The 72,089-nt window shown below is 36.7% G+C and overlaps 4 protein-coding genes and 1 pseudogene across 5 annotated transcripts; 2 read left to right on the forward strand and 3 right to left on the reverse strand.

The window, feature by feature from the left end:
• Positions 1–7,787: 7,787 nt before the first annotated feature.
• Positions 7,788–12,039, forward strand: LOC143536017 (protein S-acyltransferase 8-like). The gene is made up of 5 exons (XM_077030134.1): positions 7,788–7,829; positions 8,458–8,643; positions 8,727–9,005; positions 10,360–10,593; positions 11,663–12,039. The coding sequence occupies exons 1-5, from the start codon at positions 7,791–7,793 to the stop codon at positions 11,984–11,986; spliced, it is 1,062 nt and encodes a 353-aa protein (XP_076886249.1). The 5' UTR covers positions 7,788–7,790; the 3' UTR covers positions 11,987–12,039.
• A 634-nt stretch (positions 12,040–12,673) lies between these two features.
• On the reverse strand, positions 12,674–14,199 carry LOC143535912 (uncharacterized). The gene is made up of 2 exons (XM_077030054.1): positions 13,622–14,199; positions 12,674–13,201 (listed from the first exon to the last, which is right to left on the reverse strand). Exons 1-2 carry the CDS (start codon positions 14,155–14,157, stop codon positions 13,132–13,134), a joined length of 606 nt encoding a protein of 201 aa, XP_076886169.1. The 5' UTR covers positions 14,158–14,199; the 3' UTR covers positions 12,674–13,131.
• A 9,647-nt stretch (positions 14,200–23,846) lies between these two features.
• LOC143536114 (UDP-rhamnose/UDP-galactose transporter 6-like) lies at positions 23,847–26,837 on the forward strand. Its single transcript, XM_077030205.1, has 5 exons — positions 23,847–23,976; positions 24,517–24,701; positions 24,776–24,976; positions 25,487–25,648; positions 26,282–26,837. Exons 1-5 carry the CDS (start codon positions 23,847–23,849, stop codon positions 26,603–26,605), a joined length of 1,002 nt encoding a protein of 333 aa, XP_076886320.1. The 3' UTR covers positions 26,606–26,837.
• A 643-nt stretch (positions 26,838–27,480) lies between these two features.
• On the reverse strand, positions 27,481–34,981 carry LOC143554951 (protein GIGANTEA-like). The gene is made up of 14 exons (XM_077044629.1): positions 34,848–34,981; positions 34,395–34,466; positions 34,158–34,212; positions 33,932–34,074; positions 33,587–33,843; positions 33,438–33,493; positions 33,098–33,344; positions 32,613–32,763; positions 32,319–32,528; positions 30,492–31,841; positions 30,341–30,409; positions 29,398–29,616; positions 28,700–28,792; positions 27,481–27,940 (listed from the first exon to the last, which is right to left on the reverse strand). Exons 1-14 carry the CDS (start codon positions 34,932–34,934, stop codon positions 27,635–27,637), a joined length of 3,315 nt encoding a protein of 1,104 aa, XP_076900744.1. The 5' UTR covers positions 34,935–34,981; the 3' UTR covers positions 27,481–27,634.
• A 26,481-nt stretch (positions 34,982–61,462) lies between these two features.
• LOC143536215 (S-adenosylmethionine carrier 1, chloroplastic/mitochondrial-like) lies at positions 61,463–65,003 on the reverse strand (annotated as a pseudogene). Its single transcript, XR_013135857.1, has 12 exons — positions 64,970–65,003; positions 64,439–64,525; positions 64,243–64,329; positions 64,085–64,157; positions 63,921–64,011; positions 63,254–63,307; positions 63,060–63,155; positions 62,798–62,886; positions 62,349–62,400; positions 62,128–62,189; positions 61,930–62,010; positions 61,463–61,597 (listed from the first exon to the last, which is right to left on the reverse strand). The product of XR_013135857.1 is annotated as an S-adenosylmethionine carrier 1, chloroplastic/mitochondrial-like (transcript).
• Between the last annotated feature and the right edge of the window lie 7,086 nt (positions 65,004–72,089).

Below are 72,089 nucleotides of genomic sequence, written 5' to 3' on the forward strand. Positions count from 1 at the left end.
AATGTACATACCCAACGCATGACTTAGAGTTAGCAGTTGTAGTACATGTTCTTAAGATATGGAGACATTACTTGTATGGTACTAAGTGTACTATCTATACGGATCACAAAAGTTTGAAATACTTCTTCGAGCAGAAAGAATTGAATATGAGACAGAGAAGGTGGCTAGAGTTGATCAAAGACTATGACTGTGAAATCAAGTATTACTGATGTGGTCTAAAAATATATATAATACTATATAAGTATTCCTATACTTTCAAGTATTTTGAGCCAGGTTTTTATTGTATATACTCCGAATTGGTTCATATGTGGATTTTTAAGTTTTTAAGAGACAATAAGCTAAATTAAAGCATTTTTTACTAAACTTGAAACCGAGTATTTAAATAGTAATTTTAATAATAATAAACCCAATTTTACATAATGCCAATAATTCATGCTTTCAAGTAATTAAAATAAAGTATAGAAAAAAGAAGCTAATAATTGTAAGTACGATGAGAAAAAGAAAGAAAGAAAGGAAAGTAACCTAAACTTAAGTTATTTAAATTAATACGGTTTACTTATTTTTCTTAACTGGTTGGACTTGTAGACGGATGGAGCTGACATGAATTACTCTTGGGCTAGTAACTAGTTCGTGGGTCGTAGGCTTTATTGTGGGCTAGAAGAAAAAAAACCCTACATTTATTATTATATGATAACTTAAAGAAAAAGATAAGAAGATGATACGGGAGCAGGAAGGAGGACACGGAAGAAAGAGGCGCCACAAAAGTGGAAAAGAAAGTCAATATATGTTTCTTGTTATAGCTACTGTAGCAAATCGGAATACGGAGGCAGAAGCAGCTGACCAAAATTATTAGAAAGACCCACATGAGGTGGGATTCCAGAAAAGAGAAAGAATAATAGTTGGTGGTTTTTTTTTACCCTACGTTCGCAAACGAAAGAAAAAAAATAAGGAGGAGGCAGGTAGCTCAATTCAATTTGCTTTCTTTTACGAAGAACTGTGGTTTGTATTTTAATTTTTGTTTCGTATCTTTTTATGAGTAGCTAAATACTTTACACTACCTAGGTTTTGGTTGAGCACTATGTTATATTGATGGTTTGACGAATTTTTATTTGACGTTGGTTAATTTAGTGTTATGGTAAAGTTTTTAATTGGTTTGTTCACGATATATATGCGTAATTGAATCCGATTTTTGCTTTAATAATTATTCCACTTGTGTTTGATAGTCATTGGTGATTGTTAGATGCATGATTAGGTTGTCTACTTTGTGTTTTCAACTTGTTTGCGATTTATGGTCAACAAAATCATAGGAGTATTTATAGAGAGCGGATTAGATTTTATTATTCTATCTCTAGAGAGGCCGGGAGGCAATTTAGTGTTGTGTCATCTTTGTCTTTTGCGGGTTTGGGTACTAATTGCACGGGAGTGAGTTAGCCTAGGTCCCTTTAGATTATTGTTATACAAGTTGTGTTCAAATTAATTAAAAATACCCCCTTTATATTAATATATTGTATTCGAAGAGACCGGGAGGTGATTGGGATTTTGGGGTACCATAGTATTATTAGGTAAGGTGAGACCGGGAGGTGATCCAAACCTTTAACAATTGAGCTTCACATGTCATTAGAGTTCTAGAGTGTCGTTGGTGAGGCCGGGAGGCGATCTAGCATACTTTAGTGGTCTTTAGTGTCATATTTTTTTTAGATATTGTTTTTCAACCAAGTCAAGTTCGTTAGCAATTAATTTAACTAGTAGGATTCCATCACCTAGGTAGTCGTTTCTCGCATTTGGTTAAAACCCAATTTTTATAAAGTTTATTTTTAGTTAATTTTAATTAGTTAAGTAATATTAGTTTAATTAATATTTAAAAAAAATCTAAAAAAATTAAAAGAGAGTCTAGATAAGTAATTAATTAGGTTTAATAATTAGAGTTTACCCATAATGTCCTAGGTTCGATATCCGTTCTTACTTGCTAACAACATAACGACCGGTACACTTGCCGATTGTGTGGTTTTTTTGGTGAATTCGGTAAAACTTGGTTAAAAATATTATACACACTTTTCACACATCAATTACCTGGGAAGGGCTAATGTAGTTGCTGACGCCTTAAGCCGGAAGAATGAGGAAGTGTTAGCTACTGTAAAGTCTTACAAACTGATTGTCAACACAGATCTCTTTACAGAAATCAGCAAGGTTCAGACAGAAGTGCTGGCAGATGAAGGGTTAATGAAGAAAGAGAGGATTTATGGGCAACAGACTAAGCTAATTAATAATAAACAAGGGATAAAGATCAGATTCGATCGAATGTGGATCCCGCGCCATGGGAATCTCATAAATCAAATCCTAGACGAGGCTAATAAATCTCGATATTCGATTCATCCAGGATCTAACAAGATGTATCAAGACTTGAAGAAGGACTATTGGTGGCCTGGTATGAAGAATGAAGTGGTTGATTATATCAGTAAGTGCTTGACTTGCTTACAAGTTAAAGCAGAACATCAGAAACCATGTGGGAAGCTACAGCCTCTAGAGATACCTGAGTGGAAATGGGAACACATCACTATGAATTTCATCACTAAGCTACCGCGTACAGCTAAGAATCATGATACTATCTGGGTGACTGTGGACCGTTTAACTAAGAGCGCTCACTTTCTGTCTATACGAGAGGTCATCTCGTCAGAAACGTTAGTGAACGTGTTCATTAAAGAAGTAGTGATGAAGCGTGGAGTGCCATTGTCGATCGTATCCGACAGAGATACCCGCTTCACTTCCTGATTTTGGAAGAGGTTCCATGAAGCGAGGGGAAAAAGATTGAACATCAGCACAGCGTATCATCCTCAAACAGATGGGCAGTCCGAGCAGACTATCCAAACCCTTGAGGATATGCTACGTGCATGTGTGTTAGACTTTGGAGGGAGTTAGGATGATCATCTTCATTTAGCAGAATTCTCTTACAACAACATCTATCATTCGAGTATTGGTATGCCTCCATTCGAGATGTTATATGGTAGACGTTGTAGAACTCCCGTCTGTTGGGGCGAGATTGGTCAGAAGGAGATTGGTAGTTTGGAAGTCGTGCAAAAAACCTCCTCGAGGTTTGATCTAATCAAGGCAAGGACGAAACCTGCTCAAGATCATCAAAAGTTTTATGCCGATAAACGACGACGACCGATCAAGTTTAACGTTGGTGACAACATGATGCTTAAGGTCTCGCCATGGAAAGGTATCATCCGATTTAGAAAGAGGGGAAAGTTGAGTCCCAGGTACATTGGACCGTTTAAGATCATAGCTCGTGTGGGAGAAGTGGCGTATAAGCTTGATTTGCCTGCAGAACTGGAAGGGATTCACTCTACCTTTCACGTTTCTCACTTGAGGAAATGTCTCGTTGACGACACGTTTCACGCGCTGTTGATGGACATAGAAGTTGATGAGCAACTGAATTATGTCGAGCAGCCAGTTGAGATCGTCGACCGTAAGGACAAACAACTTCGTCAAAAGGTTATCCCGTTAGTTAAGGTGATCTGGAAACATCGCAAGGGATCCGATGCGACGTGGGAACCAGAAGAGGAGATGCGTAAGTTCTACCAGCAGTTGTTTATGTAATAGATAGGTTTCGGGGATGAAACCTCTTTAAGGGGGAGAGACTTGTAATGCCTAGTTCCGATATATGATAAATAAAATGTTACGAGTTATTTTAGTTGACATATCATGAAATGTCGTTAATTAATTAATAAGTAGATAGTGGATAAGGATAATAAGGATTAATGGACTTAAGAAGGATTTGAGCCTAAAAGTCTTTGGGCTTTGCCTATTTAAACCCTAAAACCCTAAATCTCATCCTTATCCTAATCATTTCATCATCATTTCTCCAATCATCCTACACCACACACCCATACACTCACAAAAACCCCTGTGCACCAACATTCAAATCCAACCTCAATCCATTCAAGTTATTCAAGTTTTAAAATATATCATTTTGCTACATTATATTGTTTTGTTCATCATTATTATATTTAACAACATATTGCTTTGTTTTGATATATATATATGTGTGTGTGTGTGTGTGTGTGTGTGTGTGTTAAATTTTTTGGGGACCATTTTCATAATTCGTGCAAGGCCCACGAAAACAATCGAACTCTCGGAAACGGCCCTGTGCGTAACCTAGTCATCGCGTATCGCTATAACTTAATTGATAAGATTGTAGTGTAGCGCAACACCACCCATTTATTGATTTTTGTGAGAATCTGTCGCGTATCGAGACGGGATTATTCTCAGCCCATGGCGCATCACAATGAAATGAAAATTTAGATTTTTCATTTTCATCCTTCAACTTTTCAAAGTTGACAAAGTTGGACCGAAAGTTTCGTGGTGTTATAGATTTGATGCAATGTGATCTACAAAGATTCAGTAGCATAGATGTTGACTTCAAAATGATTAAAAAATTATAACTCGAAATATATATCAAAAACTAAAACAGAAAAAAAAAACTAAATCGTTTTGGCAAATTCTGTCAACCCATTTTTCTCGTTCCATTAAAATAAAACTCAAATAATGTGTAACGCCTAGTTCCGATATATGATAAATAAAATGTTACGAGTTATTTTAGTTTACGTATCATGAAATGTCGTTATTTAATTAATTAAATAATAAGTAGATAGTGGATAAGGATAACAAGGATTAATGGACTTAAGAAGGATTTGGGCCTAAAAGCCTTTGGGCTTTGCCTATTTAAACCCTACATCTCATCCTTATCCTAATAATTTCATCATCATTTCTCATATCATCCTACACACACCCATACACTCACAAAAACCCCTGTGCACCAACATTCAAATCCAACCTCAATCCATTCAAGTTATTCAAGTTTTAAAATATATCATTTTGCTACATTATATTGTTTTGTTCATCATTATTATATTTAACAACATATTGCTTTGTTTTGATATATATATATATATATGTGTGTGTGTGTGTTAAATTTTTTGGGGCCCATTTTCATAATTCGTGCAAGGCCCACGAAAACAATCGAGCTCTCGGAAACGGCCCTGTGCGTAACCTAGTCATCGCGTATCGCTATGACTTAATTGATAAGATTGTAGCGTAGCGCAACACCACCCATTTATTGATTTTTGTGAGAATCTGTCGCGTATCGAGACGGGATTATTCACAGCCCATGGCGCATCACAATGAAATGAAAATTTAGATTTTTCATTTTCATCCTTCAACTTTTCAAAGTTGACAAAGTTGGACCGAAAGTTTCGTGGTGTTATAGATGTGATGCAATGTGATCTACAAATATTCAGTAGCAGAGATGTTGACTTCAAAATGATTAAAAAATTATAACTCGAAATATATATCAAAAACTAAAACAGTAAAAAAAACTAAATCGTTTTGGCAAATTCTGTCAACCCATTTTTCTCGTTCTATTAAAAAAAACTCAAATAATGTGTAACGCCTAGTTCCGATATATGATAAATAAAATGTTACGAGTTATTTTAGTTTACGTATCATGAAATGTCGTTATTTAATTAATTAAATAATAAGTAGATAGTGGATAAGAATAATAAGGATTAATGGACTTAAGAAGGATTTGGGCCTAAAAGCCTTTGGGCTTTGCCTATTTAAACCCTAAAACCCTAAATCTCATCCTTATCCTAATAATTTCATCCAATCATCCTACACACACCCGTACACTCACAAAAACCCCTATGCACCAACATTCAAATCCAACCTCAATCCATTCAAGTTATTCAAGTTTCATCAATCCCAAAAGGTAAAACTTACAATCATTTCATTATAAACCTCGTTAAGGTTATTAACATAAAACGAGCCAAGCAAAATGAGTTTCAAGCAAATATAATATCAATAATAACAATAATATCTTGAGCTTTAAACAAACAATAATAAAAACAGTACTACAGTTTGTGTGAATGACAAAATACGAACAATAAAAACCAGTGTGAACGGGGTTCATTGGAACCCGGAGCCCGTAACCGGAGAACCCATTTCCGATGAGCAGCAAACAAGAACGCGAAACCATAGACACAGCCTCGTGAATCAGATACAAACCCGAAAATGGCACCCAGATCCACACCCGAACCGAGCCTATATGAGAACCGACAAAACCCAATAAGAGCCGGTCTGCGAAACAAAAAAAAAAAGAGAAGAAACAAATCGCGCGAATTAATCCTCACGCGAAATCCGGCATGCGAAAATGTGTGCGAAATCATACGAACTTCGCGCGAAACTCCTCATGTGAAACAACCCAAGCAAAAAAGTATGCGAAACAACCCAAGCGAAAAAGTATGTGAAAATCCTTAAGCGAAATCTTCATGCGAAAAGCCTTGTTGCGCGAAAGGTTTGGGCAGGCGAAGCAAACTCACGCGACTTGGTTGAGAACCTCCAGTCGACTTGAGTGGACTGCCGCTGTAGATTGATGCCCGGCCATGGTGGCCGGAATTTAGAGGCGGCGGCTAGGGTGCTGTGGGAAAGGAGGAGAGGAGTGATGGTGAGGGAGGGTTAGGGGGAATTGGTCACGGGTGGGTTGTAAGGGTAATGGATGGTTAGGAATGCTTATCTATTAATAATAATAATAATAATAATAATAATAATAATAATAATAGTAATAAATAATAATAACAATAGGATGAGAAACCAAATGGGACCCAAACCCAAGATCCGACCGAGTGAGACCCGCGACCCGAACTCGCTTACGGAAACATAAACTTGTAAATGCGTTAGGAATGTGAGTTAATAATAATGAAGTTAATATAATATAAATATATAATAACAATGAATAAGTTAAGGACATTAAATTAATATGAACGAATAAAGAAGGTTACGTGTCGGTTTCGGTTGACTTAAAGGTTAAACCCATTAACTTAAGAAAATAAATAATAAACAAATATAACGGATTAATACATGTATGTTATTAACAGTTAGTCGGGCTCAGTTGAAGAAAGGATTCACTATTAACGGCGAACGTAACAGGATCCAGGTGAGTTCTAGCCCCTTTTATGTGTTATGTTTTCGGGGCTATGCACATACTACGATGTGTTTAGATTTATACACTTAACTTAAATGGTAAGTATATGTTAGATATATGTTTGTGTATGAATGTGAATGGTATGGATTGATTAATTAGTATGCACGTAATTTTATATTAGTTATGATTGAAGGAATTAGACAGGAAATGTAATGAAGTTAGAATGGTATGGTATATTAGAAGGCACCGGGCCTAATAATAACCGAGGTATGTAGTGCACTGGACCCTTATAATTTCCAAGGTATGTAGGGACTAGACTCTGAGGAGATCTAAGGTATGAAGGACACCGGATCCTTATAAATTGCGAGGTATGTAGGACACCGGATCCTATAAATTCCGAGGTATGTAGGGTCTGGACCCTTATAATATCCAAGGTAAGTGAGGACCGGATCTTTATAGTATCCGAGGTATGTTCTCAGTAGGAAGTGTAAAAGTAAGAATGTATGTATGTATTTGGTGAATTTGGTGAATTTGAATCCTGAATAGTGATTGGATGACGAGATTTGATTTATAAAATAAATAAAAAAAGCCGTTTTCCCAAAACATTACATGACATTCATTCCATTAGAACTGCCACCGTATCACCGGCGAAGACCGTGGTTGTCAGATAGATCGTAAAGTGAACCCTAACGCCACTCTAATTCACGCATTACACTCTCTATCTACTACTCTTTTCGGAACAAAAACAAAAGCAAATGATGAGCTGTCACAATCACTTGTTCCAGACATTCAATTAGGGTTTTCAGTTTCCATGGCGAAGAAGGTGTATGAAGTCTGGAAAGGCCGAAATGTAAGATTTTAAACCTTTTCATTTCAACTTCCTTCACTTATTACACTTCTGTTTGTTTTGGGTGTTATTATTATTTGAAATTGAAATGGGGCTTTTTGCTTATTAATATTACCTGTAGATGTAGTTGAATTGAACAGCATTTTGCTCATAAAGTGAACTTTTTATCAATCCATTAGGGTTTCTGATTGATTTGTGTGATGCATACATACATACATACAGTATATTATATACAGGACAATCTATGTATAATGCATAGTTGTCAAAGGGTTAGCCTTGGACCTAGGTGCTTAAACAGAGAGGGCTCGAGATAAGCAAACCATGTAGCATAACTATACCATTATTTCGGGGCTGGTTTTGGCTAGGTCATCTTAGGCTGGTTTTGCCGGGATTTTTAGGATTTGGCCAGAATCTCACCTATATATGGTTGGAATCTTGTTCGAAGGTCGACTCATCGCCTGAATGGCTTTTAACTGCATAGGTAAAAAAAATAAGGGGATTTAAGGTTTAACATGCCCAACAATACGTGATTTTTGATTATTATTAATGCACATACGACTTCATAAATCATTTGTATTCTGTGATTTAGATTGTTACTCTAACATTATGTTTTGTTGGTCTTTGTTTACAGAAATTCTTTCTTGGAGGGAGATTGATATTCGGTCCAGATGCTAAATCTTTACTTGCTACTTTTTCACTGATTGTTATTCCAGTTATTGTTTTCTGTGTATTTGTTGGAAGACATCTTCGCCATGAGTTTCCGTCATATAATGCAGGATATGCCATTATTGTTGCTGCAATCCTCTTCACAGTCTATGTTAGTTTTCTTACTCTTGTGACCTGACTGAATAGAATGTAACTATTTTGACATGACCCATGTTTTGATTTTACTTTTTATAGGTATTGGTGCTGCTTCTTTTAACTTCAGCGCGTGATCCTGGGATTGTACCGCGTAACTCACATCCACCAGAAGAAGAATTTTCACATGATAGACAAACGCCGATGTTACAGTTTCCAAGAACCAAGGAAGTTATGTATCGTGGGATTACGGTTAGAGTCAAGTATTGTGATACATGTATGCTTTACCGGCCTCCGAGGTGCTCTCATTGTTCCATCTGTAACAATTGTGTCGAACGGTTTGATCATCACTGTCCTTGGGTGGGCCAGTGCATCGGGCTGGTACGGTTTCAGTTCTCACAACTTTTTATTAGAGGTGGCAATTTGGGACTACACCAATTAATGTGACAATGTGTTGATTTGGGTTGGGTATGATCTCAAACGGGCCAAAATGTCAAATGTTTATAACAGTTCAAACATGCTTAAAATGGCCTAGTGTTAAGTTTCTTAATGCATACAAACGCCTATATTGTTTTATTAAAAATAAGACTGCTATTGTAATGATTTTGATTTTTTAAGGGTAGGTCTGTAAACGAACCGAATTTTCAATGAACAGTTTGTGAACCGTTTGGCTAGAAGTTTGTTTATGTTCATTTTTTTAATAAACGAACGAACATGAACAAAGATTTTTCATTTACATAAAATAACGAACATGAACATGTCTCTCGTTCGTTCATTTATTTTCACGAACGTTTGTAAATGTTGGTTCATTTAAATCCATTTATGCTTGTTAGTTTACATTTTTTTCATTTACGTTTGTTAACATATTCATTTAAAATTTTTGACCCATTACAACTGAGTCTAGTTAATGAGTTTTAGGCCTGGCACACTGTTCTTCATGTTACTTTTAACTGGTTTTAGCTCAGTTATGTTCGTTTATACTTTATACTGTTAATAAGCAAACATGAACATGCTCATCTTTTAACTAACCGACACAAACATGAAAACCTCAGTTAAATTAAAATGAATGAACATGAACATGCTTCGCCTGGTTTGCTTACAAGCCTATTTAAGGTAAACTGCATGACATAGAAATGAATTTTACACTTTTTAATGATTTTAGCAACCATTATGCATTCTATTACTGATTTTAGCAACCAGTAGAGTGTATTATTAAGTAGTTACAGAATGTTAAAATGAGACTGGTTGCTAACATCAGTAGTAAAATGGACAAAAAGTTATTTTTAGGTCATCACAGTTTGACCTAGTCTGTTTCAACCCTTACTAAAAAAAGCCTGTTTTGAAATGGGCCCACTTTGACATGTCATCAGAGTGAGGTGCAGAAGAATCAAGCTTGGAATCGGAACCTTTTTTAACTCAAGCTGAAACCAATTATGAAACTAGTTTGAGAAAAATAAGTTTGCATCCTAACCAAACCGTAGCCTTGAAAACGGTTCAAGAACTACTCCATTGAAACCGGTTAAACACGAACCGAATCCTATATACCCGGTTTCAAACTCGAACCGATCTTTTTCCTCTTTAAACCTGGCAGCCCGAACCGGTTTGCGCCAAAACTTGACGTTGACCGTGCTTGACCGAACTAGAAACCGATTTGTGCATTATCTTGCCACCTCTCTTTTTTCTCTTTTCACCCTTTTTATTTTTTTAATTAATCATTAGTTATGTTGTGGTTCAGCGGAATTATCGTTTCTTTTTCATGTTCGTTTCTTCCTCAACAATTCTATGCATCTATTTATTTTCGATGTCGGCTTTATACATGAAGATTTTGATGAATGATATTGAGGGTACTGTTTGGAAGGCCATGAAAGAATCACCTGCTTCAGTTGTATTAATGGCTTATTGTTTTATTTCACTTTGGTTCGTTGGTGGACTCACGGGATTTCATCTTTACCTTATCGCGTCAAACCAGGTTAGTTAAATCTACACTATTTGTATTGTGATTTTATTATAGTAACTAAATACTTACTTTAGTAATTAGACCCGACATGCCACTCTACATAGCAATATAGCATGCACAAGTCTAGCATATTATAAACTTATAATATAGGTATTTAAACCTTGATTTGAATGATTTGATTGTTACAGCTTCAAGTAGCCAAAAACACTATTTATAAAATTATGACAAAAACTAGCGTTGTGAACGAGCCGCTCGTGAGCCACTCCAAGACCGGCTCGCTTAAAGCTCAAAACAGGCTTGAACTTTTCAACCGAGCTTGACTAGGCTGCGAGCCTTAATGGGCCTATTATTTATATAAATACAATAGTTTTTATTTTATAATACATATAAGATTACATAACAAAATATTATTATACATATAATTATGATAAGAATGACTAAATAATTATATTATATTTATACAAGGAATTATGCAAATGTATACAAAAGTAAATATTTAATAAATAATAATCAAGCCAAGCCCGAGCTTGAAAAATTATAACGAGCTGAGCTCGAGCTTCACTACCGACCTTGACTAGGCTCATGTGCCTAAGCGAGCCTGTTATTTATATAAATACAATAGTTTTTATTTTATGTAATAAATTTATAATTGGATAACATATTTATTATATATAAAATGTTTTATAAAAGTAACTGAATAAAATACATTTTGTTATATATAAAGAATTATAATTATAAATGTATGCAAAAGGCAAATATATAATAAATAACAATCAAGCCGAGCTCGAGCTTGGAAACTTATTAACGAATATTAGCGAGCCGGGGTCGAGCTTCAAAACCGAGCTTGAGTATATATATATATATATATATATAGTAGTTTTTCTTTTGTGTGATAAATAGAAAATGACATTATAGGTATTATTGTACATAGAATTATGACAAAAATAACTAAGTAAAATATATTTCTTAATAATATTAAGATTTATAACGAGCTCGCCTCGTTTACACCCCTAATTACTGCTACATATTTTATTACAACCCGATTATCCGATTGTGATTATCCAATATTTGTTTGTTTCAGACAACCTATGAGAACTTCCGTTACCGAGCCGACAGCAGATACAACCTTTATAGTCGAGGTTGCATAACCAACTTTTTTGAAGTTTTCTGCACAAAAATCAAGCCATCACAGAACAAATTCCAACACCCATTTCAAGAAACGCAACAACGACCACCTCCGGCCGCCGCTCGAGAATCTGCTGCCAATGATGCAGGCCCAGAGGACCCCCGTGTGAAGGTTGAAGATGACCTGGATATTGGTGGTGATTTATTAAAGATGTCTCAACGTCATAACATTGTAGGGATTGAATCGGATATACGTAGCAGAGGGAATGATGAAGATTAGATTTTCGGTTTTAATTAGTTGGTTGAATTTGATGAGGACGTGTGGATGGTGTAAATTTTCGAGGGGGCGAAATTGTCGTCTTGAGTCTTGGTTAGTTGGTTTTGGTTGAGCGATGCACTTGTGTGTTGTTATGGACTAGTCTTTGGTACTTGGCTTTATTCTGTGTAAATTAACTATTCAATAGTTATGAACATGATGAATTGTGTTGATTATGCTTGTTGGTCAGTGTGTAAACTCGGTTGATAAGCTTGAAACATAAGAACCAGGCCGCCAAGCCGAACCACGACCAGCTATGTGTGACCTGATTCTTGGGTCTGTTTTCTTTTTAGGCTTTGTGCATTTACATTTTTAGGCTTTTAGCATATGTATAAAGTTTTAGTTCATGAAAAACAAGGATACCATTGTCGAGTTCGAAACTCCAGCATTGTCAAATTAAACGTACTTAATACATTTTGTTATATCGTTACCTTTTAACCCCTATTCTGAGTTTAAATTTGTGGTATAGTTTTCGGGTCCAACCTTTTGCATTTAGGATTTTTGGATTTGCAGTTACATGAGCTCCTCTACTGTCTACGCGGGTCTTTTATGACAACATATATTAAATAAAATTCATTTTGAATGAAAGAGATATTTCACATAAAAGTATAATATATAAACGCAGCCCGTTTTGGTTTCTCGCTCCCCCAAACTATAGTTAGCGGTTCGGCCCAAAAGTTTCATAAAAGCCATCCAAACCGAAACGTAAACACCCCTATTTAAATATACAGCAATACTAGCAAATATAAACCTCAACAAATTCAAAACTTGACAAGAAATCACAAAAATTAAATAACTAGAGAAGAATGAAAGCTGTGTTAATTACGACAAAACAAATTAAGAATACCATAATCTGAAGAAAAAAAATAGCTGGAATATGAACAAAAGTTTTAACTGCTGTCGAAGCAAAATGCATAAAACTCACTCGTTAGTATCATATCATTATGCTGACTTAATACAGCAAACCGATTAAACTTGTTGCAATTGACTCTTTGAGATTTGTTGTACGATGTACGATGATGCCATCATAATGACATGATACAAAAATTGTCCTCCAAACACTTCCTCCTTAAAAAGACCGAAACACAACCCAAAGCTACATCCTCAAACTACATTATCCTGCATGAACATGTTTTTCCGGTACTGTTTCCAAATTCATCATCTGATTCACTGTGTTCACTGCAAGAACGCGTGTACAATGTGTTAGCAAACATTACTGTTCAAATAAAACACTGAAGAAAAGAATATATAACATGTAGATATTAGTTAATTAACTGTTTAATCAAAATCATTTGGTATACAGACTTCAGCCATTCACTAGGTTTATTATTTCTAACGGGTCAAATGTGTTAAACGAAGACACCGTATGCACTAGCACTCAGTATAGTTTACGATAATAAAAAGACGCTTTATTTCAAATACAGCTCCGTTTTTAACAAGATTTATATATGAACGTGCAGAAAAATAATTACAACAACGTATGTAGTTTTCTCTTTGAAATATAATACACACATAATGTATCACAACACATTCTTTGATTTTTATCATATATGTATCAAACAGATAATGCATCAATTTAAATAACAAACAAAATCATACCTAGGCTCAAATTCCCGAATTTCACAAAGTTCACCACCTCTAACATCAGTCCAATGCACACTCCGTCTAGCACTTTGGAAAACAGGCTCAACCTCGTTCCCGGCCTCATCACCATCATTAACCGCAACCGAGACGGCAACAGTCAGGTCCCGTTTCTTCAAGCTGCTTTTAAGCGAAATTGCGCTTATGCCATTACCATCACCTTCCAAACACGAGGCCCGGGAATTTTGTTCAACCTTTTCTAAACGAGACGAGTCTTTAACAACGGCTTTCTGGTGCTGGGTGGGTCCCACAGACGGGCTCTCGGGTCCACCAAAGCAGGTGAATGAAGCACACCCGCAGGCACAACGGTTCTTGTTGGCAGCCAGCTGTAGGTCAGGGTCGGGTTCTTGGTCCACCAAATGGTACTGAGTCCACGGGGTAACTCTCATGGGCTTCTCCTCCTTTTTGTGGCCCAAAAGAAGTAGGTTCAACCCGTTACTATAGCCCGACGCCGAGGAAGAGAAAAGCCTTCCTCCTTCCACTGCTAATAACATCAGTTCTTTTCATTTGGGCCCACCATAAAATCTGATCTTTATTCAAATCCAATAACCTTTTAAATAAATACCTGCATTGTCATATTTTCCAATTACTTGACTTTTTAACGAGAACTAGCAAGCAAAATACAACTGCCGAATCTCTATTGTTTCAATAATAATATAAACATCTGAATAAAGGGATTGCAAATTTGATCCATTTCCTTTTCAGATAAAGTTTTCTTTATCAAACATGAATTCGAAAACCGTTACAATAAACTAATTATCAAACCGAAACTTATATACCCTTAATCCGTTACTTATATGAATAATCGCAATGTGTAACACGCAACACTGCATACTTAAACCATCAAAAGTGATTATCAACTTTCAAAGCACACATCATACAAAAACGCGCGTACGCACAATGAGATTACTAAATCCTTTATAAATTTGTTAAAAATGTCTGCTTGAATAAAAACTGTAAACCCTAATCTGGGAGCAAAACAGTAAAAAATGGCATACAAGAATTGAGCTAAATTAGTGTTACTGTAACAATGTTTGAAATGCATTAATGATCTCTGTAAACATCAAAGCATTGATATATCAAACCCCACGAAGATCGTACGGAATCAAAGCATTACGATCTACAAACAGAAGCTTTAGATTGATGAATAATGAGTAGAAATGAACAAAATCCCCAATCCAATTGATGCATTATGATAACGAAACCCTAAGATCGAGTGACAAGTACCTAAAAAACCCGAATTAATTAGGACTGGCGGATCTGAGAGCGGATTCGGGTTGCCGTCGGATAGTACGGTGGCCGGAAAATGGGTACGAAGAAGAATGACTGCGGTGTGTGAGATTAGATTAGGAATAAAATTTATATTTATTATGTGGGCTATGTGTAAAAAAGTATTTTTTTATTATTTTAGGACAACTCAATATGAAATTTTAATTAATTAATTATTGGTTTCAATTATGTCAAGTTTTTACCTTCTTTAAACCAAGATTTTAATGGTGTAATGTAACATCCTATCAATTAAAATTTAAAACCAATTTAATTTTGATTAATGCTGGCTTTTTCATAAACCGGTTCAAACTCAAAACCAATTTGATTTTATGTTAAAGTGTTGGATATCATTAAGGTGACGGGTCCAATTTTGGATCTTTGAACTGAATATTAAGAAAAATGAGCTATTTTGGCCTTTTTGTAATGGTATGAAGTCTTGTGACGGTTTATTACTTGTTGACATCGGGAGACCATTATTAGGGGTGAAGCTTCTTGGGGGAGCTGTTAGTAAAGACATCGGGTTTATTAGGGGGTTGGCAAAGAAGAGAGCTACTAATGTTGTTGATTTGATGCGTCTTCTCTCAAAACTTGGTGGCCCACAGAGTGAATTACTTTTGCTTCGATTATGTATGGGTATTGTTAAATTTTTCTTTGATTTGAGAACATGCCAACCTGTACACATGATAGACGCAGCGTTGTTCTTTGACAAGGGATTGCATGATGCGATCGAGGACATTGTAGTTTGTGGAGTTCCTTTATTTGGAGACCTCCAATGGCGATTACCCATTAAGAATGGGGGTTTTGGGTTGTATTCGGCAGTAGAGGCTTCCTCCTATGCGTTTGTGGCCTTGAGAGCCCAATCGTGGGCCCTTCAGGATCACATTTTGCAAGACAATGGTACATGTGGCATGGATTCTGATTTTTCTTGTGCTTTGGCTTGTCTTCGTGATTTGATTCCAAACGTCGATCTTAGCAGTTTCACTAACAAAGAGACCGCCCCCTCTAAAGCTCAACATGCAATGGCGAGTGCTCTTTTTAGTAAAATTGTTCACGATATGGAGTCACACTTTGACATGACAAGTAGACAAAAAGCCATTTTTAGTGTCTATGAGCACCACATGCTCAAGATTTTCTTCTTGCTATCCCTATAGATGGGTTAGGCCAGCATATGTCTTTAGTGGAGTATCGTACTATCTTTAAATATCGCCTCATGATTCCTTTATTCCCGGTTGATGAGATATGTCATATTTGTCATAAGGCGTGTTTAGACTCACACGGGGAGCGCGCGGTGCATTGTAAAGAGCTACAGGGGTTCAAGTACCGACATAATCTGGTTAGGGATGTGTTCTTCGACATATTCAAGCGCACCGAAATTTATATTAAGAAAGAAGCACCTGTGAATTCCCTGGCTGACCCGTCGGAGGGAAGATCATCTATTCGACCGACTGACATTTTGGTGTTTGGATGGATAGGAGGAAAACATGCGTGTATGAATTTAACAGGGGTTTTCCCTCTTGTGTGCTTAGGGAGTATTGGTTTCACAGTTGGTCAAGCTGCTTTAAAAGTTGTTTCAGGCAAGGTGACTAAACATGAAAAGGCGTGTCTTGACAACCAACATGTATTTATTCCTTTTGCTTTTGGCACTTTTGATTTCCTCGTGCCTGAAGCTGTGGAGTTACTTACCCGAGTTCAGCGGGTCATGCATAGTAATGTTATGACTCCAAGATTAACGAATGTGGTTTTAAAAAGATTGGATTTTGCAATTCAATAAGGGGTAGCAGCGTAGCTTGTTGTCTGTTTGCCTTCTGTTACAATGTAATCACTACCTTGCTTATTACTATAAACACTTAGAGATTTAAAAATAATTATTATAATTAATAATGTTTACAAATAAAAAAAAACTTATGGGCTTAATTGGTTCCAAACCAGTTTTTATATAATAGGTTTCAAACCAGTTTGATTTTGGTTTGATTTTGGGCCGGTTCGGTAACTGGTTTATTTTCCCACCTCTAGGGCTGGCTCAACCTCTTTGATTGCCTAAAATGAAGTATATTAAAAAAATTATCTTGTTTTCACTCCAAATAAAGTAAGATGCTGTCATCATTTTTTGCAAATGCATAAGTAATGCAATTTCTTTAACTTTCTCAGACATTATTCAGTTTAAATGCCGCTCAAATCATACGCATTAATCCAAATCCCAAATTACAAATGTATAATTATTAATTTTGTTTTAGAAATTGAAGGTCTTAGAAAATCTCGCCTAAAGCTCTATCTTCATTTCAATGTCCCTGAAGACGAGACGGCCTTGCCCACCTCTATGGTTTTTTGTACAAGTCAATTTTTCAAACTACAACCACAAATTCATTTAGGTGTTGCGAGTTTAAATCTCAAGTGTTTTTCACTATGCGGGAAAACTCATTTTTACAAAAGTGTTTTCCACAATGCGGGGAAACTTTTGGCCTAATAGTAATATTAGTAGATTTACTTACGGTTTATTTAATTTTAACTCTTGATTTAGATTTGTTAGCGTCTGAAGGGGTATGCACCCGCCTTAACATCGAGCGGGGCGGGTCAACCCACAAGATATAGACAAGAGGCTTGAAATCAGGATGTCATGAAGACACAAAGCCAAAACCTATGCGCAAGCGCATGAAACATCTGCGCGTGGCGCATATCACATACGCGCAAGCGCATGAAACATCTGTGAGAATAAAGAGAAGACCTTGCGCATCCCCGGGATAGGCGCATAAAGGCCGCGCGTAAGCGACACACAACAAATGAGACAATAGTCTAATCCAAATCAGGATAAGGACAACCATGATTGTACTCATCAGGCAACCTTCCAGAAGGTATCTTTTAAGGAATAAAGAATGTGCTGATGTTGACAGCTGCCAATGAAGGGTGGACAACTCAGCAAAGCCCATGTGCCACCACGTGATGGCACATGGGTCAGGTGAAATACCTTGGTCAGAGAATAATCAATGAAAAAGCACCAGGTGTCCTAAGTACACGTGGCGCGAAGCAATAGGAGGAGGCCAAAAAGGCCCTAACAGGGTCTGAGCCCAGTCATTGGAAACCCTAATACTATAAATACCACACCACCTCCACAGTTGGAGGGAAGCAGGAAAATATACTCTAAGTCCTTTACTCATTTTCACATCCTGATTATCTTCTCCTACAATACCTGATTCTCACACCGGAGGGTTACCCCAAAGAGGACCCCTCTGTCCCTTTCTGAGGGGTAAGCTCACGGTGCTGTTCGTTTTATAGGTGGAAGAACTCGTATCTCGGAAAACCATTGGTGATATAGCACACTCGTACCCGAGGAACGTTGATCGTATACAAGTAAGTCGATACACGCTTCTTCAGCGTCCATTGGTGATGATCGTACTAGTAGTGGGATGGTTATTGTTGCAAGTCATAACATATAATATGAACTACTTGTTTTGCGTATATACACACATTTTTTAAAATAAGAAAATGAGACATCTTAGACTTGAAACAAGTTAAACACGAATTATTTGTTCGTTACAAATATAAGGCGTCCCCTTAAAGTCGTAATACCATGTGTTTTAGTTGCAAACAAAAGGCGTCCCACAAGGGCAACCATCTATGCATGGAGTACTAGACTACTAGTGTCGAGTAGAGAGAGGATAGAGATGCCCTAACAATGTTAAAGGCAAGACCATGTTGGAAGGAATTATTTGGATGGTCCAAAAGCAACACCAAACTCGTAGTCTTTTGATGCTTTTTATAAATGTATCTTTAGAAATGCCTTTAGTAGACCTTTGACATAGGTTATTATATTATAAGATAGAATAGAATGTTGGTGGTACCATTGAGATTCTATAAAAAGCAAATGAAAAAAGGAAGGTGGTCTTGTTCCAAATTTCATGACAGGGCTTTATGTCAAATTTAATCATTACTAATAGAATTGAAAAAAAGGGGAAAAAATGTTGACTTGGGTCATCTTTACCCATCTTGGCATGATCGGATCCGTCTCATCTTAGATTTAAAAATATTTGTTTTGGCCCATCAAACAACCTTTTAGATCTACAATACAAAGTGTTTAAGAACTATATAAAATTAAGCACCACCCAAAAACTATCTTCAATTTTCTTTATACTTTCTTGTGGTGTTACTTTTTGTACTTAACAATTGCCAAACCTTTTGTTTAAAAAAAAAGTGTGAAACGCTCCAAAATGTTTAGATCCTGAAAACTGGACACAAACTGAGAACTTCACGTACGCGAAGCGGCGAAGTGTTGCTATATGTGCAAGTGTGCACGCTTTATGTACAACCCTTAACTAACTACATCTCTTTTACAAATTAGTTGTTTTTTCCTTTTTTTTTTTGTATGTGTTATCAACATATTTGGTGCACTGCCCCTTGACGGGTCCGTTCTCCCAATTCCCAATTATCCACTTTTGAGTTACAACTTACAATCATGTTTCTACTATTTTTTTTTTTTGTTTTTTTCGAATGGCAGATTTTATTAAAACAAACAGCCCAAAATTACAAGTCCAGTCATGGGGACAAAACATGAAAACAACAGTTTCAATTACACCTTCAAACAATCAAGCCTAACTTTCCTAAGGTCTAAAGTTATTCATGATTTTGTAGTTCAAATTCGATCCTCTCTTTTTCGGTTTTATTTGGAACGGAATGTTTCTCGAGAAAACTTTCTTTTTTAAGGAAAAAATTATTAAATAACCGCAAGGAAACACAAGGACAAACAATACAACAAAGAGACAATTACATAATTTCAAGATGGATCACACCAAACTGTCCAACGAATAATGAGAGACGATGTATTTTTGAGCCAAAGGAAACCGAGCGACTTGATTTCTTTCAAAATATTCGCCGTCTTAGCCTTTATGTTAGAGAAATGTGCTTCATTCCTACACTTCACCAACATGATGTTAGTATAATGCCTTAAAGGATTTCCTTTGGTACATCGTTTACCCAAACCGATTTGTGTAGTTCAAACAAATCTCTAATTATGAAAGCAAAAAATTTGATTGATCTTGTACCAACTACTGATACCTTACCAACCCACCAATGCTATGTAGCACAATGTCAAAGATGGCATGCCGTGTTATAATAATAATAATAATAATAATAATAATAATAATAATAATAATAATAATAATAATAATAATAAAGGTGGACTCTAAGATTATATGCTAACTCCTCTAATGCAAACTGTATATAAAAAATGTAACACGCTTCATTTAGGTCTCTAATGGAACATTTTGGTGGTAAAGATGTATGCAACCAAGTGATTATGGTTCGAATCCTAAAAAGTACAAATGTAATGATTTTAAGAATAAAGTAGGTGTAAAGTAAATTTGGCAAAGATGGGAGAGACATGCGCGCACCTAGTTAGTTACCCTTTAAATTTTCGTCGGTAGTGTAAATTTTTTTGTCGGTTTTCGTATTTTTTACCCCTGAAAAAAAATAGCATTACCTTTATAAGCTAAGCAGTTAATGCGGAAAAATATCAGATATTACTCAAGGACCGATATTTGAGATATCGATTATCGCGGTGGGTAGGGGTGCAAACGAGCGGAGCCGAGTCCGAGCTCGACTTGTTTTAACTTACACAAAGCTCAAGCTCGAGCTCGGCTCGTTTTGAGCTCGGCTCGTGACTAGATTCTCAAGCTCGAGCTCGGCTTGGGCTTGGCTCGTTTACTATTTATCAATTATTTTTTATATGATTATAATTATTTTTATATATTTTTTCTATTATAATTTTATGTATAATATATATATATATATATATTATTTAGTTATTTTATTTATTTTTTCATAACATTATATATATTAATTAATTATTATTAAATATATATTTTAAAAAATTATATAAATGGCAGGCTCGTTTAGGCTCGCGAGCCGGCTCGAGCTCGATAAGTGAAGCTCAGGCTCGGGCTTGATTATTAAATGAGTTTACTTTTAGGCTCGAGCTCGGGCTCAGGCTCAATTAAGCTCAGCTCGGTCGAGCTTTTTAACGAGCCGATCTTGAGTAGCTCGCGAGCAGCTCGGCTCGTTTGCACCCCTAGCAGTGGGATATCAGTAAATTTAATATCATGTAAACTTCATATACATAGCAATTTAACACTAATAATTCAGTATACACACCTACTGTTAACAAATTAACCTTTTGGAACTTGCAAAACAATAGCAATCGTAGCAAGTATGAACTGATTAGGACTTAAAACACTAATATTGAACCCTATAAATTGATAATTAAGACTTATAACATTGATATCGGGAATATCAATTATATATTGGTCGAATATCGGTCCAATATCGGTCAATATCGCCGATATAATCGGTAGCGATCTTTTGACCGACATTTTACCAAGGAACCGATAAGTGGTATATCGGTGATATATTGGCGGTATCAACTGCTTAACTTATAAGTTTAAAGTCCAACCAAATAAAAAGTTCAAATTAATTAAAGTCCAACCAAAATTTAAAGCCCAACCAAATTATACCCATTACCGCTTTACAAAATATTGTTCTTGTTTGGTTGGCTGGACATCAAAAACAATCACTGCTTCCAGTCACCCCTGCTGCCCTCGTACAGTCACTCACCGGCGACCTCCATGATGCAATCGACGCCCCTGCAGACGCTTCTCTAGGCTCCCTCTTCCATGGTTCGACCCTACATACCTTGGATACTATAAAGATCCGGTCCTCACATACCTTGGATCTTATCAACGTCCAGACCCTACATACCTCGGAATTAATAAGGATCCGGTGTCCTACATACCTTGGATATCCTCAGAGTCCAGTCCCTACTTACTTTGGATATTATAAGGGTCCAGTGCCCTACATACTTCGGTTATTATTAGGGCCCGGTGCCCTCTATCATACCATACAACTCTACCTTCATTACATTTCTTTCTACTTCCTTCAATCATAACTAATATAACAACTACGTGCATAATAGTTAATCAATCCATAACATTCACATTCATACGCAAACATATATCTAACATACACTTACCATTTAAGGTAAGTGTATCATTCTAACACATCGTAGTATGCACACAGCCCCGGAAACATAACACATAAAAGGGGCTAGAACTCACCTGACTCGCTTACCCTTGGCTTAGCCTTATCTTCAAGTTAGAATCATATTAGCGGTTTACTCATATGGGTCTATGCTCAATTAACCAATTCCATAATCTTTCTGGTCTTAGGTGCTCCATAAAATCAGTTGGCATCATGTGGGGACTACCCTGGCCCATTTATAAACTAGCCGGCCCAACATCCAAGGTCACAACTAAGTCCAGAGCCCCAAACATCCTTTTGCCAAATCTGATTACGCCTAAGTTCATGGCCACTGTTGCTTCCATTTCTCACATGAATTAAATTTTCCATGTTAAGGCACATTATTTTATGAAGATGTAATAAAAGTCAGCCCCTATTATTAATTCATTTCAAGGAGAATGAACTCTAATCAATAAAATCACTTTTGCGTCGTGTTCAGGAACCAGAGGCTTCCTTTTAAGATTTCCATATCTATGTTAGATCCAAGGCCAAGTTTTAAACTTTACCATTCCTTGTGACCCGATTTAGCGTTCCACAAATTTCTAGAACGAATCGAGTTCGTTTAAACCACCTTTTTATCCACTTTCTAAGCCAAATTGTGTAACACTTAATCAAGGCCAAGTTTCAAACGTTATGGAATCTAGTGACCCGATAAACTAATCTAAGGTTTAAACAACCATAGATCTAACATAAGACACCACCTTTTTCTCCATAAACGAGCTAGATCCTACTTGAATGAGGATGAATATGCTTGATCTTGTTTCACACTTGATTCTTGTACAAAAAGATGACGAAATAATCTTCTTAGATTTTGATCATTGAAAGAGAATGTTCGTGTGTGAAATTTATGGTGTAGGCAAATATGTGAAAGGGGTTTAGGGTTTATGGACAAAACAAGGGTATTTATACTTATAAACCTCTTTCAAGCCCATAGTAAGCCTATGTCATAATCCATAATTAAGTTCCTTTCAAATCCATTAAATAACTAATCTTTTATTTATTATTCAAAGTCCTAAACCGTGGATGTTACAAGACTACAGAGGTTTGGTCCACCTCTTCTGCTACAAATGCATGCAGATGTGATTCGCAAACTATAGACATTTTACCTCTAAAAAAACAAACAGCACACAAGCGAGTCATGCTGATAACTTGTTATAATATAACTACAAGCTTATTGAAGTAAGGTAAGAAGTTTAGAGGGAATTATGGAGAAGTAGTAAAAAATGTGAATTTATTCTAAGATGGTGCGTTTTTCTTATTACCACGGAGGTAGTATCCATTAATTAATTGTAGCCTTTCCACCCAGCATGAGTTTTCAGTGTAAGTAGGAAAAGCGAGGTGGAAGAGTGAGTCAAAGTGGTAAGCTCTAATTCATTTACGCCGATTGATTCACCAAGGTATCTCAATTTTAGGTTACCAGTGCCATTGTTATTAACTCTAGAATAGATTACTCTGCATTTCAACCCAAGCTACTTAATAATTCTCTACCTCATGTTCATTGTGTAATCATAACAATTATTGCAGTTGCACAATCACTAATTTCACTCACTGTTGTTTTAAATTATATATATATACCTAATATTATTTATATTTTGATCAATTTAAGTCATTTTTGTCAATTCACTATACAAAATGTGACAATGGTGAAAGTTTTGCTAATTCAATTGAAAACAACTTTAGAAAGAAAATGTGAACTTAAGAAGATATTTAATGATGCTTGTGGAGGTAGGATTTGATGGAGTCTAATGACTTTGTTTATCTTCTATTTCATACAGTGATGAAGTAGGAAAGCTGTCTTGGGTAATGTTGAATTGCAGAATTTTATTTCTTGTTTGAACAAAAATATACCAAAATGACTCCATCAAGTAAGGCTGATAAAAAAGCCGCAATCGACATTGCTGCATGGATGTTCAACATCGTCACTTCTGTTGGGATCATCATTGTCAACAAAGCTTTGATGGCAACATATAGCTTCACGTTTGGTATGAACTGTATTAGGATATTGCTTCTCGGTATCTTTTTATCACATTTTCTTTGTTACTTTTTATACATCTCAATCCCTCGTAATGAAGCAAACAGTTTATACGGATGACTTTTGTTCCTTTCAGTAGTTATAATAATTTTGGAATAATATTATTATATCTCTAAGCAAAGGTAGTTCACTACTTCATTTGTTATCGGGTCATAATTGAAGACCCCGTTTTCAAGCCATGTTGACGGTTGACCTCATTTTACTTTTGGAAACTTGACCTTTTTCTTCTTTTTTCGGGGCATAATCTTGATTGTTCACCACCCACAAAATTTTTTACATATTTCTTTTATTATAAAAATATGGTATCTTGTGGTTTACGTGTCTTTAAAATTTGCAGAACCTCAAACCTAGCCCAAAGTGCAGTTCAATCAAAAACCCGAACTTGAAACTAACTTATAGGATTACATTTACTGCAAATGATTTAAGTTTTCACTGTGCATAATTATTCATTTATATATCTGTTGACATCCAATTATATCTTTATATGCAGCTACAACATTAACAGGGTTACATTTTGTTACAACAACCTTGATGACTATTGCGCTTAGGTGGCTAGGTTATATCCAACCATCTCATCTACCCATTTCAGATCTTGTGAAATTTGTTGTATTCGCTAACTTCTCCATTGTCGGCATGAATGTCAGTCTAATGTGGAACTCTGTGGGATTCTACCAGGTAATATAATAAACTGTTATTCTTCTTATCATCATCCATCAATCTTTTCATGTAATTTTTTTTATCATTGTCAGATAGCAAAATTGAGCATGATCCCTGTATCTTGCTTGTTGGAAGTTGCGTTTGATAAGATTCGATACTCACGAGACACAAAACTCAGTATATTAATTGTTCTTCTGGGTGTTGCTGTCTGTACTGTTACCGATGTGAGTGTTAATACTAAAGGTTTCATTGCTGCTGTTGTTGCTGTTTGGAGTACAGCTCTTCAACAATATGTAAGTTAATAACTCTAGTTCAAATCTATGGCGCAATAATAATTACATAGTTGTTAGCACAGTTACTCTAATGTTTCTTACGCTTCTTAGTTCTCATGTTAAAAGCTTTTTGTGGATCCCAACCCATATTGTAATACACCCGTTATCCCAAACTAACTGTCTAGAAACCAAAAAAAAAAGGAAGCTTATGTTAAGGTTTGTGTAACTAATGCAATTTTTAGTTAGTGTGATGCCAACTTTACCCTTGCAATTGAATTTTAAGATACCATTTACGTTAATGGACCCAGATTGACTTTTCGTATAATTTGAGTAAGATCATTTTGACAAGCTGTATAATTTGAGTAGACCCAAATTACCCATTGTGTAATTTAACTAGTTGAGTAAATGGCTTTACGTGGGATATCTTTATTTTAACATTTCATTTCAGCTGCTTACTTTTTAGTTTCTTCTACTACATTTTTAAACAGCTGGGTCTTTTATGTTTTACTTTATCTATAAACTCATTTGCAGTATGTGCATCATCTACAAAGGAAATACCAATTGAGTTCTTTCAATCTGTTAGGACATACCGCACCTATCCAGGCTGGATCCTTGCTACTAGCAGGCCCCTTTGTGGATTACTGGTTGACAAATAAGCGAGTGGACGCTTTTAAATATGACACCTCATCTCTTGTAAGTACTCCATTTTGTCCCTACTGTTCACTCGGCTGTCACTCTTTTAGTTCATGATATGGATGTCTGTTAAGAAGTTTTGTCAAGTTTAAAAAATGACTATTTTACCCCTTGTCTAAAACAACAAAAAAGTTGAAATTACCAGAACATTCCATCGCCATTTTTTTAGTGAAATTTCAGCAAATCGCATGGACTATTTGTGTAATTATGTTACTTTATATTCATAAATCTAGGCTTGTAAATGAACCGAACAAACACGGACAATTAATGAACGGGGTTTTCTTGTTCGTGTTTGTTTAATTTTGTTTGTTAACCAGCATAAATGAACAGTTTACGATCATAAACGAACGAACATAACTGAACATAGATGAACGAGCATAATTGAGTTAAAACCAGTTAAAAGTAATATGAAGAACAGTATGTTGACCTGAGAAGTTATTAAAACTAAACTAAGTTTTAATGGACCAAAAAATTTTAATTGAATATATTAACGAACGTAAACGAGCCAACTTAGACAAACGTAAACTAATGAACGTAACTGAACGAACATAAACAAAATTAAATAAATGAACGCTTGCAAAGATAAATGAATTGACTTTGACTTTGACTTTTGGCTGTCATAACAATATGCAGTTATTCTTATTCCTGTCATGCACAATTGCAATTGGGACCAACTTGAGCCAATTCATCTGCATTGGGCGGTTCACCGCGGTTACATTTCAAGTCCTCGGTCACATGAAAACAATACTCGTGTTGACACTTGGGTTCATATTTTTTGGTAGAGATGGACTCAATATTCACGTGGTTCTTGGGATGATTATAGCCATTTTGGGCATGGTTTGGTACGGTAATGCCTCATCAAAACCAGGTGGTAAAGAACGCCGATCATATTCACTACCCAAAACACCAAAAAAGGACTCTCTTCTAGACGCTTCCGATGCCGATGACAAGGTGTAAGCAAATCATTGTCCCGAATGTTATAACACACAAAAAAGAAATTTAACAATTGAAACGCTACACATAATGTCTATCTTGCTAGGAAATTGGTGGAATCCGTTATTACTTTTAAGTTATATGGTTTTTGTATTTGGTAATGATTATAGTTATGATTTGAAGAACATAGTTAGAAGGGGTATAACATATTTCTTCATATGTTTTTTTAATCTATTATTTTTGTACTTAATTTATTTATAATTTACTTTAGTGTTAAATTATAAACACAAACTATCAAAGTTAATATAATAGAAAAACGTTTTATTACAAAATATATTATCTTAAAGTAAGTTTGTCTATTGCACCACAGGTGTAAGTTAACGGTACACTGTATTTAGGGTTCTGAACGAGTCGCGGTAATAGGCAATTTGAAGAGTTGAAAGAAGTTTGAAGAGAGCTGTGAATATTTAAGCTGCTGTCTTGAACCTCATATGATCTTTTGGCTTGATTGTACTTAGAAACCGAGTGTATTCATGGACTATTTACAGGACTTCTTAGAAGTATGAATTGTCTTGAGCTCAAGGGAGCTTGGGTCTAAGTTGAATTGACAAGTTGGTCATGCACGTGTTAACTCACGAATGTTCGTGTCATGTTTGAATTCATATGTTTTCATGACTTGCAGGTCCTGATCTTGTTCATGTCAACCCACAAACACCACCCCCTTATAGCACACCTAGTTTCATGTGGTCCGCTTTGTGACCAGAAGTTATGAACCATAACCAAAACCGAACCTATTCAGACTAAACCAGCTTTCATTTAAGTTATTTTCCATTTCGATTCCGGTTTATTAGGGACTCCTTTTATTAATCCATTATTCAATTTGTCAAAAACTAATTATACATCAAGTATTCAAATTACATCTCACCACTCCGTACAAACTCAAATCCTATTAATTCCTCTGTATAAAGCTTTTATATACAACAAAACAACATAACATGCACGATCAGCATACGTTAAACTACATAAATATTTAAACAAAATGACGGTTAGCGGTTAAATAGATATCGGGCACCCTAACTCCTTTGCAGCAATATTAAGGTATTGAATCGGCATCCCGGTTGCAATTCGGCTATGAGCTTCCCATGTTAAACACTTGCTTACATCAGCTTCCCAATCCACAACATCTATGTTTAGGTACTGATAAGCGGGCCCGCATGCGGCAGTTAGGTTGGTTGGTGGTGGTTGTCCACTTGGGTTGACCAAGCCCACGTGCAAAATGGCTCTAAGGACCGAGGTGCTAAGGGCCCGGACATGTGCACTCGGGTGAGAAAGGCATCGGACTGTAGCCGGTAACCGACACTGTTCAAACAAATATGAGATTAGTTGTATATATTATATGTCAATATGCAGGCTTGTAAACAAACTGAACAAAGGACTATACACGAGCAACTAAACCAACAAGGTTTTCTTGTTTGTGTTTGTTCATTAACAGTATTAGCGAACAGTTCACGGACGTAAACAAACGAAAATAAGCGAATATAGATGAACGAACATAACTATGCTAAAACCAATTAAAAAGTAAATGTGAAATCAATGTGTTGGGCCTAAAAGGCTATAAAACTAGACTGAATGTTATGGGTTTAAAAAAAAATAAATGTATACATTAAAGAACAAGCGTACAGCAACGAACAAATTGAATGCATATGAACGAAAATAGACGAATTCAAATGAATGAACATTCACAAAGATAAATGAGCGAACCAGACATGTGTTCATGTTCGTTTGTTTAACTAAATAAACAAAAACTTTTGTTCATTTTCTTTCATTTATTAAGTAGACAAACATAAACGAACTTCCCTCAAAATGGTTCATGAACAGGTCACTGAGTGTTCAGTTCATTTATAGCCTATCGCTATTCAATTTTGATACGTTTGATTAAGAATGGCTCAGCTTTGTTTAATTTGAGATCACAGTTTTGAATCGTCACAACGTTCGCACCGGATTAGGATTCATGTGTTTAACACAGTTTTCGGGTTTGCTACAAAATTTCATATTCGTGCCGGGTTTGAACCAACCCACGAACCCGACTCGACTCATTTAACACTTCTAAATTGTTACCTTGAGAAGGTTTGAGAGGCCATCAGCAACTGCCATTCCAGATTCTCCCCAATCGAGAACAGGTTGCACCGCTCTAGCTGTAGCTTCCAAAAGCTGAAATAAGATATTTTCTACTTCAGTTATTATTACTATGTAAATATGTTATATATACTTGGATATAGATAGATACACGAACACATGAAAAGAAAAAAAAAGAGTTGTAGCTGGATAGAAGCGGTAGTGGCAACTTGTTTTCTTATGAAAGGTCCGATTAGAATTATGTTTTAGTAGGGTTTCAATCAGGTCGGGTTGCGGATTGAATTGTTCAACCTGAACACGACCCATAGTTTTATACATGTCAAAACGTCTCAAACGGGCTGGCAGCTCAAAACGCACTGTACGCACACACTTAAAATCGGGTAACCCGAACACAACCCATATTTTTATTCATGTCAAACGGGTTGGCAGGTCAAAACGCACATGCTTAAAATCATGTAACCATAACAGGACTGGTTTAACCCATTTATCGAAACATGCAAAACGGGTTGGACGGTTATAACCGATACCAAGTTGTAAATGTGTTAATCGAGTTGGTATGTTATAAAAAAAATGGGTTAAACGGGTCGTAAACAGCTTAGTCGGTCAACCTGTTTAACTAAACAGGTTACACAGGTCAACACAAACACCTCTTAAATGATATGTAAAACAAAATATGATACCTCAAGTTGTGGTAGAGTACATGCTTCTCCATCAACAAACATACCGTCTGTAGCACGAAGAAGTAGGTCTAATGCACTAGCCATTATTACTAATGACTCGGGTGTATTATGATTTCTCATTAACTCCACTATTAGTTTGATTATTCGTTGGTTAATTCTCCACATCTTTTGAACAAGATCATCATCTTTTGCAATCCAAGGCTGCAATTCTCTCTCAGCCTAAGAAAATCAACAGTTGAATGGGTGAAATAGGAAAAGTTAACGTAGAATGACTTGTGTCAAACAGGAAACCCAAAGTGTAATTTCTAATACATAAGGTAACAAAACCTCCTAAATCATTTTATTGAAAAACTAGAACTATTGAAATAATACAAGTTCTGCAATCATACTGACAAAGTATTTACTTATTAAAAGATAAGAGTTAATTGCTAAGATGGTCCCTGTGGTTTGCCTAGATTGCAGCTTGGTCCTTAAGTTTTGAGAAATTACATGTATGCTCCCCATTGTTTCTAAAATGTAACACGGACAGTCCTTGGAATAGATGGGCATTAGTTTTTCTAGTTAAGTGCATGTGAAATGACTAAAATACCCTCCGTTTTTTCCACTATAAGTTTCTTTCGTCTTTTAGTATCAAGGGTAATTTTGACATTGCACACACACTTATCTAGAAAAACTAACGCCCATCCATTCCAAGGACCAGCCGTGCTACGTTTTAGAAACAATGGGAAGCATATATGTAATTTCTCAAACTTAAGGACTAAGCTTGCAATTTGGGCAAACCACAGGGACCATTTCAGTGATTAACTCTGAAAGATATGGACAAAACGTGTTTCAGTCAACTAAACATGTATCAGAAATTGAGTTTTTGACCCGTTAACCAACCGAACTCATTTGCCACAAGGCCCACAAGTGTTTAGATCATTAGTTTAAATGAAACTTGGACCTGAAGTACAACAGCAGTTGCAGCTTTTGTTGGTGATGCTGACACCACATTGCATAGAGCATCAACCACCTGCATGGTTTCAAGAGTGGATGCTTAAATTTATATTCAAAAATGATTATTAAACAATCGAAAATGATAAACAAATAATTACCTGTCTCCATCCTTGTTGTGCAGAAGTACTTTCAGCACAAACTTGTGTTTCAGGCGAAGCAATCAACTTATGCCAGAGTAACGAAACAACCGAAAAACACAGCTCTTGTTTTTCTGTCAAAACCGAACTTAATAACATCCGTGCACTGTAATTAAACCCAGCATGCCGATCCACCGTAAGAAAATTCGCCAACTCAGAAGCATTAAACGGGAAACTAAGTATTCTTGATGACTGGGCATTTATACCCTTATTTTGTCTTTTACCATTAGGGCACACAATAACATCTTTCCAGATCGGTGCATGTAACAAATAAGCTTCACGAGGCTCAGCTTTGTTAACAATTGATGCAACGGTTTTACTGTGGATGTCGATTAAGTTGTAAAGTGAAGATGCTGTAGAATGAATTGTTTTATCCCACTTGTACCTAATTAAAACCAGAAGTGCACGCATGCACGCTTTTGATTGTCTAAAAAGCTCAGAAATGTGAGCTGCCACCATGGCAGCTGCCACTATTTCAGTTGAACTGCAACTCCATGATGTACCAACAGAAGACGGTTTTAAGGAAAATAATGCTTCTAGAATAGTCAACACTCTACGCGTATGACTAACCGCCGAGTCAACACTGGTTTGGAAATCGTTAAAAGATTCAACTTGTTTTTCATCGGTTGCGTTTGAACGGTTACCGACTTTTGAAATCAACGGGAAGATTTGTAGCTCACACGCGAGAGCACAAACCGCAGCCAGAACGTACGAGTCAAAAGCAGAAAGTGGCCCTTGTTTTTTCACTTTTTTGCCATTAGTCCCTGAACTTTCATTATTTTCATCACGGGCCCGTTTACCCGTATGTTGTTGTGCTTCGTGAGAAACACAAACGGTTAACACAACGAAAAGAAGCCGAGAAGCGAGCTCCACAGTGGCACAGGATTCCAAGAATAGCGAGTGGACCATTGTTCGAAGCTCAGCGACTGCTATATTCTTGGAAGCGGGCCCGAAAACATGTTTTGTTTGGTCAACTGATGACTCAGTGGGAAATGTTCGGTGAAGGATTGTTTCGACGGTTGCTACGAATATTTTCATGAGACAAGATTCAGATGGGCTGCCACGTGGCAGATATTCAAGAACTTTTAGAAGAGGTATGTATAGGTTCCATGATAAGACAGGTGGTTGTAGCGGGGCTGAAACAATAATTTCTGGGAGATCGATGATCGATGAACTTAAAGGAATTAAACCATAAGCAGCTTCCCAGATGGTGCATATTCTCCATTCGACTTCGGGTCCGTGTGCATAGAGCAGTGATGCAATACCTTGTGCTGTTGCTTCAATTGTTGCTTCGGTTGTTGATATTTCTCTCTGTGAACACTAAAATTCAGTATGTTGATATATTTAAAGGAAGTAATCTCAAGCATCAAGGTCAGAAAGATAATTAGTTATTTAGTCGGTATGCCTTTAGGTTAACCTGAAACAACTTTTGTCTAAAATAGTGTCACATATGATCACAATATTTTATAGTTTCAATTATTAATTTTTCTTATATCACAAGATTTTCTGCTTGATATAACCATCAAAATTACAAAAAAAAAGAGAAAAAAGAAAGAAAGAAAAGGTTGATTTAGGTAACCAACTTTTTAGGTTTAACAATTTTGACGCTTTTATTGGCCAAAAGGAAATTTGGTTGACTTTCAACTTGACCCATTTGGCATGTTTCTTTTTAAACCTTTTTTTAGTTGTTTTGAGCTGTTGGACAACTAAATCGTCCCATTAATATATGTAAATGGGTCAAAATGGCCACCTCTAAAATATACCATCTAAAAACATTGAAGGGTGTACCTGCTTTTTATGGTTAGAAATGCAACCACTTAGAGACTCGTGTTGAGTTTCAACTCCTTCAACTTGTGAAACAGGAGGGAAAAGCAAAGCGGGTTGGGATAATATCCGAAAAAGTAAAGCAGCTGCAGAATCTGCTGCAATGCCAGCTCGCATCGACATTGCTGTTCCAATTGCACGCAAGAAGTGCAAATGCATCCAATTTCTTGGAAGCTGAAACAGTTAATAAATCATTATGGATGTGTACACAAGCACACACGTTTACGTGATATGTGTGAAATTTCATAATTAACTTACCCTCATGCCTGATGCATAGTCTTCAGCAGCTCTAAGGAGCTCTACTAGTTGAACAGCAGCATCAAGAGCATCTGGGGCCCACGATGGTGGCGCTTCTAGAAGTTCAAGAAGAACTCTTTGGGTAGCACTTGGACTAGCAATTGCATAATACCTAAAACAACAAAACCAATAACATTTCACACGTTCCTTTTATTAATCTTCCATGCATAAACTAATACCACCAAAACCAACATATTTCTCATTTTTCATGAAAAGTCCCTCAACCAAATTTTCACCTATTAAAGTCCACGAACTTGTGAAATTGATGGTAAATGCAGGTTACTTGCATGGTTAGAGCATACATGATACCACATAAGCATTTTGCTGACATGGACTTTAATATGTCATTTAGACTGGGTGACTTTTACATGCAAGCATGAGAAAATACATTAGTTTTTTTGTAGTATCATTTATTAATCCATAATTATAATAATGTTTAATGTAACCTGTGAAATAATCTTGCATATGGTTCTAGAGCCGGAAGGCCTGCAACAAGATGTTCATCCATAGATGTTGTTGGTGGAGGAAGTAAAAGAGCAGGAACCGCAGCTGCAGTTAAAATAGCAGTTTCATAACGAGCCACTTCTTCATCACAAACACTCAAAATTACACCAGCGCCATTAGCAACGGCCCACCTAGGAGTTGATGGAATTAACTGTGGGTGCTTTCCAGATCCCCGAGAAGATGCCATTACTGAATATAATATAAAATCAACTTATTTTACTTCCATTAAAATGTAACAAATTTTTTAATAAAAAAAATCAAATGTTTCAACTATAGGCTTACCAACAGAAGGTGGTTTGAGTTCCCCTGCAGCATATTTCCCCATTACACCACCACACCTATGAGTACATAAGCGTTTAATTTTAGTTTCTTGAATCAGTTTACATATAATACAATCACATAGTTATAAATAAAGATGAAATATTACTTACCAGCGAAAGTAATCACTTCTGATACCTAAAGGAGCAGCTAACAAGATATCAGTAATCCATGGAGACAGTGGTCTCAAAGGTTTGACCTCATTCTGCACAGCTGGAGAAGAAGTTTGACCATCGGGAGCTTTACTTGTTGTAGCTTGACTTCCACTTGCGCTTCTATCTTGATCAACTTTAAAAATCGGGCGGTTGTAATGAGTCAAGATTCTCAAAATCTCCCCGCAAGCCAGGGCCCACTGCTCAGAATACTCATTCTGCATTTCAAGAACATTGTATGTTTTCAGTTTTTCAAAACATTGACCATACCGTTGACCAAGTTATAAATAGTATGCGCTTTCTTACATCATTGTTTGGGCAGACTAGTGAAATGAAGGAAGCAAATGGGGGCGTGTTTTTATCATACTCCATTGTACCATCGATGATACATGAAATTATTGGAAGAATTACAGTATGCCCGTGTTCTGGATGATGAAGGACGAATGTTGCTGAAAATTTTAGTTTTGATTAGAAAACATATCAACATGGAATGCCAAAAAAAGTGATTTTAATAAAATATGAAATACAGTACCTAAGACGTCATCAAACAGGCGTTTTTCTTGCGAAGGATATTGATGGTGAACCAGCTGCAGAATACATATATATCAAAGTGAGGATGACCGTAATATATTATATGTATGTATGTATGTGTGTACATATATGCATGTACATGAACATTTGTATGTGTGTGTGTGTGTAACTGTAAAATAACTACCATAGTATTAGTAGGAAAAAACAGGGTTCGCTTGTAAAGTACAAAAGAAATCACCTCAGCTATATCTTCAGGAAATTGCTCTGATGTGAATTGACCAAAGTAATCAACATATGCAGTAATTTGTGCCTGATTTAGAAAGAAGATCAACTGTAAAATCAATACTGCATATATATGTGGTCTTACATGTATAGTGCAAGCCTAAAGCATATTTGTCCTTTTAGCGTATATGTATAATGTATAATGTAAATTCCACATGGAATGATGGGTGACATTTGATAATTGAAGTATAAATATAAATAAAAGATCATTTTTCTAACATGTAAAGAAATTAATTCTTTTAACCCTTTTCACATAAGAATGTTTTGCATATGTCGCATCTAAAGTATGTGGCGGCTAGCATGGTATCAGCCAGTGCCACATCAGCAACTTCACAGGTAAAATCAGTTGATATGTTTATACAGCATGTATTTATGGGATACAAAATGCAACAAAAAACATAGATCATACCTCACGCTGCTGAGTATCTAGTGGTGGAGGCCAAAACAATGATGAGAATCGCAGACCATCTGTCCACTTGGCAGATGCATCAGCCATGTTTGATGTCTAGATGACCCCTTCCTTTTTGCTAATATTGACAGATGATTGTGGTAACTGCAATCAAGATTGAAAATAATGTAATTCAGCATTCTGCATACTATTACACTAATCAGTATTTCCTACTAAACAGTTAAACTATTATCACAAGTTTGAGTATAGCAACTCAAGATCAATTTTTTTTTAAAAGCACATATTGCCTGGTAAAAAGGCATAAGTGCATAACAAAAAGAACAATGGAAATTGAAAAAAAAAAAAACAGAATAAGTGTTAAATTGTAACATTCAGCCTCTCGTACCATCCAAGACCGATGTGCGATTTGCCTATGCGCCGCCTAAAATTCTATTAATTACCCTCCTAATTATAAGATTAATGAATCAAGTAAATGAGTAGGTAAGATCATGCCATGTGTCGTACTCGTACCGCCATCGTTAATCAAATTAGGAAAAAATCGGCAATTGAGAAGAAACACTAAACAGACTTATTAATAAAACAAAAAACAGAGAGTTAATGACACACACAATAGGATTAACGTGCCTTTTGATTCAAAAAATAAATAACTGAAAAAAATTAAGCAATCCAAATAGTAACTAAGCATGTGAATTCATAAAACCTAAAAGAGAGAGGTAATTAAAAGTGTAATCATAGGCTCATTAAGCTGAAACAAGCCAAAATTAAAAGATGTTGAATAATAAAGTTAGAAAAGCAAAGTGTACAGACATATGGTGTACGTACGCGTTCACCGAAGAGATCTGGATGAAACTATTTTTTTATATAACAGAGAATCGATTGAAGAAAACTGATGTAATGTTAGTTGGTTTTAGAGAGAGAAAGTTAGTTTTAGAGAGAGGAGATCTTTAACTGTGATGTGTGTGGACTTCAAAAAAATCTAAGCCTTGGCTATGATATTTTCCTTTCCTCTCATCTTCCTGCTAAATACCCCTTTTACCCTTCAGGTCTGGTATCCCCTTCGGATCAAATGTCCTTCTACTAATTAAATTTAAAATATATATATAAACTTATTAATAGGGTAAGGTTAGAATACAAAATGAGACAAAAGTAAGAATTGTGAGAAGGATTTGTGACCACAAAAAACCCCCTTAAAAGTAAATTAATAAAATAATCATAACTCAAAATATAAATGAAAAACGAAAAAAATTAAACAAACTAAAATGTTTTCTCCGTCATTCTCGTTCAAAAAAAAAACTGACAAAAAGACACAACGGCGAGATCAAAGACACAATGACAAAAATAACCAAAAAAGACGATTATAATTTAAAAAATACACAATAGATCGCAAAATATAACACAATGTCGAATAAATATAACGCAATGTTGAGTAATATAACACAATATCAAGAAAAAAATGCACAATCAATGATGAAAATAAACACAAAACACAATGATAAACAAAAAGACACAATGATGTTTTTCACTCAACATTGTGTGTTTTTTGTTTTTGTTTGTTTTTTTTAGAACGAGAAAGATGGTGGAAACATTTTTTTATTTTTACTTTTTTGTTTTTTTATTAAATTTTGAGTTATGATTTTTTTATTAAGTTTTCATTATTTTTTTTACTACAAATCCTTCTCATCATTCTTATTTTTGTCCTTCTTTATAGAATAACTTAACCCATATATATATATATATATATAATAAAACTATTTAATAATTCATAAAAACTAACCCCTACTCCCCTCCTTCAATTCGACTCCATTCCTCTACTAGAACGCCACATCCCCCCCCCCCCCCACCCCCACACACACACAGAGACCGTACTTGGGCACCACATCAACCGAAGGACTCCCCCCTAAAACCGACGTGGGGTGCTCTTAAGCATCTAATACTTAAGTAAGTTATATCATGTGCATATGTAATGGTTTTATGTAATGGTTCTATAACTAGAGCGATCCTGAACTGACTTTCTTACCATAATCGAACTAAATATACTCATACCGTATGTAAAAGTATTTTGAAGTAAACAAGAAGCTACTTTATCTTCTAGTTTAGAATTGTAGTTTAACACAAAAAAAAATATTAAAATTGAGTTTAGTATAAACAAAATATAAGATTTGAAGAAACGTCTTTTTTTATAAAATAATAATAATTTAATAACAATTTACTCAAAATTCTTTTGATTTTAATGTAAGTGGCACTAAATCTTGTTATTATGCTTGAAGAAACACTAATCGACCCCGGGCAGATTACGGATAATCTGGGGGTTAAATAGATGTTTCCAACGAGGGGTTAGATCCGGCAAAAATGGTTCTTCTGATAACCTGCAAAACAGACACCGTGAGCTCGTCACTGAGAAGGGGGGGTACCTCCTTGTGACCACCCTCCGGCGTGAGAATCAGACTAGATTGCTCTTGAATATAAGTGTATATTAAGAGATTGCTAGAGCAGATATCAGGTATAAGATATAAGATACAAGATAAGATGAGATGATCATACCATTTGGGGTATTTATAGCCGAATGTAGGTTTCCAAGAAGGTATAGCCGGCTGAATAGTATTCCTGTTCTACCAACTGTGGCCTGCTGTGTACTATTCATTTTCCACCAACTGCAGGCTATGCACGTGGTATGACAGGAGTTGGTGAGTAGGCAGCGGCTAATAGTGACATACAGTACAAGAGCATGCTGCTCGCCATACTGTTGTCAATGAGCTGTCGTATCTCTGGTCAGATCTTTTGCCCATACCTCGTCAGGTACAGTACAAAAGATCCTCCAGTATCGTACGGACTGGCTCATTTGGGCGGGAGTATTCCCCCTCCCGCCTTTGTGCGGGATTGTTCCCGGCTTTGCTCATTCCTTCTTCAGGTGACACTGAATTATTTTGAGAGCTAAGTGCCTTGTGCGTGTAGCCTTGCTGCGCGGGTGGCCTTCCCTGATGGCTTGTATCCGCAGCTGCGGGAACAGGCGGAGTACTTCACCATTGGGAGGCATTTCCTGCGGGAACAGCTTGCGTACTGCGCGTAAGGACGTCACGTCTCTGAGCATGGTGGGTCCTGCGGATCCAGTTGGTTTCTGCGCAGACGTCTCTCTTCAAGGTGAGTCCTGCGGGTCCAACTGGGCTCTGCTGGGACCTACCTCTTCAAGTCCCCCCAGTCCAATGTTCTTCTCATGAATGTTTAATAAGTGAGGTGAACTTTTGGACTTAAGCAAAGGGTTTTGAAAAGGGTTTAGTTTTAAGGTTTTCCATGGGGATTCTTCTCGCGGAAGTCCTAATGTCACTTGCAGAAATTCCCGACTTTCCTGCTTGATCTTTGGGTATGATGCGGGTAGGTCTGTAACCTCCTCGCAAGTCAGGAGCGTTGAGTCCCACTTGTGTAGATTCTCCATGAGGTTTTGGTAGTTTTGAACATAGTGATCAATTATGTTAAAACCACCAATTCCATCTTGGAGCTTCAAACAATGTAGTTCTCGACGTTCCCGCTATGCGGGGATGTTATTCCCGTTTCCGCAAGCATGGCCCAGAAGATCCTTCTAGGTTTCAATTCCCTGCGGAACGCTAGGTATGTGAAGGGTTTTGCCTTGACACTGTACCCGCACTCGTCTTACGGTTACTTTACTTCCAAGGTATTCCTGGCGTCAATTCCCTGCGGGTGCTCAGTATGTGAAGGGTTTTGCCTTGACACTGTACCCGCACCCGTCTTATGGTTACTTGGTTGCCGAGGTATTATTGGCTTCAATTCCCTGCAGGTGCTAAGTATGTGAAGGGTTTTGCCTTAACACTGTACTCGCACCTGTCTTATAGTTACTTGGTTGCCAAGGTAAGGGGTATATTCCCGCTTACTTTTGAATCTTTTTGAAATTTTGAAATTCGAAGAGTTGGTGAAAGGATAAGAACAGTCGAAACTGTTGAAACGTCGTCAGACGGTTTCTTCTGACTGTGTCAGGACGTGCAGGAAGTTATGGCGACGTGACAGTACATGGTCATTCCAGACGCTTTTTCAGGCGCGTGGGCGCGATTTTTCGGGCGCGTGGCCGCGAAATTAATGGCACGCGTCATTTCAACAGCTGTTGCCAGCTTGCACTTTGCCACGTGTCATAGTTTCATTGCACCTGCGATTTCTCTCTCTTCCGCATTAAATTCATCGCATTAATTGCGAAGAGTATATAAAGGGGGAGAGGGTCCTTTGAAATTCACACTTTCACTCTTCTCTTCTTGTAAACGATTTCCGGTGAATACTTTCTGCCAAGCATTCTCCTGAAATCACTCTTCTTTACCTCCAAACCATGTCTTTTACTCACGATTTTGAAGCTGCTGCCGAAGAATCTGACGTGCACGTCGAGATCCCGACGTCTACGTCTGATAAAGACGATAAGAGCACTGCTGGCGAATGCCAGTGTGCTCTTCCGGCCGACCTCTATCGGTACGTCGTCCGGAAGTTCATGCTCGAGCCGTTCGAGCCTGAGTTTCCGGAGCCACACCAGACGGTGTACGATGCCCCCAAGGGCAAGATAGGGGTGTACGCTGCATTCTTCGTTTATGGGAATCTCAGGTTCCCATTGACGAAGTTTGTATACCGTGTCTTGGAGAGGCACGGGGTGCATTTGACGGAGGTACACCCGATGGCGATCGCCAAGATCCGCCACTTTGAGTGGGTGTGCCTCATTCTGGGCGTGGAGCCCCATGTTGACCGGTTGATGACCTTCTATTCTTGGAGGTGCATCCAGGGGTGGTATACCTTGGTCAATCGGATCAAGGGGTTGAAGATCTGCGCAACCGAGCGCAGTCTTCGTTCGTGGAAGCGGGAGTTCTTTTATATCTCCGCTCGCGTCGTCCCGATAGCGATGACGTTTAAGAATGGGAGAGCACTCCCCGCCCTTCACGCCCCAAACTACCAGGAGGCGGAATGGTTCGCCAAGATCTCCCAGATCCAGACTCCGGTGTACCGCTTTGCGGAGTCTGGGATGGTGATGCTTGGGATGAGCCGGGTGTGGAAGGAGGCGTCCCAGATTCCCATCGTCCTCGAATACGGTTTGAACTCTGTCCCTTACGGTATGCTCTGTCTTCTTTGTTGATATAGGTTTTTCTTCTAACTGTTTCTTTTTTATTTCAGAGGGGAACGACTTGCAGTCTCTCCTGCAGCCGCGGGAGAGTGATGGTCCCGCTCGGATGGGTACTCGTGCTCTAGATGAGAACGAGTTGCCCATCCTTGAACAGACGGCGGATCGGTTCGTGGAGGTCTACCCGCCAGGCCACGAGATCCTGAGCGCCAGGCGGCCAGGTAAGGAGTTATTCAACCCTCGACCTCTCAATGCTGAAACCTCTGCTGGAATTCCTCTAATCTTGTCTTCTGATGAGGAATCCGCAGATGGTCCTCCGTTGGTGCGTAAAAAGAAGGCTGACGGCGGGAAGGGGAAGGCGAAGGTTGCCTCCACTGCCGATCCAGTGCATCGGTCTGATTCAGAGACCGAAAGCGAGGAGGTGGCGGGGAACCCTGGTGGTGATAAGACCACTGCTCCGGAGGCTGAGACGATCGTCACCTCCGAGCAGCCCAGGACAACGACGGTGAGCGGCGTGAAGAGGCCGGCTCCATCGGGTTCGTCCCCGCCTGTTCGCACTTTTAGGCTCAAGAAAAACCGTAAGTACAAACTTCCTTTACTTTTTAACTTCATATCTTTCCGCCATTATACTTATATCTTCTTTGTGCAGGCGTGGATGCTACCGCATTCCAGGGTGGAGCGGGGAGGAGCACCTCCGGACCCATGACGGTAGGCTTGGTCAACCTACCTGAGGCGATGACCCAGGTGGCTGCGCCTGCTTCAGTTGGTTCAGTTGCTCACCTAGTTGAGCCAACTGTTCCAACTGTGATGACATCTCCGCCGGCTGTCAGTGCCATATTTACTGAATCTTTCACTGAGCCGGCGGTGACTATTTCTGCGGGTACTTCCGCAGCGGCGACCACGGTTGTGAGTTCACCTCCCGTGAGTTCACCTCCGTTGGTTTCTACCGCGGCGGCCTCCATGCCTCCTCCGACGTCGGCAGCTACGGCCGATCCTTCAGGTATGCTTGGGGCTTCTCGCCAACCTCTGCCTCCTTCCCATCTGCCTGACCTCTTGGATGGATTTCCCTTGGGTTCAGGTGATGGGTTTGGCGGCTATCGGCCTGTTGTCGACCCTACAGGTGCGTAGGGTTCTTTTGGCCTTTTTTTTTATATATATATATCATCTTTTCCTAACTGCTTTTTGTTTTTTGCAGTGTCGGATTCCAATGAAGTGTATGTTCCACGATGGAACATCCGCCGAGGAACGACCCTTCGCACGCCTGTGGAGTGCGTGGAGTGGGCTCGTCACGCAGCTCCTAGTGGTGCGTTGGGGGAAGCAATGGCTAGCTACCAGGAGGGTAGGCTAACCAACAAGCTTCGGATTCTCCTGGCCCGGATGCAGCCGCGCGTCGAGCTGCTCTGTCGTGAAAACGACAAGTTAAAAGCAGCTCGTATTCAAGAAGTAGCTCAGGCGCGGGCTGTCCGGGAGGAGAACAAGAGGCTTACCGCAGTGGCTGCGGAAAAGGAGAAGGCCTTCAAGGCCCTCGAGGTTGAAGTTCAGCCCCGGCTCGAGGCCCGTTCCAAGGCTGCCCAAGCTGTTAACGAACAGCTTCGGCTGGCTAAGGAAACTGCACGGAACGCAACTGAGAGGGCCACCAAGGCTGAAGCTGTTGCTGAGCCTCTACGCCTCGAGAATGAGGAACTTAAAGCCAAACTAGAGGGGCTCCAACAGGCTCATGATGCCTTGGCGATGGAAGACGCCAAGAAGCTCCAAGAGATCTTGGACCAGAGGGGGGTGCTTGACCACACTGAGCGGAAGCTAAAGGGCGTTGAAGAGGCTGCGGCTAAAGAAGTGTTGCTTGCCAACCTCAACAAAAGTGAAGCCGAACGCGCCCGTAACCAAGCTCAAGCTTCCCTCCAGGAAGCTCTGGTTACCAAGGAATGGCTTCTTCGAGAAGCGTTGTCGCAGGTAAGCTTAGCTTCATAATGTCTTCACGCTTTTCTTTGTAAATAGAAAAGGTTTTGATACTTGTATTTTTTTCTTGTAGGTTGTGCATCGAGTCTTCACGGACACATCATACGACGATGCCATGAGCGTAGCCCTCAACGCTTCTCACGAGGATGGGGAAAAGGCTGGCTTCCTGCTTGGTCTAGGGTTCGTTGAGAAAGGCATCCCGCCTTCCAACTTCCCTTTATATGATGTTGATACTGAAGCTGTATATGACCAAGCAGTGAATCAGGATGCCGCCTTCCCGCATCCGGTGGTGGAGAAGGTGAACGAAGTTGCTGTTGCTGATGATGGGCTAGCCATTCTGAAGACCTTCCTTGAACCGCCACAGCCAACTGATGGTGCGGGTACAAGTGGGTTTGGAGGGAGTGGTCCTGATGCTTGAACCTTAAGATCCCTTCCCACTGTTAGGATAGGTTTAGCTTGTATAGATTTATATTCTTGTAGGCGGGTAGTTACCCGGCCATTCTTGTAATGAATTATTATGAAATATAAATCTTTGTGCGGGTAAGACCGCTACTTTCACTGGATGACTTGCTTTATAAAAGTTATATGACTTGCTCATGCATACTTTAGTTTAAATTAGCTATTTTCCAAGTGTTTAGAATAAGTTAACCTTTGAACGTGGTAGATAATAGGTTGAAGTTTTGCTTCCTCCTTCGTGATTGTGCGGGTAGGACCGTCACTTGCACTTAGTAGGATGGCTAAACTTTACCTATATCTAACCTGCGTGGAGGTTTCCTCATCTTTTTGTTAGAAATTTTCTAAGTGTTTAGAATAAGTTAACCTTTGAACATGGTAGATAATAGGTTGAAGTTTTGCTTCCCCCTTCGTGATTGTGCGGGTAAAACCGTCACTTGCACTTGGTAGGATGGCTAAACTTCACCTATATCTGACCTGCGTGGAGGTTTTCCTCATCCTTCTGTTAGAAATTTTCTAAGTATTTTGAATAGGGTAACCGTTCGACGCGTGGTTGTCAATAGGTTAGTTCGGTTTCTTCTATCATGATTTGTGCGGTTAAGACCGGCACTTTCATTTAGTGGGATCACCAAACTTTACCTATGACTGACCTGCGTGAAGGTTTGCCGTTTTTTGTGTTTATGCGGGTTTTGCCGCCTTCCACAAGCAACGATTTCTTTACACTTATTTATGCGGTGAAAACCGGCATCAGTGTTTTGAATAAATTAACCGTTCGACGCGCGGTTGTCAATAGGTTAGTTCGGTTTCCTCCATCATGATTTGTGCGGTTAGGACCGGCACTTTCATTTAGTGGGATGACCCTACTACCTATGACTGACCTGCGTGAAGGTTTGCCGTTTTTTGTGTTTATGCGGGTTTTGCCGCCTTCCACAAGCAACGACTTCCCCACTTATGTATGCGGTGAAGACCGGCATATCAGTGTGGAAAGTTCATAAGTATAAATGTAAGATCATCAGCATCATTGTTCTAAGGAGAATCATTTCCATTAGAAGTGGCTCTGGGCCTTTTCTTTACAAATTTGGAATTGATCTACATGCAAACTGTGTAATTGAGCTCCCTTCCATGTTGTTGGGATGGGAGTGCCATCGAGCCGATATGCACCTGGTTCGGGATCTCGTTGTTTACGCAGTATGTAGTCTCCAACATTGAAGCTGCAATTTTATTCGTGTTTTCCCCAACTGGGGTTCTACAAGCATCAGCCTGCTCAGCGTTCGTTACGCCACGAGGTGCGCGAGCGTCCCATCTCTGACAAATGCTTCGACGATGTCCTTTACGTCTGTGCATTCTTCAGTGTTGTGGCCTTTTGTCCTGTGAAAGTCACAGTATTTGCTCCGATCAGCATTGTGACGATGTCGGATTATCGGAGCCTTTGGCCATGGGAGCTCCTCAGTGGCGAATATCTCGGTGACGCTTTTGGTGAGTGGCGTCCATCTGGAGTTCTGGTTCGACTGTACGTTATCCCTTCCGCCTAACCGATGTTGCAAGCCGGATGAGGTGTCAAAGTTTACCCTTGACTGCCAAATGCCTAGCTTCCGCTTTTTGTTTAGTCTGGCGGTAAGGACGTTGTCTTCTCTTGTTTTCTGGGTGTAGAGGTTTGTGCTCTGGGGGAGATCTCTACCCAGTTGCTTCTCCGTTTCCGCAAAGCGTTTAGCTGCTGTCATGATGGCATCCCATGTGGATGGCATGCCATCTTTACCCGTTAAGGTGCGGATGAGCTCTGGGTCGTTCGCGCCCTGGATAAAAGCAGCGCGAACAAGATCTTCGCTAATATTACCCAGACTTAGCTTCTTTGAGTTGAAGCGAGTGATGAAGTCTGGCAAAGATTCATCTTCCTCTCGAATGCATTTGAGGATTGTCCATTGCTCTTCGGTATATTTTCTTTGTTGGCTGAAGTGTTGGCTAAACTTCTGTTGGAAGTCTGCCCAATCGTAGATGTGGTTGACCGGTAGATGATCGAACCACGCTCTAGCTGGCCCAACAAGCGTCATTTGGAACATGTAACACCACGTAGGTTCCGTCCAATTACTGACGGTTGCCCCCGCTATGAATCTGTTTAAATGATCGTCTGGATCAGATATACCATCGTAAGTGCCGATGTTGGACATCTGTTTGGCACTTTTAGGGGCGATTGCTTCCGCAATGTCCCTTGCAAATTTGGACGTTCCCGCATTTGCCGCAGTTGGTCTAAATGCTTTGGAGAAGTCACGTGGGTTTCCACCCGCGTTTTTTGGTTTGAAGGTTTCTCCAAAATGCCTTCTCGGTTGGGAGTCCGTTTCCTTACGCTTCCCTTTCGCCCTATGACGAGGGTTTGCGTCACTATCGGATTCCTCCGAATCATCGTCAAAGTACTCTACGAATTCATCAGCCTGTTGGAGTAAACGTAAGCGTTCATCCAACTCAGCTTGGAATTCTTTTTGACGTGCTTCCGCCCACGCTTTAACTTCATCGAGTGTTTGGCGGGGGAGCCTCGTTCGTTGTCTCTCTAACTGGGTATCGGTGAATCCCAGTGAGCGATTATTTACTGCACTTGCCCCAGCTTGGGTAACTGGGGTAGTGTTCGTAAAATTTACTGCACTTGCCCCCGCTTGGGTAACCGGGGTAGTGTTCGTAAAAACTGTGTAGTCGCCGGTATTCCCCCCAGTAGCTGGGGTTGTGGTTACCGGAGTTTCTTTAACCATCTTTCTAGAAGTTTTGAGAAAACTGAAAAAGATTAAGTTCTAGCTTTTATGCACGGATGGCGCCAATGAAGAAACACTAATCGACCCCGGGCAGATTACGGATAATCTGGGGGTTAAATAGATGTTTCCCACGAGGGGTTAGATCCGGCAAAGATGGTTCTTCTGATAACCTGCAAAACAGACACCGTGAGCTCGTCACTGAGAAGGGGGGGGGTACCTCCTTGTGACCACCCTCCGGCGTGAGAATCAGACTAGATTGCTCTTGAATATAAGTGTATATTAAGAGATTGCTAGAGCAGATATCAGGTATAAGATATAAGATACAAGATAAGATGAGATGATCATACCATTTGGGGTATTTATAGCCGAAGGTAGGTTTCCAAGAAGGTATAGCCGGCTGAATAGTATTCCTGTTCTACCAACTGTGGCCTACGCACGTGCCATGCTGGCAGTTGGTGGGTAGGCAGCGGCTGACAGTGACCAGGCCTGCTGTGTACTATTCCTTTTCCACCAACTGCAGGCTATGCACGTGGTATGACAGGAGTTGGTGAGTAGGCAGCGGCTAATAGTGACATACAGTACAAGAGCATGCTGCTCGCCATACTGTTGTCAATGAGCTGTCGTATCTCTGGTCAGATCTTTTGCCCATACCTCGTCAGGTACAGTACAAAAGATCCTCCAGCATCGTACGGACTGGCTCATTTGGGCGGGAGTATTCCCCCTCCCGCCTTTGTGCGGGATTGTTCCCGGCTTTGCTCATTCCTTCTTCAGGTGACACTGAATTATTTTGAGAGCTAAGTGCCTTGTGCGTGTAGCCTTGCTGCGCGGGTGGCCTTCCCTGATGGCTTGTATCCGCAGCTGCGGGAACAGGCGGAGTACTTCACCATTGGGAGGCATTTCCTGCGGGAACAGCTTGCGTACTGCGCGTAAGGACGTCACGTCTCTGAGCATGGTGGGTCCTGCGGATCCAGTTGGTTTCTGCGCAGACGTCTCTCTTCAAGGTGAGTCCTGCGGGTCCAACTGGGCTCTGCTGGAACCTACCTCTTCAATGCTAGTGGCTATTGCGTAAAAAAAATGGTTCAATTATTTTGAAGTGTTAATTATATTAAGCACTATAATGCGTGTACATGATGATCTACATACGTAAAGAGTTTCCAAGTGAACCATTTAATTGGATTCAACTTGGGTGCTGACTTTTTTCTTAGTGCTAAAATCCCTTTTTATGTGGAACACAAACCGTGTATTAGCCAATGGCTAATGCGTTGACTTATTATTAAACACTACAATTTTGACCAAAATTCTTTCAACTCATAGTGGAAAAGCTTTTGTCACTTATAGTAACCCTAATAAAATTTAGTGGGCATTTCATTGTAAAGGTAATATGATATTTTAAGCACTTAGACGAGATCTAGTAGGGCGACAAGGGCGTTATGTGCGAGGAACACCGTCAAAATATTATTATATTTAGCATTTGTGTAATATATATATATATATATATATATATTTCCTAGGAATAGTAGGAATAAATCATAGTCATTGGATCATGTTAATCAATTGTTGAGATTTAAAATTACCAAAAACCGACATAGTTTCCTGGAATTTCTTTTTCACCTTTATAACCGACATAGTTTTCTAGAATTATTCTTTCACCATAGATTATAATGCCACATGTCAAAAATCTATTGGTTCTTACCATTTTTAGGAAACTCCTTATTCTTATTTGAACCATTATATATATATATATATATATATATATATATATATATATATATAATAGGGCTACAACACCAATACATCCCTAAAATAAAAATTATCCTTTTACTAACTAGGCGTCATATGCACTTACCCCTCTAATTTATAGTCATCCACTACACATAGCTTTAGAGTGTGTGGATATACTAATAACATATTTTATATTAGTTCTTATTTTAAGTGGTTTGATTTTCTTATTTGAAAACAATAGTTTTCAGTTTTTCATGATGACGTCTATACAAGTCAACTCTAGACTTGGTTAAACTCAAGCTCAACTCTTTAAACTTAATAAAACTCGAAGTTGAATTTGACTCGTTTTAAGACCGACATAAAGCTTGAGCTTAGTCCACGTACTTTTATAATCTCAAAATCACATTATTTACTGTTTAATTAAATTTACGTATGTATATGTTTATTGTTTAATTTAGATTTTTTGTTATATATATATATATATATATAGTAATATATATTTATGTACGTTTACGTATATGAAAACCACTATGCTTATACAAGTTTGTTTAAACCCAAGTGTGAGCTTAATTATTAAACGAATTGTAATTCCGGGTTAAGTTTGGCTCTAGGACGTCCAAACTCAACCGGATTCTTGGTCTGAATCCTCGTCCCTGCATAAAACATAGAAGTTAAACAAAAAACTGAAAAAGCACGTGCTCTCATTAGATTACTATACCTTGAGTTAGAAAAAATGACGAGCGATTTGACTCTTTTGCTCTCTTACTATTAATTAACGTAAATACATTAATATTATCTGTACTTATACCCTTTTTAAACATGCGTTGTTTTAACGACCATCTAATCTACTCCTAATAACAGTACACCAATATCCATCAATGAATTCAAATCCTCTATCTCCTAGAAAAATGAACACCTTATAAGTTATAACACGTAAAGATACCATCGAGCCAAATTCTCTACAATTTTCAAAAGATACAAAAATTGTAAGTATTAAGTGAATGATTGATGCTTGAGAACAGATGTCATGTGAATATTGAAAACTGAAATAATAATAATTTTCACCCACTCATCAACTTTAGTTTGCTGACTCCATTCAAGTACCGAATATCATCAAAATGTGACCACCAAACAAAAGCAAATCAAATATATTCCAATTACCTGGCCATGACTTAAGATCACCAATCAAAGCAAATCAAAATATTCCCATTACTTGGCCCAAACTAAAGTCACCTTTATTTCAAGATCTTAAAAATTTGAAGACTTTATTCAATAAATTATAAAAAATACAACATATGTTTTCTAAATCATAACGATGCCGTGGAAACGCTGCATGGACCCATATATATCCTGTGATTACTCAATCGATTGCCATAAACTAAGGGAAGAGGACTCGTTCGTTTTCGATGAAAAAGAAAATCTTGATCTTCGAAAGCATTTTCCTTCCCCCCACCCACCACATCTCTATCTCTTGTTGAGTCTTTCCTTTTATGGTCAGGTGATCAAGGCAATGAATTGTGAATCCACCACGCTCGGGTTCTGTCGCCGTCGTTCACCAATCAATAAATAGACTATATTTTTGCGCCATATTCCTGAAGAAGTGACGCGGGATTAAGCCATCTGGCTATACCCACCAACATAACCTTTTACGTATAGTCTATTCTACTACGAGCTTGAGTTGGCTTGGTTTGATTGTGGACTAAAACAAATCTATAATGATGTTTCAGTTTTTATATTTTCATAGTTGGTCGGTTTTAACTATAAAGAATTATTTAAAAAGATGGTCAGTTAACTGATAATGTTGAACACGGTGGATTGAAACTAATTTCAATGAGTACATCTAATCTAATTACGTCTTAGGAAAATTAAAATTTTAGCAATCCTTCACTTCATAAAGTAGCATAAGTAAATTCGTTTTTGATATAAAAAAAATATATATAAAAAAAAGAGGAACTCCGCCTTTCCAAAATTATATTTTTAAGAAACTTGACACATACTTGGTTCGTAAAACTAAATTTAACAAAGACTACAAAGGTCACACCATTTACATAACAAACTTGTCAAACTTCTTTTTGATAACCATTATCATTCTATAGATAGATTTATATGTATGCTTGATGCCACAACCTTCTTATTAGTCCATAATCCATATGGCAGCATGTGGTTGTGTCATGGCATCTTTTTGCTTCTTTTTAAAGGGATTTTATGTATAATCGTTTAGGGATGCTAATTTATGTTTATAAATTTGTGTCGATATCTTCGATACCGATCGAATCCTTGTCGGTACGCCATGCGTTGGAACGTGGATGCGTTACGTGAACGCTTTTTTTTCTAAAGTTTTATTTTTTGGGGCTTACGAATTTATGTTTACAAAGTTTACAATTTAGTACCAATACCATTGATACCAACATAATTTGCCTTTGTTTGTCGTTGCAACGTGCAGGTTTTGCTTTGTTTTTATTTTATTTTTGGTTCCCTACATCTTTTTTAACTATATGTTAATTTGTTGATTTGGACATTGACGAATTCATTATTTGGTATTGGTGTCATAGTTTGATACCAACCGAGTTCGCATCAGTTAGCCACATAAGCGGATATGCTTGGCTTTCTTTATATGTTACTTTGTTGGATTTGGGCGTTGATGAAATTTAAGAAGAGTGCTTTATCAAGATACATTAATAACTACCAATCATGTAATGTCATGTTGTTTCACCCTTAACCACCCTAAAGGCATCTTAATCACACGTACACTTCTCTCAAGTACCCAAAATATTTATTTTATTTTATTTTTAATTATAAATGAATTAAACAAATAAACACACAAAATAATTGTACCTCAATATAAATAAAAAAAATCACACAATCAAATAAAAACATAAATTAAAAAAATACATGATATAAAACTAAGCACCTCCACCTTCGAGTTGAGCTGTGGCAAATTTAAATTTGCAAGATGTCACAATATCAAATCAAAGTCAGTAATAAGCATTTTCATCCATCAACTTCGGAAGGACATTATTGTTCGGTGCGACCTCAACCGAAAACCTTATTTATATGCCACTCTTCTAATCTTCTGTACAATCACAGGCCACATGGGGATAGAGAAAATGGTTGTAGAGAATGTTATGTGAAAAATAAAAGTGAGACACAATAATATTTTTATGTTAGGGGTGTTCTTCGGTTTTGGGTTTTTCTAGTCGGTTTGTTCAAGTTTTGGACCAAAAAAAAAGGCGGCCTGATAACCAACCCATGTAATCTCAGGTTGGTCGGGTTTGGGTTATTCAGTTTAGAGTTTAAATGTAAAATGAAAATAAATGTTTTATTCACAAAATATCATCATGCTACTAAATAAATATCATAAAAATTCAAAGATCATATGATAATATGATATGATAATGTTCAAAAGTCACAAAAAAACTATATAATATAATATTTCAAATAACAAAGACTCCAAACTAAAATACTTCTATAAAGAAAAGGCAATAAATATCGGGGTGTTTTTGGGTTTCATGTTTCGGGTCGGGTTGTTTGTTGAGAAAAAATGACCTGATAATTGACCCATTTAGAGTTCATGTTCAGGTTATCCGGGTTTGGGTTTTAGGGTATTCTCTAATTCGGGTTCAGTATTTGGGATCGTCTAATTTATAGGCTACCCCCCCCCCCCCGGTCATATTGACCAAGCAACGATCATCTTTAATCAGTGAATACTAACCAATCTCATATACCTGAATTGGGTACCCAAAAGGGTGGCGGTGGTGTTACCGAATGGGGTCCCTTCTAACCTAAAACTTTAATTTAAACTTTAACTTCTTGTTCTTTAATAATTTAAAACATTCTATGTAAACTTAAACATATGGTTCGTTTTCATTTTCCATGTTTTAGTATAACTTTATTAAAGCCTATCAAATCTTTAATTCCAATTTTGTTGGTTTGCTAAAGAGAACAAGAGGTTACAAATTTATGTATTACATTTAAACAAAAAAAATCTCACATTATTTAAAAAAAATTAAGATATTTCTGAAAGAAAAAAAAATCTTTTAAAACATTGATAAAGTTGCTCATGTTACATGTTTGTAAGTGATAACAATAAAGGCACTTTAATCCATTTTCATGTCATGTAATATCTTTTGGGTATCTTAGGCCATAAATAGTTAGTCATTTGTCATGAAAATGTAAATTATTTAAGACTTTATCATTGATATCTGTCTAAGCTTTGAAAACAATGTAAAATAATTGAACTTTTAAATATATCAAACTATTAATTATTATTATTATTATTATTATTATTATTATTATTATTATTATTTGCATGTATTCAACTTTATAGTCATGTTATAAACTGAAAATAAAATAAAACTATAATAAAATCTATAGGAATTTACCCTTGAAAATGCTATTCACTCTACATTTAACTTGGGGTCTATTGATGCCAAAGATTCATAATTCAGGGTTATAATTTAAAGTTCACCATCTAATTTCCAAAGATGTAAATTTGAAAATGAAATTTTGAAAGAAAATAAAAATAAAGATTATAAATCTAGTCAAACCACAGAACCAGTTTATCGTTCAACCAATTAGCATCTTAACTGGCAGACCTTGAATGAAGGCGATTCAAAAGCACTCTATCGGGCCATTTATGTAGGCAATTCCCGGTGTAAAAGGCCGATCTAGTTCGGTTATGAGAACACTACCTTTAAGTGAAGTGGTTTTGTTTGTCAACCGGCCTTTTACATATAATAACTTTACCTGATATATTAACGTACACATACTTAATCCTTTACCTACAACAACTTCTTCATGCGTTATGGCTTCTTGAGACACCAAGTCTTTAACTCGAGCAATTAAACCACTTAGTTAAATTAAAAAATTATAAAGTTTTACTACGAATTTTGTGTGCAAAGCAAAATTCATAATAAAAGTTTATAATTTTTTAAAGCGGTAAATTCACACACTCACTAAATTTATTATAAAATTCACACATTTGTTCACATTAAACTTGAACTACTAAAAGAAAAATACCTTATTACCTTGATACCCGTAGACTCGAAGCTATTTGGTATATACATTTTCTATGAACTTTTAAAGAAATGTATATATATATATATATAGTTATTATTAAACACAAGTACATTTTAGATTAGGGAAAATTCCCAAAATAGTCCCTTTTAGTGAGAGAAGTCCCAAAATAGCCCTTTTTTCCTCAAATTTTTTTATAATTTGGACTGTCAAGACGCATTGGGAAAAGATAAAAATAAAGACGAGATTTCGAAAGAAAGTCAGGTAAAAGACGAGATTTTGGGAAATAATGTCGGTAAAGTCCAAATTATTTGTAATTTTGGATCAAAAGTTCAAATTTTTCAGAAACTTTTTTACTCAAAAGAACCGTTTTGAGAGACTGTTTTTTTATGTTTTCTACCTTTCCCATCCAAATTTTCAAATTCTTGGAAAATTATATTTTTTACAATTATACCCCTGAACCACCATCACCACCTTGAATCACCACCATCACCGACGCCGTCGGCCCCACCCCATCACCACCACCAAACCACCACCATCCCCACCCCATCACCTCCCCTCCACCGCCTCCCTTCGTATCCCCGCCGCTCTCCCGTCGTATCTCACATCGTATACCCCACGTGATATATTAAACACAATCAAAAGATGAAACAAGAAAGCAAATTTAATTTCTTGAAAGCAAATGTGCATACATCATTGTTCACGTGTTTAATATATCACGTGGGGTATACGATGAAAGCAAATTTGCCATCCCATCAAAGTGGAGATAGCAAATTTAATTTCTTGTCATCTCCACTTTGGTGGGATGGTAAAGGCTTAGGCCTTTGGGTGAGAGGTCCAGGGTTCGATCCCTGGCAATGGCGATTTATTGTAAATAATATGAGGCAAGCTTAAACATTAAAAAAAAAATGTGCATACATCATTGTCCACTTTCTCTCTCTGTTATGAGTGTCTTGTGCGTTTTCTATTCATGCTCCTGTACAAATCATTTCATTTTATTTTATGGGAATATTTATTTATTTTTGCTATATTATATATCTATCTACCTGTATTATTATTCCATTAATTGCAATTGGGCTTGTAACAATTATTGGTTTCTTGCTGTTGATTTCAAGCAGTTTGAGACTTAATTGCATTTGGGTATGTTCAAAACTCATTTCCATTTTGATTTGTTGATTTCTAGCTTAATTGCATTAGTGTATGAAGTAATATTCTTGGTTTAGTTCATGAGAATTTATGTTTTAGGGGTTTTGAGTTCTTGATTCCAATTTTTCATTACAGGGGACTGTCGGAGAGCGGCGGGGATACGACGGGAGGCGGTGGAGGGGAGGTGATGGGGTGGGGGTGCTGGTGGTTCGGTGGTGGTGATGGGGCGGGGCCGATGGTGTCGGTGATGGTGGTGGTTCAAGGTGGCGGCGGTGGTGGTGGGGGTATAATTGTCAAAGATATATTTTTCCAAAAATTTGAAAATATGGACGTGAAAGGTAGGAAACATAAAAAAACAGTCTCTCAAGATGGTTTTTTTAAGTAAGAAAGTTTTTGAAAAATTTGAACTTTTGCTCTAAGATTACAAATAATTCAGGACTTTACTGACATTATTCCTCAAATCTCGTCTTTTACCTGACTTTCTTTTGAAATCTCGTCTTTATTTTTATCTTTTCCCAATGCGTCTTGATAGTCCAAATTATAAAAGTTTTTGAGGAAAAAAAAGACTATTTTAAAACTTCTCTCTCTAAAAAGGATTATTTTGGGAATTTTTTCTTTTAGATTATTTTCCTAATAAAACGACAATATTGAATGTCTTATTCAACTACCAAACCGACCACTTGTTGCCGGTGTCCAATCAGAAACGAGCTTTAGATACATTGTATATTTGTTTTGGCTGAGATCTGTAACACACGTGGCTTGCCATTTCACGTGTAAAATTAAGTTAAAGCTTTTTTTAAATATGATGATTTATAATTATAACATAACTAATATCATTTAGGTAGCGTTTGGTACGCAGGAATGACAATAGAAATGGAATGATTCATTACGTATAAATGAAAAAAGTGGTGTTTGGTTGCTCAATGAAATGAAATCATCCATTACACTTGGAATCTCATTCAATCTCACCCTTAAACCAAAGTAGGTATGTCAAATCCACAAATCTTGTGAAGCAACTATTTATAAGGATATAGTCGGGTGTGCATGATCACCTCGTATGTATTGACCGCGCCAAGCATTTGTGCCCACACCGAATGCATACAATCAATACTACCAAGTATCCTGCGAAAGCCATGTTTTGTTTCATGTCATTCATATAATTTTTGAATGTCGCTGCAAGTAGGGCTACGTAAATGTTTCTTGCTATATAACTTTATAATATTTTTGGTAAACTTATAAACACTATCGCGTACCATTCTTTCGGGCATTTGAAGATAATCGTCTAAAGCATCATGAACCGTGCCGTATGTCATATGCCGGATCGCTCCATTGTACTTTTGTAGTGGAGTAAAACCTCTTCTACCTCTTTCATTCGGACGTAACTCAAACCATGGATCCGACTATTCTTAGAAACAGACGTTTACTCATTCGGAAACGCCTCCTAAAATCTTTGCATGTGAAAGTTGAGTTTTCGACAAAGTAGCGGGCTACTAAACGATCGTGTGCCCCTATACAATCTCGATTCAACCGAGATTTTCTTGTGAGCGGAGGCGATGCTTGGTCGTCACCAAATAAAACATGTTCGACCGTAAACTTCATTGCATGAAGAATAAAACTGTATCGTCGGGCGAAGAAGAATCATTTTGAATTTTTTTTGTTGAAATTATACTGTTTTGGTCAAAATAGGTTTGTATAAAATGGTTTGAGAAATGGTTCGAGCATGGTTGAAATGGTTTGAGAAATGGGTTTGTCGGTATATATATATATATATGTATATATATATTTTAATTTGGACTGTTGCCAACTGTCAAAAAAGGAAGAAAAAGAGAGAATGATGATATTGAGGGCGGTCAGTGGCCTCCGGTCACGCGTGACCATTTTATTGCCCCCCCACACCACCCGGGGAGGGGGGGGGGGGTCTTACATGACCCCTGGCGTGAGGGTTGCCACCTCACCTTCCACATTGGACCCAGGGGGTGTATACCAGCCAACCTTATGTAAAGTTAAGATAGCACGCATGCTCTTTTAAATTTTGTATTATTAGTCACGCCTTTGGTCTTATGGTCAGGTTTTTTTTCTTAAAGTTTTCTTTTGCGGTGGTCTTCGATTCAAATCTTTATAGTGTCAAACTAATAATTTATAGTTGAAATTTTGTCTCAGGGCCCAAACTTGGTATTGGTGATTAGCAGGTCTAATGGCGTACCACGGATTCAAAATTGTGTTAAAAATGTATTACTATATAGGATCAGGTTATTCTACAAAGAGAGAAAAAATAAGAAGCATGAGAAAAATTTGTAGCCATAAAAAAAACTCTTTAAAAAATAATAATAAGTTAATAAAACAATCATAACTCTAAAAATTTAATAAAAAATAAAAAAAGTAAAAATGCAAAAACGTTTTCACCGTTTTTCTCGTTTTTTTTTGAAAGACACAATGTTGAGGGAAAAAAAATCATTATGTCTTTTTATTTATAATTGTGTTTTTTTGTTTGTTTTCATCATTAATTGTGTCTTTTTTACTTGGTATTGTTCATTTTTTTTTCTTGACATTGTGTTATAATACTCAACATTGTGTTATATTTTGTTCGGCATTGTGTTGTATTTTGTGATCTGTTGTGTCTTTTTTATTTATCATTATGTTTTTTGTTTATTTTCGTCATCGTGTCTTTTTTCTAGGTATTATATCTTTCTGTCGTTTTTTTTGGAAAGAGAATGATCGGGGAAACATTTTTTTTTTTATTTTTTCATTTCTTATTTATATTTTGAGTTATGGCTTTTTATTATTTTCTTGAGGGCTTTTTTTGCTACAAATTCTTCTCACAGTTCTTATTTTTGTCTCCTTTTACATTTTAACTTTCCCTTATTATGTACTAGCTTTTGAACCCGTGTATTACAGGGGATTTTTCAAATGAAAAAAAATTAATAAAGTCCATTATTTGAAATAAAGACACAAATTAAAGATAAAAAAATGAAATATATAGTACAAGCAATAAGAAGTATAGAATCTCAAACTTATATTCATACGGAAAACATATAAATGGATTAAAATTGCTATGAGTTCAATACTACTATGAGTTCGAAGAAGCAGTAAAAAGGGATTCAAACGGATTCACAACAATAATAAAACCAAAAAATTAGAAGTTCATAGAATGATATGCATGCCATATGAAAGTAACTGACAGGATAAATTATTTTTGTATATGATTCTATTTCTTTTATTTAAATTGACTATGTGATAAGTGTTTACGAAGTAAAAAAAGATGGAATTGACGGTTTCCAAAAACCAAACAACTCGGATCTATTATTTTTTTAGCAAGAAACATGCATTTTAGGACTTCAAATTTTTTAGTTATAATTAATCATGGTTTAATGTTCAAAAGTTTTTTTTAGAATGATTATATTTAGAAAATTAAATTAAAGATTCAAATTGAATTCACAAGTTCTTATTGTTAAAAAAATGTTGACTTCTTTAATAAAAAGTAAAGTATCCATTGAGCATAAATATTTTTTAGGTATTAAATTAATGATCATTAAAATGTATTGAAAATGTTGTAACTCATGGGTGAAACAATTTTCACCCATAACACATGGATAGTATGGATTAAGGAGAAGAGAGATTAGAATATTACGAAAGAATTTTATGATAGGACTGAATGTGGTTAGAACAATTAAACATCATTATTTTTGTTTATTAGTATAGTAAAATAAGATTTCGATATTGGATTTTCCCATGCCAGCTAGGCCTTTGTTATTATGATAAAAGACTTTTTGAATATGTATTCAAATGAAGGGCTAGAAACTAGTATGTGGTGACTTTTTACAAGACAAATGAATATCGATTGCAATATATGTTGTACTTTAATGTTGAATCTGGTAGGGTTGGTATATCGTGTATACCCGTCTATGATAAGACACGAACACAAAATATGTATGGTTGTGCATGACACAAAAACTTATCGTGTACCTGTATCCCAAACACGAACACAAAGTTGTTAATACCTGGTATACACGATAAGACACGATAAGAACTTAAATCAATCCTACGACAATCAAATTATTCGTATTAACCTAATTGAGAATGTCGTGAGAATGTGACGGCTGAGAGAAAGTGAGAATGTTTTAGGAATTTAGGGTTTAGGATAACTTATAATTAGATATATTAACTATAAAAATCTAATCGGGTACTTAACATGTACTTAACAGGTAAACATGTGTTTTATTTGTTTAAACACGAAAATTAACAGGTAGATTCGTGTCTACCTGTTTAGTACACGAAACCTGTTAAGGCCTTATCTGATACCTGTTAAAGTCGTGTAGGCACGTGTCATGTATTCATGTATCGGGCATAAATTGTCATCCTTAGAATCTGGTTAGAGAACGGTATATTGCACTAACAATAGTTTCATGAAGTAACGAATGACTAAGCTCAAAGTAGCACATTGCATGTTAGCATGGTTGTCATTGCCACCTCATAATATTCAACTTCATCACTCGATCTAGAGAGGATTGTTTAAAGTTTTAAGGCATAAGATAATAAGCTATCGCTTAAGAAAACACAATAGTCGAACGTCAAACGACGCATGTAAATGCCTTCCATATTTTATTAGTATATTGTGAGACGAGTACACTGCGTGTCTGTTTGGTATAGCCGTATAGGGTAATGAAACGGACAAGAAAATAAAATGCATCCTTATCATTCCATTGTCATGTTTGGTTAACATGTGAGAATAGATTGAATCATTACTTTGTGTTGTTTGGTAGACAAGAAAATAACGATGGAATGCAATACAAATGACAAAAATACACTTCCTCAAAATAAAAGAAATATACCAAAATAAAAAATTGGTAGTGGTAGTGGTTGCGGTGGTGATAGTCAAGCGAAGGTGGTGGCGGCAGCGGCAACGGTGAAGGTGATGATGGTAGTGAGTAAATGGTAGGGGTGGTGGCGTCGGTGGTGGTTGTAACATCACGAAAATTTGGTCAAAATTTGACAAACTAATAGAACTTAAGGACTAAAAATATTTATGTTATAAGTAATGGGTAAAATAAGGTAAAGAATGAAAATGAGCTTATATTAAAGAATGGAGTAAGGAGACTTCATCCCACATCGGAGAAAGGAAGAAATATAAATCACTTTATAAGGAGGGCATTTTCCCATAATAATGTTCTTAAGTGGCCAATCACTCTCCCTAGTCCTAGCGGAGGGTGCGAAGCACCCGACGCGTACAGGCACGGGCTCGGGTGAAGGGCGAGCTTTGATGGCGCACTTTGCACTTCGCACGCTTGCATCGCTGCCTTTGTATTTTTGGATGATGAGACAAAATCAAGATATGGCAAGTTACCAAAAGATTAGGGACAAAAAATAAACAGAATTGAAGTTTTGCATCTTCGCGATACGCGAATAATCAGGACACGTGGCGATACCGTAGCGACACGTGGCGACACGTGGCAAGCCTACGCGGAGACTCAGCGAAGCTAGTGTAGCTTCGCAATACGCGAAGATGCAGAAAAATTTCTATAAATAGACCGGCCATGGGGGTGGTCCTCACTCATCCTCACACCATCCAAAACACATACTTAACCTCGATAAGCGTGCCACCACCCCAATATGCCGATATCCCGAGGATTATAGCCTCGAAGTTCGTGCCGTGACTATACCTAAGTTACTCTCTCGACCTTCCTCCAAATGGAAGTGCGATCCAAGTAGAAGTGCGGTCCATGTAAAGCATAGGCATTTCGAGTAATAAGCCATTAAGGTAGAGGTTCTGCCCGATTATTATATTATAAATAGCTTAGCCCTAGTCAGGAATATAGCTCATACATTGATAATATAATAAAGTGAAAAATATTTTTTATAAAGTTATGAATGAAATATTATGTCTTTATTTTAAAGATTTTATAAATATTTCTTATGATAAAAGAAATGTGAAATGTACGTTTCTTCTTGAAGAAGAAACATAGTTTATAAGAATGATTAACAAAAGTAAGGACTAGAGGTCCTTATATTTATAAAGAGATAAAATGTCAAGGTAAAGGTTATGCAATCGGACTAAATGTCTGAAGCTAGATCGTTGATCTAGTACTTATAAAACGTTATTCTCGTACTATATGTCCGAGGTAACAAGGCTATACAAATTGGTGAGAAACACCAACCAAGAAGAAAAGTGAATACGTCAAACTTTTTATAAAACAAGTCTGTGAATGTTTGTATGGGATTATATCCCTAAAACTTTATAAACAAAAGTAATGTTGGCCCTCAAACTATTGTATACATTTGTCTGGATCCTTACATATGTGGGTAGACGGTGGGCACACCGCACCACACTTGTTAATGCCTCCGTCACGTTGGGCCGGACCTAAGTAATGTCTGAGAGGGGATTATCTCGTGTATATTGATAGTTGCTAAGACCTCGATGCTGCGGTATCGCTGAGAGGTTTCAAGTATAACTGGAGGTTTATAATAGTATATTTAACTTGGTTGTTTCCTAAGCCACGATGGGCCGGGTCATAAGATACCCGAGGGGATAACTAAGTAACTTAAATGTTTTGTGTCAGCGTATTCACCAGCATGTGTTGCTGACGTATTTTTATAACTGTTTTACAGGTAATGGAGAATAGGTGTTTGGAGACGAGAGATAACCGTTAGACAATCTGATGGCTCAATGGATATTTTATTATTAAAATAATGTAAATAGTGGTTTGTTTTCCAAACACTTTTGTATAAATCGAACGGGTGTTTTAAAAATCCCGTCTTATAAATATAATAATATTTTATTAAAGTCTTCCGCTTTACAACCTTAAACTCTAATATATTTACAAAATAGGTACCAACGTTGGGTCACATGCCCAGGCCCTAAGCCGGGGTGTGACAGTGGTGCTGATGGTGGTCAGGTGGTGTCGAGAAAGTAGGATGAAAGAGGGAATTAAAAAAAAAGAGCAAAAGAAGGGTGTGCGGTGGAATGATTTGATACGTTAAGAGAAAATGAGATTTATTATGTAACAGATGGTTTCATTCTATTCAACAACCAAACATTTTGGTGTGTAGTAGCATAGCTCTTCGAGATCATACTTGTAAAATCATAAATGTTGAAATACATAAGATATGCCCGGCCGACTAAAGTTTGATTGCCATAATCAAATGCACCGGAGATATGACTGATAAATGAATGGATTAACATGAAGTCATAGAAAAAAAAATCTTCGTCTTGATCGTACCATATATATTCATAGACATGTGTCGTATTCAAGCCCTTGAAATATAATACACATACATATGATATGTAGAGAGAGTTGGGTCATCACCAAATTTCTATCATTTACATACCAAACACTAAAAACAAGTGTATCACGTTGTTATGCAACTCTATACTCAAAATTGGTTATTAGTTACTGTATTAACTTATTATTATTATTATTATAACTATTAATGATTTCCAACATAAACCGACCATCAACAAAATAAAATGCTTTCATGACTTCCCTTTAGCACTCTTGGCGCTTTCTCATTTCTGTGTTTGAACCAAACAAGTCTATTTAAATAAAAGTGGCTTAAATAACATGTTCAAGAGAGTACGTGGCTTTATTTGGTGGATAGGCCCCGCGAACGATGTCACACATCAGGTTTAATGAATAATGATGTGTTTAAAGCAATGAGAGCCAATGACAAGACACTTGGACGGTTCATAAGATAAGCCGGCCCCACCTTAACCATTAACCCATTAATTTTCTTTTACTATTACTTTCCTTAATAAAAAAAAATTAGCAACCCGCAAGTACTGTGGTTTGATGGAGCCACTCTATGATCACTGGGTCTGGATGAACCTGGCTTTTTTTTGGTTTTATATATAACCTATAGTATCAAGCCATTAAACTAAAATATTCTTTTTCGACGAGCGAACTCAGTGTCATTCTAAAAAAAGTACTAGTAACCATTAATTATGAAAATTTTAGTTAAAATATTTTAGTAATGAATATTTTTTTATAAAATATAAAAACTTTAAGAATTGCTAATAGACATTAAAAATGCTGAACCACGGGAAAAAAATTTCTATCTTCGCCACTGGTTTGATGACCGATGATAAAGATGTGTTACCAGCAAAGGCTGATGTTTCGGGCATCAAAAGAGGCAAAATATGGAGGATAAAAAAAAAATTAGCTATAGCTTTTCATAAAAAATAAATTAAACTTACGTGTCATGGTTGTGTGACCAACATGATTTCGGGTTCAAGTAAAATTTCTGTGTTCATGTTGGGTTGAAACCGTCAACCCACGAACAGACTCGTTGAGCACCCTCACCTTACGTATATTTCTTTTCATTAATACTAAATGATGATTTATATAGTGACATTCAAATATTATTCATCACTTGCGTTTCCCAAATAAACTAAGGAAGAAATAATTTGACACATCAATGTTCATTTAAGAAAGTCTAGACAGTGGGGGAAAAATGTAAAAATGGGCCGGGCCGGGCCGGGTTGGGCCAGCCCGTTACTGAACCTGTTAATTGAACTTGTCAGAATTGGAGTTTTTATTTGAGGCAAGTAACTGCTTTGTTCTTTCAAGAACACCAAAGAAAATGGAGCCCCCGATACCTATCCACATGACGCGTGGCCCAATCCCCTGCATTACGCAAATACCACATAATAAGATCCACATTGTATGTGTACAAAACAATCGGACCTAATACTGATTTCTTTGTTTAGCTTATTGTATGAGTTCTCGGTACCGATATAAATTAACAAAACAAGTAATACACTATCTTTAAACCTTGTGAGATAATTAGCCACTTATAAATCATAGTAATATACATTTGTACCAGTTAAACCACCCTTAAGGCCTTAAGTCCTTAACTATTAAATTAACTGATTTTTTTTTCACTTTATAACTATTAACACGTAAGTTAATAAGTATTGTTTCATCATAATATATATAACTATAAAGGATTATTATACCTTTAAAAATGCAGAAGGTCCTTCTTCCTTTAAAATGGTGCTGACACAATGAGAAATACTTCGGTATTGGTTAGCCGATCCCTGACCAAAATCAAAACACCAAATGGAAAAATGATTCTTTATATGTATTTGCAGGATAAAAGAGTGAAGAGAGAATACAAATTAAAAAGCAAAATTTGCAAAAATTATCAACTGTACCTGAACCATCAATCTAGTTTTTATCACATCTAAAGGTGTTGTAACAGCTCCTGTAATTGCACCTGTAATTACAAAATAGATGGTAATATTAGCATATTCAAATAAATTAAAAACATTCTTGTGATAATTGGCAAACATATAAGACTCCGGTAGTTAATTTTTTTTTTTTTTGCATTTATGTACAATAACCATCAAAGACGCCGTTTAAAATAGCAAATTACCTGCAAAGGCTCCAATCACAGCATTCTCGGGGTCGCTAAGATCCCTTTTTGCCTGTAGAGAAAAAGTAACAGTTTGACTTTTGCATTTTGACCTTGTGATGCAGCCAACCACATAGAGGAGCTAGAGGTAACGTTAAAGAATATAACCTACCAAATCGCTTTATTTAAAATTAAGAACATTATTGCAAAATATATTTTCTGTAATCATATGCAACCCAAGCTCTTTTCAGAAAAATGTCTTAAAGTTGGACAAGTGTTTCATGTTAACCCGACCCAGCCCGTGTTGACATGTTATCCAACAAACCCAACAGGCCCATTTTGTCACGTCTATCATACGGTGAAATATTTTACAAGTGCCTTGTTATTATAAGAAGCAACTAGGTTATAACATGGGATATGAAAAAGGTTAGAAATGCAACTTTCAGATTATTTGACCAAAGACAACATACCGCTAATTTATACCCAATTCGAAGCTGCTCGTATATGCAAATTGGATGGCGTCAAATGGCAAGTCTCGCAATAAAAAAGAACTATAACCCTGAAATTTCAAAAAGATTACATGAAAATGGTCGTTCGAAATTTGTTTAATCTCAGATGGGTCAACTAAAAAAAAGCTATAAGAAGAATGGGTCAAAATGGCCAGACAGATCAAACTTGACCCATTTGACCTGCTACCCAACCCGCTCATCTTCTACTAATCAAATCACATACAGCAAAAAGCCCCTTAAAGCCTTCTTTAGCAACAATAAGGCGAACAGCATCAGGTGCTGAAGCAAAATGGCCTGTTTGCATCCTTTGCTTAACAACCTTCATAAACATGGCAAAAAAGTATCAACATAACAATTAAAAACATGGAAAAAGTAAGAAAAATACGATCTGTACTAGTAGAAGTACATATGAAATACCTCGGTTGGCACACGTATAATAGAAGAAGCAGCTCCTCCAACCGCACCTGCAGTCTGCATTAAGTTTCAAAAAAAGTTAAAAACAAGAGATAAGGTGTGTCAATATTTTTTTAAATTTTTTTTACAATACTAACCTCATAATTAAAAAAAATGTTAAAAAAATTGACTGGTTGGCATTGTTTTTCTCGGTTTTCTCGTAACTTTGTGGTTTTCTCATGAACAGTTGAACACATGTCTCGTTTGATCATATATGTTCATGAGCGTTCGTTCGTTTAAATTCGTTTACTTTCATTTATGCTCGTTTGTTTACATATTCGTTAAAAAGTTTTAGTTCCATTACAATTTAGTATAGTTTTATCAAATTAAAATATCACCAATTACAATTTATTCTAGTTTTAATAACTTTTAGGTCCAGCACGTTAACGTTCACGTTTACTTTTATTTAGTGTTTGTTCATCTATGTTCGGTTACGTTCATTTGTTTATGTTTGCTTACGTTCCTGAACCGTTTGTTTATACTATTAGTATTAATGATTGAACATGAACATGCTCATTTCCTTAATGAAAGATTCAAAGAACACAAACAAGAACAAGAGACTTGGTTCGTTTAATTGCACGTGTTCGATGGTTTGTGCAGTTAAAAGAATGAACATAAAAAGACAACTCACCAGGTGAGCCAATGCACTAAGATTTTCAGGGCAGCTTTTTAGTAACTTCTGCTTAGTAGGTTCATATACACCAATAAATATGGCTGATGCACTGAAAATTATAAACAATTTCATCAACATTATTCCTATAGATAAAATAATACAAAGCTTTCAGTATAACTTACGGTAAAACGCCTGCAAGATTCCCAAGCAAACCAGAGTATAAACCCTTTAAAACAATTTGTCCTCCACCACGAACTGTCTACCATGAAAAAAGATACAAAAAGAAAAATCGGCTAAATATATTAAATTATATAAAGATGATTTAAAACTAACATTTTACCTGCTTGAAGGCGAGTTTTAATTGTGTCAAGTGGATATAAAGCAGATTCGACTACAACTCCTGCAGCAGCTCCCGCAATAGCACCATCTAGAAAAATATAAAAATACTTTCACAACTATCAAAAAAAGACTAAAATCAAATATGATAATTGCATGATTTTCTGACTAACAAGATTGTTATATATAATACATCATACCCAACAAAACCCTAACAAAATCAAAGGGGTCTTCTTTTCTGCTGATTGATGCATCTTTATTGCTGAACAATTTGTGTTTAAAAGCATCTGTAACAAAAACAGCAATTTATATGTTAAGCTTGCACAAACACATCATTTTCCAAATTACGTATATACAATAGGAGTAATTTGTCATTTTAATAATATAAATACATATGCGTTAGAAACCCGATCTGAACCGAATGCTGTTCTAACCCGAAACCCGTTCCGGGACTCGAACCAAAGGTCTATTAATCATGCTTTTCAGGACGGCAAAATAAGAAAACAACAACCATTTCAACCTGAACCCGTTTGGACCGAACCAAAAGAACCCTTTTTTTATTTGACCCGTTTGGCAGTTCCAATTAGAATACATAGCTACTTACATGATTCATTATAATTTTGCAATAACAAACTATTTTTTAATAAAGAATCAAGTAGAATATGAAAACTAAACCTAAACCTAATATCTAATCTAATATAATAATAAAGAGAAGAGAGGGTATACCATACCTGGTGACTCGATCTTAGAGTTAACAGACATTGTTGCTAAAATTCTACAAAACAAAAGGATTAACCGTTATAACTGAAGGTTTAACAGACAAGTGGAGGCTATTTGTGACTATCAAAACCCTCCAATTTGGGGATGCAGGGTTTAACCGTTTTAAGCAATGGGTTGAGTTCGAGTTTGGCTTGTTAAATTTACGAGTTACGAGAACTCGACCTTTGAATAAAGAATATAAAGTTTGAGCTTTGCCTTGAGGGGGAGGCCTGAATTTTTTTTTTTTAATTATATGTATTTTTATTAAAGCAATATGTATATTTAGTGTTTAAACTCAATTGCATAAGCATTAGTTTGGTCTAGTAACGAAGGGATATGACTCCCAACCAAGATTGTGGGTTCTAGTTTCATTTGAGACATATTTATTCTTATTTTTGTACAAAACTTTTTTACGTAACCTAAATTATAACCATGTAAGCCTATATCAAAATTAAATTGTTTAAACCCAATAAAATACTCCTTTTACTTAAGGTTCAAAAATAATTTTGCCTTCGGCCAAATTTTTTTTTGCCTTTTCGAAGCCGGCCCTGTGGCTCGTGAGCATTTTTCAAGGCTGAACTAACTTTTTTTATATATTTACGATTATATTTTTTATTATAAAGTAATACATACATACATGCATATATATATATATATATAGTAGCATATGTGCCTGCACGTTCCGCGGGTTCGCGTAAATTATTCTCGCATATGCATATGGTTCGTTGGATGTTTTTTCTGCGGCTTAACTGATGGCTTAGCCCAAGGCAACATTTATTGTATATATACAAAGAAAAAAAGTACCATTAAAATTTGTTACATTTTTATTTTTAGAAAATTGATCCGGACTCGATTAGGTATGCAAGCCTAATGATCTGCCAAAAGTTCACGATGTGGCTCGTTAAAAAATACAGCTTAAAACAAACTGTAATATTCTCTTTCTACTGTTCATAACATGGCCCATTTGACAAAATTACCTTAACTCAGGACAGAGAATATCCCGTTCTACTTGGTCGTTTCTGTAATGATCAGCATTTGCCGTCAGTACTCATCTAAAAGTTTCTACTATAGAGAAAATAGTTATACAAAAACACAAGCGAACCGCAGCATAGATAAACTAACAACAACATAACCAACTTGATATTAAGCAACAACACAATTTGGAACGTCCATCCACATAACATCAACAAGACAATTTGAAAATGGATTAAAAATCATACAAATAGCTTATTGTTGAGCATATTCATGATAATAATAGCTCATTGAAGTCTAATCCTTAAGTCCTAACCAGTACCAAACAATCACTGAACTCTATTGTTGAATGATTTCCTAACCTGATAACATCCATCTGTTTCTTCAACTCTTCCTCGGCAAAACCCATCTTCCTACATCAACATCTTGCAAATTAGCAATATTATAACATCAACAATTAAACCCTTGTTTAATTCGTGACCAATGATGAATAAAGAGAATTTCACAAGTTACCAATAATATAACCATGATTTGTTTGCTTCTTCTTTTGCGAAAACCGTAAACACGTTTAGGCTCACGAGCTAGCTTGAGCTCAACAAGTAAAGCTTGGGCTCGGGCTCATTTATTAGACAAACTTATTTTTAAGCTTAAGCTTGAGCTCGAGCTCAGGCTTGTTTATTAAACAACCTTATTTTTAAGCTTCAGCTTGAGCTCAGGCTTGTTTAAGTTGGCGCAGCTCGAGCTTTTAGACTTTAGTGCCATTAAGCATTAATCTTCATCATCAAGATAAACCATACTGACCTTAAGGTCTAGCCATGAAGCAGAAGAGGGTAGCCCGGTCACCAAATATGCATTATAAATTATAAACAAACTCTAGAACAACGTACTCCAAAAAAAAATCATGGTAAAACAAGAACTTTAACACCGTAGCTCGCACCTCTGTAATCGGGTCTTTTACACTCTGTTTCCCGGGTTTCATTTAAAGAGAGAAAAGAAAGAAAAGGAAAAAGGAAAGGATTGGAAAGGAAAATAAGTGATATTATTATGTGTTCCGTAGTTTGATGGAAAGGAAAGGAAAGTAAACATTGTATAGTGTTCCCTAGTTGAGTGGAAAAGAAAAGAAAGCTATAATTTTACCGTTATACCCTAAAGTATAAATTAAATAAAAATGCATTACTTTTCATTCTCCATTACTCGTTTCTCTACCTCATTGTTCCTTTAACTATTAAATTTAACTGAACATAATAATATAGTATAAGCAATCAATTAAATTAAAAAACTAATTTTCTTTCCCGGCCTGTTGCGTCGGTCTGTTTCGTGTTTAGCAAGAGTTATAATTTGACAATCGAGAGGTAAATGAAATATGATCATGCAAGTGCAGAAGACAATTCAAAGACGATTCAAGCATCTGCATATTGAACAAAATCACTAATTTTAAACAAACATGAGAATTGTATCTACCATAACGACCTAGATCATTCAATCAAACAGACGCAATCATGACGTGCCATATGCTTTGACTCATTATATTCAAATAACTAATAAAAAACATAAATATTAAAATAAAGAAATGACCAGAAAAGTTCACATAATTATTATTCACATTGTCCTAAATACCATAAAATGCTTGCACAAACATAATACAGACACAACAATCTGGAGAAGACATAGTTTCTAAAAATTCAGTAAGCAAATGCTCTTAACCAGCTGCCATAGTTTATATTAAACAAGTTCTGCAATTCATTTCTTTATCCAATTTTCAAAAAATGTCTTATGTAATAAATTTAACTTTTTTATATATTGCTTCCACGAGCCGAAACAGCAAGTCGAGCCTAACTGGTTCAGATTAATATACTGATCAATAAACAAATGTTGTAAAACAGATTCTGTTGTCAAACTACTATTAAACGGGTTTTGCCTTTATTTATGTTAAAGGAATTCTGCAATTTATTGTTCTTCTATTTGTTAAAAATGTTTCATGCAATAAATTTAATTTCTTCATAAACCCCTTTAACGGGCCGAAACAGCAAACTAAGCCTAACCAGTTCAAATTGATATACCAATCAGTAAACAAATCCTGTTAAAAGGGTTTCTGCAATTGATTTGTCTTTTAAGTTTTAAAAATGCTTTATGTAATAACCAATTTAAGAAACAGAAAACATATTTATCCAAACATCAAACATGTATAAATGCAACTGGAATTTCAAGAATACCTAATAAAAGAAGGATTGAAACAAGCATTGAGAAGCAAGTGTGGCCCATGGGTAAGCTTGGGGCATCGCCTTGTAGTATTGTGATGATGAGCAGCGGCTGGTTAGGGTTGGTTAATGTACAGAAATGAGTGAAACATATGATCTGATAAAGATAAGGCTAGGGCAGCATGGTAATTTGAGTCTGATCAAATCTTAAGCCCTTTCCTTTCTCTCTGATTCTTTCCAATTTGAAGGGAAAGGAATAGAATCAGTTACCTCTTAGTTTCTTTTCCATGCTTTTCCTTTCTCACCTAAAAAAATCTTAGGAACACCTTTTTTTTTCTAATTTCCTACAGTTTGTTTTCCTTTCTCCTCCAAAGTAAAGTGAGACTCTGGAACAGAGTGTTAGAAACACCATAAGCACCACCACCACAAACCATTGCCATAACTACTATGCCGATCTGTATATGATGAGTTACAAAGTCCATCATGAGCAAGTTCCACCTGTTAATAAATAAAAAAGCATTATTTTGTCAAACGCATTACCAACCAAAAAACTAATTAGTTATATGTGCCTTGGATGTGTGTCATACCCTTAAACCCATCAAAATTATAGCCACCATGACCCCTAATAGCATCTTCAGCATCACGAGACTCTTCAAACTATAAAGAAAAGAAACCATACAAAATCAGAAACGAAGAAATACAGCATATGTTTATCCCTTTCGCTTTTGATACATTTGGGTTCCTAGCCCCGGAGGTTGTGGAATTTTCAACCAGGGTTCAGCGGTTTCGGCTCCTATGACCAATAACTTTGTTTTTAGTATAATTGGATTTGCTATCCAAAAAGTGGTTGCAGCGCAACTTGTTGCCCGTTTATCCGCCACTTTGATCTTTTTGTTAATTGTGATTTGAAAGTTAAAAAACGAATAACCGTGTCAGCAGTAAGCTCACCTGAACAAAATCATAACCTGGATGTCTTGGTGGGACTTTCAAATTAATGCGAGCTATTGACCATACTGCACAAGACAATGCATAAATTACAAAACATTAGAAATAATGAAACATTATAACAAAAAATGTGCCATGTAATGATGTGGAAAAGTTAAATTTACCTAGGAACTCAGTTATTGTGTTGGACAAGTGTGTATTGGCGTTGGATTTTTGGTTATTGAAGGCTTTCCTATGATGTTTAATGCTTGCATTCGTTGCATTTCTTTTCCTGCAATTGAACAACACTTTAGATTCAAATACAGATAATATTAATAATAATAAAGGTAACCAAATTTTGAGTTCAATGTGCAAGAGTATAATAAAAAACGAACACTTTTAATTTATAAAAAATGGAAAAACTTCATTGACAATATTGATCTATTTAACAAGATTCAACCTTTTATTTTTCATTACCATGTGATATTTTGACTAACATCGTCTCATTTGAATTTAAAAGTCAAAAGGGATTTATACATTTTGAATTGTTTCAATATCTTCTTCAATGGTCAACTGAATCGCTCTTTTCTCTAATTCAAATGCGTGTCTGCTACGCTCGATGGGTGATAAACGCAAAAGCACTATATATATGACAAGAATGAATGATCAAAATAGATGCATAATAAATTACTCAACTTCTCATTTCATGTATTAACCAAAATAAAATTAATAATAAAAAAGTTAATCGCAGAAACATAATCATACGTTGAATATTATCTTTATAATCGAAACCATAAAATTGGTTGACGAAATTCTTCAAATTTACCAATCTCTCCACCGTCTTTTCATCATTAGATTCGTTGAACTAAGAAACCAAGGTCTTTGAAGCCATTTTACCCAAAAAAAATTCATTACAAAGTACAAAATATAAATCATTATCACTTCCACTCAAATTCCAACACTCTTTTAGGCTTTCTTACAATGTGGAATTATGAGTTATGAATTTTACTCCCTCCATGGTAATAGTCAGCTTATGAAGACAAACTATATGACAACAATTACAATTGCATCCCACCTGTCATAACAAGGCAAGTCAATTTTGATTCCAGCATCAATATAGCATGTAATGTATATAGTAGGAGGCCAAAAACTCACACATTCATTTTGTTAAAAGAAAATACATTTAAGAGACCTGTTATACCAAATAAAACATTTGCAAAACACTGGAGACCGAAAAACAAACCAAATAAAAGTCACAAAGTCAAGCGTGAAGCACAGAATTGTCTAACAAACAAAGTAATATATACATTTACAACTATAATCAAACCAAATTGAATATGGGAATTAAAACAAATACCTGAATCTGCGAACGTTGATCCCTTGGAATCGAAAACCTAATTGGATTTGGGGGATTTGAAGGAACCGGCGATGAAGATGTGTGAGTTGGGGAAAACAGAAGGACTTCAATTGATGAACCGACGGGTTGTTAATGCTGCCGGATAGTGTTATTCTTCGCCGCTAGGAAAAGTGTGAGTTAAATAACAATTAATATAATACTACGGCGTTGGAGTCAGAAAATGGGAGATGAAAGGAGGCTGGCTTATATATAATGTAATTAGATTAGAGCTTTTATCATCGAATCTTTTTCGTTTTGGTGTATTTTCTTTTAACTGTAATTTCAAGCGGATTGTGATTAACAACGATTATACATACAACCCACCCTTAAAATAAACAAGCAGAATGATATTTGTTTTATTTTCAAAAAAGATGAATATTTAAAATTAGTAAGTTATATTTAAACGTTCAAAAAACTTACTCATACAAGTAGAGGTGCATAAATCGGGTTTTTCAAATACTTGGGTTCGGGTATGGAATCGGGTATTGAAAAATCGGGTATTGGTAATACTCGGGTCAGGTTCGGGTTCAAGTATTGTCTCTAAAAACTATACCCTATGCATCAGGTTTGGGTCAGGTATAGAACCGGGTATTATAAAACCGGGTATTTGAACACCCTATTTCCGGGTATTGAAAAAACCCCGTTTTTGGGTTTTTTTATTTTTTTTTAGGTTTTTTCGGGTATAGATTGGATTTTTTAAGGGGTTACGATTTTAGGGGTATTTTCGGGTATTTTCAGGTATTTTTATCGGGTATTGGAAAAACCCGATTCCGGGTATGAAACCAGTTCGGGTTTTCGGGTATTACCGGGTATAAACATGGCCCAGTTCCGAGTACGGGTTTTGGTACTAAAATGCATACCCTATCTGTACCCTACGGGTAGGGTCGGTTACGGGTTAGGGTATTAAAAATTTGGGTATAAAAAACCAATTCCAAGTATTTTTTTTGTGTCCGGTTCCTGATTCATGTCTTTTGTGCACCTCTATATGCAAGTGATAATTATCTATGCTTTCTATTGATTTGATTTTAATAGTTTCCTCGTGCTATTGGGCCAAAAACAACTCATTTACAAGTTCTCAGGTCCAAGCCCAAACAAATTGGGCTCAGATTCTCACACAATAAGAAATCGGCCCATGTACAATCTATAACCGAATTAACGGCTTTACAAAAACCCATCAGTTTTCATTTCTAAATAACAAATACTTATGTCATGTTCATTTCAAGGATTTGAAAGGAATTATAAGAAATAAGATTTTAAATCCTATGAGTTGATATGTTCGTTTCATTAAATGAAAGAATGAGAATGGAAACTAAATCCCATCAAATCTCACATTTCATGGGATTTTAAAACCCCACCTATTTTATAATGATTGTTATGGAAAATAAAGGATTGTTTTATTAAACCTAGTCAGTACTAGGGGTGGCAAATGGGTTGAGTAGGGTCGAAACGGGTTAGGGTCGGAATGGGTCAACTAAGAAAAGAGTTATTTTGGTTCGGTCAGAACGGGTTAGGGTCAAAAGGTTCAGGTCAGAACGGGTCCGGGTCGGAATGGGTCAAAAGGGGTTTCGGGTCGCTTTTTTTTTGAGGAACGAGGGCAAAGGT

This window comes from Bidens hawaiensis, unplaced genomic scaffold (assembly GCF_021521415.1).
Source record: "Bidens hawaiensis isolate Kalapana, Puna unplaced genomic scaffold, B.hawaiensis_p1.1 tig00000055_1, whole genome shotgun sequence".
In the NCBI taxonomy this organism is placed as follows: domain Eukaryota; kingdom Viridiplantae; phylum Streptophyta; class Magnoliopsida; order Asterales; family Asteraceae; genus Bidens; species Bidens hawaiensis.

Coding starts and splice junctions, on each gene's coding strand:
- LOC143536017 (XM_077030134.1), top strand. CDS start 7,791: ATGGCGAAGAAGGTGTATGAAGTCTGGAAAGGCCGAAAT. Junction 7,830..8,457: donor AAGTCTGGAAAGGCCGAAAT/GTAAGATTTTAA, acceptor CTTTGTTTACAG/AAATTCTTTCTTGGAGGGAG. Junction 9,006..10,359: donor TGGGCCAGTGCATCGGGCTG/GTACGGTTTCAG, acceptor GTTGTGGTTCAG/CGGAATTATCGTTTCTTTTT.
- LOC143535912 (XM_077030054.1), bottom strand. CDS start 14,157: ATGTTATTAGCAGTGGAAGGAGGAAGGCTTTTCTCTTCCTCGGCGTCG. Junction 13,202..13,621: donor ATTCGGGAATTTGAGCCTAG/GTATGATTTTGT, acceptor GCGTTCTTGCAG/TGAACACAGTGAATCAGATG.
- LOC143536114 (XM_077030205.1), top strand. CDS start 23,847: ATGACTCCATCAAGTAAGGCTGATAAAAAAGCCGCAATCGACATTGCT. Junction 23,977..24,516: donor AACATATAGCTTCACGTTTG/GTATGAACTGTA, acceptor CTTTATATGCAG/CTACAACATTAACAGGGTTA. Junction 24,977..25,486: donor GTACAGCTCTTCAACAATAT/GTAAGTTAATAA, acceptor ACTCATTTGCAG/TATGTGCATCATCTACAAAG.
- LOC143554951 (XM_077044629.1), bottom strand. CDS start 34,934: ATGGCTGATGCATCTGCCAAGTGGACAGATGGTCTGCGATTCTCATCA. Junction 34,213..34,394: donor TTCCTGAAGATATAGCTGAG/GTGATTTCTTTT, acceptor TGTATTCTGCAG/CTGGTTCACCATCAATATCC. Junction 31,842..32,318: donor TTTCTAACCATAAAAAGCAG/GTACACCCTTCA, acceptor TAGTGTTCACAG/AGAGAAATATCAACAACCGA.